The sequence below is a fragment of the Gracilinanus agilis genome, chromosome 1 (assembly GCF_016433145.1).
Source record: "Gracilinanus agilis isolate LMUSP501 chromosome 1, AgileGrace, whole genome shotgun sequence".
Lineage (NCBI taxonomy): Eukaryota > Metazoa > Chordata > Mammalia > Didelphimorphia > Didelphidae > Gracilinanus > Gracilinanus agilis.
The window spans coordinates 178,476,463-178,535,030 of NC_058130.1; the positions used below are offsets into that span (position 1 = coordinate 178,476,463).

At 37.2% G+C, this 58,568-nt stretch overlaps 2 protein-coding genes across 6 annotated transcripts; one reads left to right on the forward strand and one right to left on the reverse strand.

Annotated features, from left to right (window-relative positions):
- Positions 1-9,435: 9,435 nt before the first annotated feature.
- NUBP1 (nucleotide binding protein 1) lies at positions 9,436-27,762 on the forward strand. Of its 5 annotated transcripts, none has more exons than XM_044657319.1 (11): positions 9,436-9,514; positions 9,607-9,711; positions 10,370-10,503; positions 14,907-14,975; positions 18,324-18,356; positions 21,585-21,675; positions 22,139-22,293; positions 26,086-26,196; positions 26,670-26,772; positions 27,010-27,093; positions 27,446-27,762. In XM_044657319.1, the coding sequence occupies exons 1-11, from the start codon at positions 9,496-9,498 to the stop codon at positions 27,505-27,507; spliced, it is 966 nt and encodes a 321-aa protein (XP_044513254.1). In that variant the 5' UTR covers positions 9,436-9,495; the 3' UTR covers positions 27,508-27,762. The 5 variants fall into 5 exon arrangements, with proteins under 5 accessions (XP_044513254.1, XP_044513256.1, XP_044513255.1 ...); XM_044657323.1 differs by having other exon boundaries at positions 9,466-9,487; XM_044657321.1 differs by lacking the exon at positions 27,010-27,093.
- A 1,261-nt stretch (positions 27,763-29,023) lies between these two features.
- TVP23A (trans-golgi network vesicle protein 23 homolog A) lies at positions 29,024-43,627 on the reverse strand. Its single transcript, XM_044657324.1, has 7 exons — positions 43,619-43,627; positions 42,289-42,368; positions 31,216-31,360; positions 30,334-30,423; positions 30,000-30,128; positions 29,534-29,668; positions 29,024-29,083 (listed from the first exon to the last, which is right to left on the reverse strand). Exons 1-7 carry the CDS (start codon positions 43,625-43,627, stop codon positions 29,024-29,026), a joined length of 648 nt encoding a protein of 215 aa, XP_044513259.1.
- Positions 43,628-58,568: the final 14,941 nt, after the last annotated feature.

Consider the following 58,568-nt stretch of genomic DNA (forward strand, 5'->3'; position numbering starts at 1 on the left):
TTAAAGTCTGAATTTCTTTTGATCTTCTTTTTCCATTTGGTCCATTCTACTTTTCATAGTACTCTTTTCTTCAATGGATTTTTGTGCTTCTTTTTCCAGTTGACCAATTTTTCTTTTTAATCTGTATTTTCTTTTTGCATTACTTTCATTTCTTTTTCCTATCTTCCCATTTTTCTTTAGCATGTCTTATATGATTTTTAAATTTCCTTTTGAGTCCTTCCAGAGCTTCAGATTAATTCCTGTTTTCTTTTTTTTTTTTTAAGTTTTGCATGTGGTTGCTTGGCTCTCACTATCCCCTATTGTTTCTGTTCTTTGCTCTTTGTTCCCATAGAAATTTGTGAGTGTTAAGTGTTTATTTTGCTGTTTGCTCATTTTCCCAGTCTTTTTTTGCCTGTGAACTAGGAACTCTGAAAGCTGCTTGCTGCTTCTGTCTTTTCTGCTTCTGGCTTTCAGGATTCAGCACTGTGATAAGCTATTTTGCCCCAGGACTAGGTCTGCACTGCAGAAGGGCAAGCTCTAAAGGGCCCAGAATTATGGACTTCCAGGCCTTACTGCAGGCTGGTGCCAGGGCCTGGGACTTCAAGGGATGGGTCTGAGGTGTCATTTTGTTGATGTGGCCTGGGTCCTAGGATCCTGAAATTAGCCATGTCCAGTCACAGAACCTAGTATAGTAGGTGGGGGGGGGTAGGGATTGCCAGCCCTCCTCTGCAAGTAGTTTTGCTTCTTGTTACCCCTTATCCAGTGAAAATTGACTCTCTCTCTCTGCCTACCTTTCAAGTTGTGTTCAGTGGGAGAGCCCCCTCACTCCATCTTGCTTATTAGTTTTTGACTCCTATTGGTTTTTTGGTACTTTTTAAAGATTAGTTTGGAAGGACTGTCAGAATGGTTTTGGCATTCAGTTTTACTAGGTCACCATCTTGACTCTGTTTCCCACAAAACAACTTTGAAAGCCATAACTAGGGATCTATTGCACTTGGGTAGAGATGGAATGCAGTGGGCCAGGGCAGGCCCCACCATAGCAATAGACCTTGGGCCTAGCTGAAGCAGCAGCAAAAGCTTCTGGAGTTCTCAGCCATAGACAATAAGGGGGGAGGGGAGTCAGATTATTGCTCAGAAGGAGATTAAAGAAGTCCCTTTGTTGGCTCTGAGTACGAGACTTTTGTCTCATTGCGCATACAAAGAATTAGGTCACATTCTAGGGGCCCAATCTCAGGGAGAGAAGGATCACCAGTAGACACCCAAACTTGAGGCCATAAGGGACTGGGGAACTCTGGTCACAGTTCCACAGGGGGAAAAGAGAATTTATGGTTACTCACAGATCAGAGCACACGCCATGAAAACATTAAACACATCTCTGTTATAGCATACCACCTTGGAAAATCTGAATGCAGATAGATCCCCAGAGCTAGTTCTGAAAGTAGCTGCACAAAGAACCTGTAGCTTAGACCAGTGTTCCTATCACCACAGTTACAGAAGTCAACTTTAACAGCACTGAGTTTTAAAAAGAAAAGACTGGAAAATGAGCAAACAACAAAAATAATGCAGAAAGTTATTTTGGTGATAGAGAAGGCCAAAACACAAACTTAGAAGAAGACAACAAAATTGATACTATTGTATCCAAATTCTCCAAGAAAAAAAATGGAATTGCTCTCAAGACCAAAAAGAATTAATGGGGGAGGGGTGTCAAAAAAGGATTTTAAACATGAAATGAGAAGTAGAGGAAAAACTGGGAAAAGAAATGAAAAAGATACAGCAAAATCATGAAAAAAGAGTCAACAGCTTGATAAAGTATGGACAAAAAAATGAAGAAATTAATTTCTTAAAAAACAGAATAGGCCATTGGTAAAAGAAATACAAAAATCCAGTGAAGAGAAGAACTTTTTAAAAAAAGCATAATTGACCAAATGGAAAAAAATATATAATGAAGAGAAGGACTTTGTAAAAGACTGTCTTGATCACATGAAAAAAGAGATACACAAATTCACTAAGGAAAAGAACTTTTTAAAAAGTTGAAAGAACCAAATGGGAAAAGTGGCACAAAAGTTCGCTCAAGAAAATCATGTCTTAAAAATTAGAATTGGGTAAGTGGAAGCTAATGGCTCCGTAAAACATCAAGAACAAAGTCAAAACAATGGAAAAAATAGAAGAAAATGTGAAATATTTCAATAGAAAAACAACTGACCTGGAAAACAAGTCCAGGAGAGATAATCTAAAATTATTAGACTACTTGAAAGCCATGATCAAAAAAAGAGCTTAGATGTCATCTTTCAAGATTATCAAGGGAAACTGCCCTTATATTCTAGAACCAGAAGGTAAAATAGAAAATGAAAGAACCTACAGATCACTTCCTGAAAGAGATCCCAAAAAGATAACACCATAAATATTATAGTCCAATTCCAGAACTCCCAGGTCAAGGAGAACATTTTAGCAAATAGCTAAAAGGAAATAATTCAAATATTGTAGAACCACAGTCCAGATAACATAAGGTTTAAAAGCTTCTACATTGCAGGATCAGGGAGTCTGGAATAATGATATTCTAGAGAGCAAAGGAGCTAGCATTTCAAACAAGAATCACTCACCCAGCAAAACTGAGCATAATCCTTCCAGGAGAATATTTAATAAAATAGAGAACTTTCAAACCATTCCTGATGAAAAGACCAGAGCTGAGTGTAAAATGTGACTTTCAAATATAAAATTCAAGAGAACCATAAAAATGTAAACATGAAAGAGGAATCAAAAGACATTAAATAAGGTTAAACAGTTTACATACCTATATGGGAAGTTGATTCTTATAACTCCTAAGGACAATCATTATTAAGGCAGTTAGAAGGAATATTCATAGACAGAGGGCAAGGGTGTGAGTTGTAATATCATTTCTGCTATGCAAAATGGAGGGCAGAATGATTGACATATAGCAGTTTGGAATTTGGAATGAACTGAAGGATGGCATGAGCCAGGAATGAAAAAGCAGTTACTGGAGAGGGTATTTAAGAAGCTGGACACTAGAATACAGGGTCTCATTCTGGAGAAGGGATTTTGGTGGGAGGTGGTGGCTGGGTAGGCCAAATCAATTCAGGTTACCAGCAGCCATTACTGACCAATATCTTAATTCCAGTCCTGTGTGAAGCAATATTATATACCCTGATCATTTGTCATTTAAGAAGAAGTACCATCTAATACCATCCAACAGTCTGGTTCAGGTTACATCCTGGCTTGGCCAGGCTGCAAGAGGAGAAGATAAACATCTAAACTGCTATTCTCAATTCCTGTTACCTTTGAAATAAGGAATAAAGTAAGGTAGATAAGTGTAAAATTTAGAAAAGTATATTTGAAAATGCAAGCTTGCGTTGACCATTCTAAGGGCTTTTGGAATGTGGCAGAAAGGGCATAGAGCTTTTGAACTCTGGGACAGTGGGGAGTTTTGCTACTGGTAGAGGAGCTTGTGCCCTGATCTCACTGAAGAAACCCCACTTGAGGAACTACAAAATAGGTCTGGATCAGTGGCTTTGGAGGGTGGACCTCCAGGTCTGTGATAGCCTATTGGAGTGACTCAGTGGAGTTAGTGGACTATACCAACATCCTGGACCCTGGGACAGCAGAGAACATTGTTGGAGCAAGTAGTGAGATCCCAAAACCCTGTCAAGCTTGTATTTAATCTAGTATAGTGCAGTGTAAGTTTATCTTCCCTGCCCTTATTTCCTGGACCACCTAAACCCCTGTATCTTCCCTCCTATAGTGGTTAAGAGTTTTTTGCCCCATTCCCATTTGCCCTACCTTATTTTATTATTAAAATCTTTTTATGTTGCTTCTTACTGTCTCATTATAACCCCAAAGGACTTACAAATATTTAATTGGTTTCCCTGGCTAAGTTGAGTGTTTAACTGTCATATCAAGCATTCCTGTCTCTCCCATTCCCCTATTTCACCTTCAAGCTGATAACAACCATTCATCTACTGTTTTAGCCAAGTTTTCCTCTGTACCTCTTACCTTCAATTCCCTTTTTGCCTTTCCCTAAGTTGTTATCATTAAGCCCTGAAACAAACTTAGGTGGATGTCATTCTTATCCTAAGGTTTACCATCATAACCTTAGATATCTGAAGGAAGAGGGATTATTCAATCTTAAATTAAGCCGCAGTCAACTTGCCATTATCTGTATTATAGGCCAGGACAAGTGGATAGAAGAACTGTGAATATGAACCACAGCCTATTCATTAATCTACTTAGTCCTGGGACACTGTTATATTAGAGTTGAGTAGAGCTGCTTCATCTTGATTCACCTGAGGGGTCCTGACTGTTCACCTTCACAACTCAAGGGTGACACTAAAGAATTTCCCTAGCCACTCAGCTTCAACTCCCAATACCATCAAGGAGTGAAGGGCACATATCCCTGCTGTATCCCCTGAGGCAGCATCCACACATTTATCAGTCACTTCACTGTCATAACAGAGTTGAATATGACAGAATGATATTAAAAAATAAAATTAAGGCTTGAGAAAGAGGAATGCATTGGGAGGAGGGGTAAAATAAAATAAAATGGCCAAATTATCACACATAAAAGAGGCATGAAAGAGCTTTTACAGTGGAGGGGAAGATGGGGGAGGGGGGAAGGAGAGCATACAAATCTTACTCTCATCGGAATTGGCTCAATGAGGGAAGAACATACACAATCATTTCAGTATAGAAATCTATCTTACCTTATAAGAAAGTAGAAGGGGAAGGGAATAAGAGAAAAGGGGGAGGGGGTTGATAGAAGAGGGCAAATTAGGATAGGTGGCGTTCAGAAACTAAACAGGAAGAATTAGGATGGAGAATAATACACGATCATAACTGAGGAAAAATTTTTTTACAAGTTTCTCTAATAAAGGCCTCATTTTTTCAAATACATAGAGAAAAGAGTTGAATATATAAGAATGCAAGTCATTCCTCAATTGATAAATGGTAAAGGATATGAACAAGCAATTCTTAAAGTAACTAAAGCTCTCTAATAGGCATGCAAAAAATGCTCTACATCACTATTAATTAAAGAAATGCAAAGTAAAACAACACTGAGGTACCATCCCACACCTATCATATTGGCTATTATGACAGAAAAGGAAAATGACAAAACCTGGAGGGGATGTGGGAAAGTTGAGACAAATATGCCCTCTTGGGGGAGTTGTGAACTGATTCTACCATTCTGGAGAGCTATTTGGAAGTATGCAAAAAGAGCTTTTACACTACATATCCTTTGACCCAGCAGTACCATTATTGGTTTGCATCCCAAAGAGATAAAAAACAAAATGGAGAAGGACCTATATGTACAAAAATATTTAAAGCAGCTCTTTTTAGGGGAGCAAAGAATTGGAAAGTGAGGGGATACCCATCAACTGGGGAATGACTGGATAAGTTATTGTATATGATTATAATGGAATATTGTTGTGCTATAAGAAATGACAAGGAGGAAGAGTTCAGAAAACATGGAAGTCTTACATGAACTGAAGCAGAATGAAATAAGCAGAACCAGAACACTGAACACAGTAACAAGAATACCGTACAATGAACAACTATGAATAACAGCTATTCTTAGCAATTCAATGACCCAAAACTGTCCCAAAGGTCTCATGGTAAAAAAAAAAAAAAATACCATCTACTTCTAGAGAAAAAGAACTGATAGAGTTTAAATCCAGACCAGAGGAAACTTTTTTCACTTTCTTAACTTTGTAATAGGATTAATATGGGAAAATATTTTACATGAATGTATATGTAAAATCTATATAAAATTGCCTACCATTTAAACATGGGTAGTAGGGAAGGGAGGAAGGGAAAAAATTTAAGACCTAATATTCTTTGAAAAAGTGATGGAAACTGTTCTTACATATAGCTGGGGAAAAATAAAATTTAAAAAAAGATTTAGAATCAGAGGTTCTAGGTTCAAGTCTTGACTCTCACTTATTTACATGACTTTGGATAAGCCGCTTTACTTCCTCTAAGCCTCGTTTTCCTCATATCTACTATGAGAGCATTGGACTAGCATGACTTCCAAGGTCTTGTCCCATTCTAAATCTCTGATTCCATGACAAAGGAGAAGTGTTTTCTATTGAAAAAAAGAGTTAAGGGTTTTGAATGCATTCACCACTGGAATATGAGGGAATTTCTTTTTCTTTTGTTAGTGGAGATGACTATTGGAAGTAGCTCAGGATGACAGAATTGGGTCCCTTTTAAAATATATTTTCAATCTCCCAGAATTTGAAAGTTTATGTCAAGATTCTTTCAGTCTAGGCTGGGAGGATTTCTTATTTGCTTGGGTGTGATGATTCCCTGTCCTGGAGTAGACAAACTGATTTGAATCCACATTTTTTCTTTGATTAGCCTTAGTCATTGCAACTGTCAAAAATGAGGTTTTGAGAGTTATGAAACAAAGAATATGTTTTTCCTTCAATCTTTTTATCAATGTAACACACCCTCCAAGCTACCTCCCTACCTCTCACTTGCATTAGTAGAGCAGGTCTTTGGTGGTTGGCTGATTATTTCTTTCCAAGAGTTGTAAGGAATAACCCTAAGGGTTGCTGGGGTTTCTAGTAATCTCATTCCTGAGGCCCCCACTGGTAGGTGACATTATGAAAAAGAATCATTTGAATTCTATCAGATTTTAGAAAAGGTGTTTATTGAGAACAACTGATACAAAATAATCTTCCCTAACTGGGGCACACTCTCCTCTCCAACATACAAGGTCTATAAAGAAAGTGGACTGAAAATTAAAGGTACAAAGAGCATTTTAGAGCATATGGGAATGATGGTAACTTCAAGATTCCTGGTGCTGGGAGTCCTTTTCTCCTTTTATGGAGTCCTCATTAAGGTTCCCCTTAGGTATGGCTTTATGGTGAATTCTGAGGATATAGCTATAGTCAACACTTCCCTATGCGGTAACAGTTCATGAGCCTTGAAGATGCCACTGTCTTCAGTACTTTCTCTGTTGCTGACTATTGACACTACATTAACATATGGGATAAAGCCATGGAGACAGGTTTTTTTTTTAAGTTATTTTCGATAATGCTATTTCTCAGTTATTCACATATAGTTTATCTACCACAGCAAATTCTAATCCTTGCCTCCACATTGCATTTTGAATCTGGCCCTTCTAGCCACACACCTGAATCTCACTCCTGTTAAAGTCCTTATGACCTCATTCTTGAACTGTTATTGAAATCAATCAATTGATCAGCAAGCATTTAGAATGGGAATTGCAAAAAGCACTAATTTGCCAGGAACTGTGAAAGGTGCTGATGATAAGGGATAGAAATTGGATCTGTGATTTCATTTCCTCTATCAAAACATGGCATTGCATTTTCTAAAAATTTTAGTCTTAAAGAGAATGGAGGTTCATTACCTGGGATAGGCATACCCCAAGGAGGATAAGAAGTTTGTCAAGAGATTACAGGGGATACCTGGCAAAAAAAAATTTTACATTATCTTGTTGAAATTAATTAATCTTGTTTTATTTCTTATATGTATATACATGAAAATGCCTGAGCTGAACTACTTTCATGTTGAATAAGGTATGTTTTGCTGAAAGCCAAGGGACACAAAGATCAAAAAAGATTGGATCCTCTGGTCTAGGGCAGTGATGGGCAAACTTTTTAAAGAGGGAGCCAAAGGAAAGGAAATGCTCATCTGTCAGTCTGTTTCTAAGGCAACTCTTTCAAAGTTTCATTGTATTGCATCCTGCTCATTGTATTCGTCAGATTAGGAATAATGTCTCCCAGCCAGATAGAACATTTCAGCCTCCCCCCCCAAAATCTGGCCCGCGGGCTGTAGTTTGCCCATTACTGTTCTAGGGCATTAAGAGGCTTAGTGACTTCTTCAGTCTATTCACTGAGTAAATGATGTCTTAAAGCCAGAAGACAATGGAGACAGGACTTCAATCCGGGTCTGGTGGCTCTGAGACCAGTTCTTCATCCATTAGACCAGGAGTCCGCAACGTATGGCTCTTTCTGCAGGAGCCATAGTCAATTTTTTTTTCAGGCACTGTTACGGAAGTGCACACTGTTACAGGAGCGCACTGTGAGCACTGTACGGCTCTCACGAAATTACATTTTAAAAAATGTGGCATTTATGGCTCTCACGGCCAAAAAGGTTGCCCACCCCTGCATTAGACTATACTGTCTCTCCACTGTGTTGGGAATTGTGCTAGGTGCTAGGTTTTGAACCTGAGTGACTGGGGAGAATGAAGCTACCAATGAGAGCAATGGGAAAGCTGGAAAAGGGGAAGGTTTAGAGGGGAAGATAGTAAGATCAGCTTTGGACATGAGTTTAAGACCTCTACATCTCGCTATGTCATCCCGCCTTGTTCAGGAAGTTCCAGTGGTCCTCTATTATATCCAGGATACAGCACAGACTCCTCCATTTGGCTTTTAATACCCTCATATTTTGGCCCCAAGTCTAACTTACCCAGAATTATGGCCCATTGCTCTTTCACACTCTGCAATCAGCCTAACTGAACTGCTTGCTTTTTTCCCTAAAGTACCTTCTTGCAATGCACTTCCTCCTTATTTGCTTGGTAGATGCTCTAACTTCCTTCAGGATCTAGTGTCATCTTCTACAGGAAGCCTATCCTAATCCCATCAGCTTATTCCTCCTGAAATCACTTTGAATATATATTATTTTTAATTTCAATATACATGTTGTACCCCCCTCACACCAAAAAAAAAAAATTAAATTCCTTGAGGTAAAGGACTGTTTCATTTTGGTTTTTGTATCCATAGCATCCAACACAGGTACCTTGCGTGGTGCTTGATGAATTGATAATTTATCTAAAGCAATACACTGTCCAAAATTCTACAAAATCAAGTATTTGTTTAATAGCTACTATGTTAAAAGAACTAATGGAATTTAGAATATATCATTTGATTCTTTTTCTATAACTCTTCAAATTGGTTTGGTTGAGGAGATGCATGGCATCAAGAACACTGATCCTTGATCCAGAAGGATCTGGGTTCTACTCCCAACTCTTCCCATTGTTATATGAGTGACCTTGGGCAAGACCCTTCACGTTCGTGGGCCTCGGAGGATCGGGGTATATCCACTACAAATCCTATTAAATATTAAAACCACTTTCCAATCCCCAATTTACACTGATAGCCCGAGGATGACACCTAGCGGTAGCCGAGGAGATGATTTAGCAGCACTCTGGGCCAGAGCGTTCTTGAAAATTAAAATTAAATCATCTACAAAATGGATGATTGAAATGGGCTGTAGCGGTTAGACTGGCGGAACCTGGTAGGGAGAGATACATAAACAACCTCTAACCTGCACAAGACCACAACCCCACAGCGCGGGCTCCAAAAAATAACTGAATTCGAGGGAGACTCCGCCCACGCACGAGCTGGCGCAGCAACCTGCGCGTGCGCACAAAAGACCCTCGTCCTCAGGACTTCTCTCACCCGGGCCAGGCTGAATGTGGCGCCGCTGGCCGGAAGTGCAGCCGCGGCTGGTTCCGGCAGCCAGGAAGGTACTGAAATGGAAGAGGTTCCGCAGGGTGAGCCCGGGAAGTGGAACTGGGGCTGGGACTAGGCACTACGTGGCGGGACGGGCGGGAAAGTCTCATAACTGTGGTCTTGTCTTTTCCAGACTGCCCCGGAACCGGCAGTGCCCAAGCGGGGAAAGGGGCATCGTGTCAGGGATGCCCGAACCAGCGTCTGTGCGCCTCCGGGGCTGGTGCCGCCCCCGACCCGGGTGATCACTGAGGAGGGGGCGGGTTGAGGTGGTGGGGTGAGAGGATGAATGAGGACTGGGAAACGCTGAGGAGGGAGTGAAGGGAAGACGGGGGAACAAGGAGAGGGGAGTGGCTGGGGAGGGGAGAAGTGGAGTGGAGTGGACAGAAGAGTGGCTGTGGAGTGGGGAGCGGAGGACGTTAGGAAGTTCTGAAGGAAAGAGATGTAAGGACTTAAGGTGGGGCGGGGTCCGGAAAAGGGGGTAGATTTGGGGAAGAAAAGAAGAGGGATGTAGGAGGAGGTGGGTAGCAGAGAGTTTGGAAAAGCTTAGTTTGTGAAATAGGATAGGATTTAGAATTTGTAGTGTTGTGACCGACATCTTAACACACTCACACAGTTGTTTGCATGCTGTCTCCCCAACTAGATTGTACCCTCCTGTAGGACAGGTACTATTTTTAACTCTGTATTCTCAATACTTAACCCAATGAATGAATGAAACATTTTTTAGGCTCGTGTCTTGTGCATGTAATACGCATTTAATACATCCTGGATGATGGGTTTCACATACATACTAATGGAAGACTCTATGTGAGGGGCAAGAACCAGGAGTGAGGCAGAGAGAGAAAGCCCTTGTTTCTGGAGGTGGGCTGTATGTCTTAACCAAAAAATGTTTTCTACAGCAATAGAGGAAATCAAAGAAAAAATGAGAACTGTGAAACACAAAATCTTGGTCTTATCCGGGAAAGGCGGTGTTGGCAAAAGCACTTTCAGTGCTCATCTTGCTCATGGCCTAGCAGAAGATGAAAGTAAACAGGTAGGAACTTTTTTGAAAACCTTGGATCCATTTTGATAAATGGATGCATGAATAGTTCTTGATTGGAAACTTTGAATTCCTATAGTAAAAAAAATACACTGATTCTCCTCACTTACTGACATTATTACATTCTGTTGCATACTTGATATACCCTAGCATATTTATTTTTATTTTAACAAAAAATTCCCATATAAGTTTTCTAAAGTTGTGACCTTCCCTTCTTCCCTCCCTCCTCCTAGAGTTGACAGGCAATTCAGTCTCACCCTACCATATTTAAATCATTTCACAAAACCCTAAATTTATTGCTTCACCAACCTATAGTTTGGTAGTTTCAGCTTCTGGAACTTTAGGAGTAAAATCTTGTGTGGGGGTGGGGGTTAAGGGGGAAGAAGAACTTTAGGAGTAAAATCACAGCCACTTACAGAGTGTGTGTGTGTGGGTGGGTGTGGGTGTGGGTGTATGTGTTTTTCCAGATTTAAGATAGAAGACTTCAACCTATTCTAACCAGACAAAGTGGTTTTTTTTCCCCAAAAACACTTACCTTCCATCTGAGAATAAATACTGTGTATTGGTTCTAAGGCAGAAGAGCAGTAAGGACTAGGCAATGGAGGTTAAGTGACTTGCCCAGGGTCACACAGCTAGGAAGTGTCTAAGGCCAGATTTGAACATAGGACCACCCATCTTTAGGCCTGGCTCTCAATCCACTGAGCCCCCCAGCTGCCCCCCAGTGAATTTTATATATATCTAGTCTAGTACCGAGTAGGCTCTATGTACTTATAAAATTCTTCAAGAAGTTTAGTAACAGCTTATATACTTTATGTAGAGTAGTCAATTTTTTAGAAGCATGCAATGAAACGAAATACCAGATTCTATCATCAGCTAGTCAGTTTAGCAAAGATTCTTTGCTACAGATTGAACATCTTTTCTCTGAAACCAGGGGTTATGTATTATGTGCATATGGAACTTCAACTTATTATACACACTGAATCTAGTGATTTCTCTTTTTTTCTAAACTTCCTTATACTTATGTACTATATCACTTAACATCTGGTCCATACTTGTATGGCTCATCATCCCTTCTAGGGATGTCCCACTTCAATTGAGTTAGCCATTTATAGTAAGCATATTTAGGGGCAACTAGATGACTCAATGGATAGAGCACTGAGCCTGGAACCAAAAAGTCCTGAGTTCACGTCCAGCCTGAGACATTATCTGTGTGACCCTGGGTGAGTCACTTAAACTTTATTTTTTGCTTTAACCCACCAGAATGAAATGGCAAAACTCACTCCAGTATCTTTGCCAAGAAAATCTCATGAGCAATGGGATCATGAAAATTGGACACAACTGAACAATAAAATATAGTTTAGAGGACCCCTACTCAAAATTAATTTGTTTGGACCTGTCAGAGTTTTTCTTTGCTGCCATAATAATAGTAATACATTTCTGTAGTGCTATAAGGTTTACAGAATGCTTTCTTTTCAATAATCTTGTGAGATAGATAGTGAAAGTATTATTCTTAGTACTATTGATCTTAGATAGGTGAACCAGTTTTTAAGTTATGGTAGAATATAAAAATAAAGTTTCACAAATCTTAAAATGCTTTAGAATTTGAATGATAGTTATAAAACATTGAATCACACCAGCTCTCTGATGTTAAAATCACATTCAAGTTACATATGTGTAAAATACACACATACACAGTTGTTAATTATTGTTTCAGTCATGTCTGACTTCATAATCCCATTTGGGTTTTCTTGGCAAAGATAATGGAATGGTTTGCCATTTTCTTCTCCAGCTCTTTTTATAGATGAGGATACTGAAGCAAATAGGGTTAAGTGACTTGCCTAGGCGCAGGGTCACACAGCTAGTAGTCTGAGGCTACATTTGAACTCGGGAAGATGGCTCTTCTTGACTCCAGGCCTGGCATTCTATCCATTATGCCACCTAACTCCCAGATAAATAGGCTGATAGACAAAGGGAGCAAGATGGAGCAAGACAGGGAGGCAGGAAATGAGAGAACACATGAGCTCCTTGAGAGCACACTGTCATCCTTTTATATTTGTATCCTCAGAATTTAGCACAGTGCTTTTACTCATAGTAAGTATTCAATAAATTACTCATTCGTTCATTCAAATATATATGTATATATATACACACACACTTTTTAAAATATTTGAACAGATGACTTCTAAAGTGTTTTCCACATGTAAATCTATGAACCTCTTGGAGGTGACAAAGGAAGCAAGTTACTCTGATCCATTACAGTCGTTTGTGTTTTGATCAACCAGTAGAGGGAGTTAAAAAGCTGATCTATTTTATTAGTATTATACTAACTGCAAACATAACTTTTGTGACAGGAATGAAAAAGAGAAACAAATTAATATTGAACACATTAAAGGAGTTAAAAATAAAAGAACAATTAAGTTATAAGAAAGCATTCCATTTTGGAATGGAAATGTGACTTGAGAATGAATATCATCTTTGCCAAGGATTGCAGATTTTAAAATTTTATCTTTTTTTTAAACATTTATTAATATTCATTTTTAACCTGTTTACATACTTTATGCCCCTACTTTCCCCTTCACCCCCCACTCTCCCCCCACCCATGGCCAATACACATTTCCACTGGTTGTAACATGTGTCCTTATTCAGGGCCTATTTCCATATTGTTGTTAGTTGCATTGGTGTTATAATTATGGGAGGTCTCTTGATCTATTTGAGATGGTAAATTGATGTACAGAGAGAATAAGATGACCCTTCTCCCTTAAAACAGTTGCCCAGGCAGGATCCTTCAGGTCTAAGAGGTATATCCCTTCAGGACCCACCTGGAGTTAATTGATATGTTGATTTGGGCTCTTTAGCTAGGATATTGTATTCTGACTGCAATTTCTCCCTTCCCAAAACAAGCTTGGAAACTGCTTTAGGAAGGTACTTTAAACTTTATATTAAACAAGAAGGATAAGGTAAAGGACTGTGGTATAGGAGACCCTATTCTAATGGTTACTAATGAAATCTCAACTGCTGGCAGATGAAGAATCAATGTAGCTTCCCTCTGGTTCAGCCTGGCCAGGACTAAACCAGAGTAGGTAAACTGCTGGGATATTTTTTGACTTTTTCAATAGATCTTCAGCCTTACAGTTGAGTTATTTCCACCCTTTCCACCCTCTTCTTCATCTCCTGCCCACTTCCCGGATCCCTCCTGGGCCCTGGGAAACCTAGATATCTAGATGATGTAACTCCTAATATCTAGGGGCAGTAGACACCAAGGTGGTGGTGTCAGGTACAGGTTGGCACGGTATCTCAAGTACAGGAAGAGTTTGCAGAGAGATGTTTGCACCCTCTCACTCCAAGACCAGGATCCACCGATCTCCAGCCTCAGCACAGGTCAAAGACCCAGAACTCCTTCAGGATTCTCAGCTGCCCTCCTCCTGCCTCTCACATGACTTCCCTGGGAACATTCCATCCAACTGACTTATTTGTCAATCAAAGGTGATCTTCAAGCTCCCAGAGATTCAATATAACATGTGGTAGTTTCGAGTCCACATCCCCAATCATGTCCGCCTCAGCCCCTGCATTCAAGCAATTGTTTATCTTCTATGTTTCCTCTCCTGCAGTTCTTCCTCTGAATGTGGGTAGCGTTCTTTACCATAAATCCCTCAGAGCTGTCTTGTGTCATTGCATTGTTGCTGGTACAGAAGTCCATTACATTCGATTTTACCATAGTATATCAGTCTCTGTGTACAATGTTCTTCTGGCTCTGCTCCTTTCACTCTGCATCAGTTCCTGGAGGTCTTTCCAGTTCACCTGGAACTCCTGCAGTTTATTATTCCTTTTAGCAAAATAGTATTCCTTTACCAGCATATACCACAGTTTGTTCAGCCATTCCCCAATTGAAGGACATACCCTCTCTTTCCAGTTCTTTGCCACTACAAAAAGCACAGCTATAAATATAAAATTTTATCTTTGAGTAAAGAATACTACTTGGAATTAGGAGAACCTTTTGAGGTTGTGTCTAATTCACTGAAGTTTTTTTTTCAGATCTCCTTATTGAAACCTTCAGTTTTAGAACCCAAGAGCAGTATCTGGTCATTGCTTACTCATAGGATACCTGAAAAACCTAGGCAGCTCCAGAGTTCAATCAGAGATTCAAGTACAGCCTGAATGACTGGGTCCAGTCTAAGATCATCTTAGGACCAGACTAAGGTCAAAAATAGCTTCTGAAGTCAGCAAGGCACATAGTGAGCCTTTTTTCATTCTCTGTGATATTTGTTTTTTCTCCCAAACTAGCTTTTTGCTGTTTCCTTTCATGATTCTTCTTCCTCTTCCCTCATTCACCTGCTGCTTTACATAGTATATTTGTGTATTTCATTATGTGAATTATCTGACACATCTATCTTTTCTAGGTTGCTTTGCTGGATATTGATATTTGTGGACCATCAATTCCCAAAATGATGGGACTAGAAGGAGAACAGGTATGATTTTTTTAATGCAATTATGAATGTTCTCTCAAGTCACATAATACAATGTTTTTGTTTTTGTTTTTTTAACCCTTACCTTTTATCTTAGAATCAATATTATGTATTGGGTTAAGTGGCTTGCCTAGAGTCACACAGCAAGGAATTGTTTGAGGCCTGATGTTAACCCAGAACTACTTTTCTATAAGCTTAGCTCTTATTCCACTGAGCCACTTAACCACCTCTCAGTGTTGTCTTGAAACAACAGAACTAAATTTAGCATGTACTTCTTTATATTTATATTATATATATATGAATTAGTATATTAAATCTGATACATTTTGCTTAGTAATCTGTTCAGTTATATTTTTAAAGTTGACTAAAGTTTTTTATTATCACCTTCATTACTAAATATATCCCTTCTCTATTCAAAGCTATTCATTATAACAGAAAATAAAAGCAGCAGGAAAAGGCAGTTTAGCAAAATTAATGTATCATCAAAGCAAGAACTAAGATCCAGTAGCTAAGCAGGACTATAATCAAAGGGAAGCTATTTAAAAGTAGTGTTTTTCCACAGTTCATCAATGAAACTTCTAAAATTTGTGGAAACAACAGTACTTGAAAAAAAAAGTCTGGCACAATATGCAGTGTTACCTACTTAAGAATTTCTGACCTCTGCAAATTAGGGAGGAAGTTGCATTTTCCCATCTCTGGGGAGAAATTTGATCATTAAAATTATACCACATTCAGTTTCAGGTTTTATTGTCATTTCCATTTCCACAGTAGAAGCCATTACTTTCTGGGTTCTGCTTATTTCACTCTGCATCAGTTAATACAAGTCTTAGATGCTTTTCTGAATTCATATTTTTCATTTCTTATAAAGATATTCTAATACATTCCTATATCCCAGTTTGTTTAGCCACTTCTCAGTCAATAGATGTCTACTTTATTTCTAGTCCTTTGCTACTATAAAGTCCTGCAATGAATAATTTGGTACAGATACTGAACGTATTTGACAAATTTGGGGTTTTCAGCAGTGGGATCCCTGGGTTAAATGGTATGGCTATTTTATTCCTTTTATTAGTATTGCTTTCTGGAACAGTTGGATCAATTCACAATTCCACCAACAAATATATTAGGATGCCTTTTTTTTTTTCATAGTTCCTCTTAAATTGACTTCCCATTATTTGTCATGACATTAGCTTTCTCTTCTTATTTAAAAAAAAGTTCTTCCTCTAGCTAATGGAAATTAAACTGATAAATTTAATAAATCTATATTATATATAAAATAAATTTCAGAAGACTATTTGGGGGTATTCAGGAGTGATTCCTGAAGGGAATTAGTGATTTCCTAAAGGGAAAGGGAAAAAATAAGAAATATAGAAGTGACTTAGAACCAACAGTTTTGTTAAGGAAGCTAGATTAGGATTTTCAAGGGGCTTAACATACTAGAATTGAGAAGATGCTTACGTCCTAGTGATATCTTAGAGAACTGTGAGACTTATATAACATGGGAAAAATCAGTGCAGAAACCAATGCCTTTCTTCTAAAGAACAAGGAACAGAGAAGAGACCCTAAATAGTAAGTCAATTAAAACCATAAGTTGTGGACCAAAGATTTTGATGCCAGTGAGCCAAGAAAAGGTGCCACAGGAGAGTTTTAACATTGAATAAAGAAGAATAAATAAAAGAAGCCCCTGAAGAAGCTGTGTTCATTTTAAAAGGAATCATGAGTTTTCTTATTTCTTTAAATTATTCTAAAGAAATACCTTCATTAACTTGTTGTATTTGTAAACTAAAACTTAATAACTCAAAGAATAGTATTTCGGGGCAGAGTAGAAACTTAGAAATTCATGATTTGATAGCCAGAGGTAAAGGGAGTTTGATTATATTTTTGACTTATAAAAAAGGCTGCTCCCATTCAAAACACAACTTTTGCTACTTAGTGACAAAATAGGGGCATCTTTTAAGAAGTGAAATTCACATTTGAGTGTTGACACCTGCAAATATATCTAAAAGCTTCATTGTACATAAATTAATAATTAAGATGGTTAGCCTTTTTTCTTTTAAAATGTACTTTATCTTTGGCTTTCATCAGATCTCAGCTCAAGTGCCCCCTCCTTGAAACCTTTTCTGAATACCTTCAGCTATTTGTATTTCCCCTTCACTCCAAATGACCTTTTCCTTTTATTTTACTTTGTATTCATCTTATATCTCCTTATTTGTGTGTAAGCTCCTTGAGAACAGGGACCGTATTTTTGTATCTTTTGTTTCTAGATAGTATATAGATATGACACTTAATATTTGCTAATTGATATGATTCCAGTTTATTTCTTCCTTTTTCTGCTTTTGGGCTCTTTAGGCCTCGTTGGTTCATTTCTTTTTTTAGTCTCATGACACTCCAGCCTTCTTTTCCCTTTTTTTGATATTCCTATATCAAAGGACTTTACAAGAGCAATTTCAGTGCCATATAATAATTTCTGCATTTTCACAATAGACATCACCTCCCCAACAGATTTATACTGCTCTTTTAAAATAATATTTTAGACCATTGATGGGCAAACTACGGTCAGCAGGCCAGATGTGGCCCCCTGAAATGTTCTATCCAGCTGCACAACATTATTCCTAATCAGACGAATACAATGAGTAGGATACAATACAATGAAACTTCAAAAGAGTTGCCTTAGAAACACTGACAGATGAGCATTTCCTTTCCTTTGGCCCCCTCTTTAAAAAGTCTGCCCATCACTGTTTTAGACCATTCACCTGTATTTGAATCCAGATAATACTATCTAGCACATTCCCCCAAAGATATAAAATCAACCTCAGAGAAAACATTCTTTCACACCTTCTTTACTTTAATATCCCTCAAGAGCCATTCACACTCTATTTTGATTTTTGTGGTATTATATGCTGCTAATACTAAAATAGATATGTGATATCATCAATTCAGGAGTTCCCTCAATGATGCATCTTGCAAGTTAGCCATGCCTGCCTTTCCCACCAAATTCTCATTTATGTTCTCCTAAAAATTTGCTGCAGAATTCCTGCTTTTATACTCCAGCATGACATGGTGGTGACCTAGCTTCTCAACATTTATACTATGGGAAGTTAAGTTCTGATAAGTTCTACCATGCTGCAAGTACTTCAAGAATGGCCCCAGGAACAGACTTAGTCTGCTTTCTATCTCAGAGAGGCACATCATCTTCTGTAGGCTAGCAGTGACCTGGTGCTAAAGCTTTTTTTGGACATGATAACCTATAACATGGGGGGGAAATGATCATGATATTTTATAAAAATTTATATAGATGTATTACCAATGTGTATAATTTTTTACAAATGATTATTGATTCTTATATTTGTTCAGGTTCATCAGAGTGGTTCCGGGTGGTCTCCAGTGGTAAGTTTTTCCTCAAACCTACTTTGTTTTTTAAATAGTATGTCATGTTGAAATATAGGTGTATGTAAATATACATGTACATATACATATTTTGTGTGTATATATAATAGAAAGGGCTAATAAGTTGGCAACATTTATCAGAATCAGAGCTGTGCATTTAGTTTAACCAATTCTATTGTACTGGCAACAGTATATAACCCATGGTGGAATTCAGTTCAACAAATGGTAAAGTTTTATTGTTAAGTTGTTCAGTCATTTCTGACTCTTTGTAACTCCATGGACCATAGCTCTCCATGGGATTTTCATAGCAAGAACACTGGAGTGGTTTGCCATTTCCTTCTCCAGTGGATCCTTTTATTCAGGCAATCAGAAGTTAAGTAACTGGCCCATGGTCACATAGCTATGTCTGAGGTCAGATTTGAATTCAGGTCTTCCTGACACTAAGCAAAGTGCCAGGTTCATGAGCTAATGTATGTAAAGCGCTTTTCAAACTTTAAAGCTCAGTACAAATGTTTATATAGTTAGGTATAGTTTGTATAGGCAATGTGAGTTGCCTTTTGCCCTTCTGGGCAGCTAGGTGACACAATGGATGGAGTGCCACGCCTGGAGTGAGGAAAATTCAATTTCCTGAGTTCATTTCTGGCCACAGACATTTACTAGCTGCGTGACCCTGAACAAGTCATTTATCCCTCTTAGTCTTGGTGTCCTCATGTATAAAATGAATTTTGCCAAGAAAACCCCAAATGGGTTCATTAAAAGTTAGACACGACTGAAAGCAACAAAAATAAATAATGATGAAAAATGTTCTTAAGAAACTTACATTTTATTGGAAGGGATCCTACTTGATCATAGATAAAGGAGAAAGTAATAAGCATTTACATAGTGCCTACAACATGTCAAGTATTGTGCTAGACACTTTTTAAAAAAACAAATATTGTCTCATTTCATCTTTACAACAACCTTGCAAAGTAGGTTATGTTATTAACTTTACCAATGAGGAAACTGAGGCAAATATTCAACTTGTCTGAAGTCACATAACTAGTAAGTTTCTGAGACTGAATTTGAATTTAGGTCTTCCTGACTCCAAGCCTAGCACTGTATTTGCTGCACTAGCAACTGCCTTTGGTGAGATATAGACACTTATATCAGATAGGGAGTGAAGAGAGCAAAGGAAAGATCAGACAAGATGCTGTAGGACTATTTTAGAAGAGAGCACTGATTGCTTGAGAATAAAGGTTTTATGGAGAAGGTGGTACCTGAAGTGAGAGATGGTAAGTATTCTGAAAGCCAGGGAAGGAGTATGTTCTAGATAAAAGGGAAGGATGGTTTGTGCAAATGTGTGGAAACATGAGATATCCTGTCTAATTCTCATTGTTCTGCTGTCATGGTCAAAAATGGTATAACAACTGACAGAATGGAATATGTGGTCAGTCTGTGGCTACTTACCTACTTTGGAGCAAATCTGTCCACCGATATAACAGTTTTATGGGGCAGAAATAGAAGATGCCTCTTCCTCCATGACTGGAATGTAGAGGAACGATGTGAAGTAGGGCTGAAGTAGTAGGATGGACTCTGATTGCAGAAGACTGTAAATACTAGGCTGAAGAGTTTATATTTTATCTTGGATGCAATAAAGAATCGCTGAAGTTTTTTGAACAAGGGGTTTACCCAAATCTTAGGAGTATAACTTTGGCAGCTTTGGGAAAGATGAATGAGATTTGTGACAGGGAGAACAATTAAAACGTCTCTTGCTGTAGTTAAGGGAAGGGTCTAAGAGTCTAAATATGAGTGGCATCCATGTGAATTTCTACATGACAAACATGAATGATTCTGCAGAGGGTAGGTCAACAGGACTTGGTAACTGATTGGATATTGGGGGAAAAGAAAGAGAAAGAATGGCTCCAGCATCATATAAATTTGAGTGTTGAGGGAAGAACATATTGTAGGAAAATCAAACAATAACAACATTTTAGTTTACTTCTACTGCATGCCAGGTACTGTGCTAGATGTACAAATGCAACAAATAAGACAGTCCTTTCATGCAAGAAGCTTCAATTCTAATAAAGAAGGATGACAACAAATACATGTATATATACAGAAAAAATACAAATAAATACAAAGTCTTTAACTACAAGGTAGTTTGAAAGGGAAGGCATTAGTGGAATCAGGAAAGGTTTATAAGGAATGGTGCTTCAGCTATATATAGAGGGCATCCTATGAGACAGAAGTGAGGAGAGAAGTACATTCCAGGCATGGGGAATGACCAGTGCAAAGACATGATGATAGAGGAGTGTTAGGTGTGGCTTGTTTAGCCATATAACAGAGTATGCTGTGGGAGTTCATTGAAGTTAGGAGATTAGGAGGAGGCCACCTATAAAGTGACTTAAAAGCTAAAATGTACCTTTTATTTTATTCTAGAGACAGTAGGGAACCACCCAAGTAGATTGAGCAGGGAGGAGAGTACCCTGGTCAGCTCTGTATGCCCTTGAGGGAATTCACTTTGGCAGCAATGTAGAAGATGGATTGGAGTCAGGAAAGAAGTGTAGCAGGAATGCCAATTAGGAGACTTTTTCAGTAACCCAGGCAAGATGTGATAAGAACCAGAACTAAGGAAGATGGCAGATCTAGTGTTCCAGGGTTGGAGGAAAGCAGAACATGATGCCTCAAGAGAAATAAGATTGGAGGAATTGTAAGTTAAATGAGAATGATGATTAGTTTGTGATACATGAAATTTGAAGTTGTGACAGAGTCCAGGTAGAACTCATAAAATTACAGATTTCTAGCTGAAAAGGGCATTAGAGGTCATCTAGACCAACCTTCTTGTTTTCATATGAAGAAAACAAAGTCTGGAGTGGATAAATGACTCATTATGGGTCACATGAGTAATAGACGGCATAGTCAAGATTCAGAATCGAGTTCTCTGACTTCAGATGCCTGCTTTCCACTAAACCATATGTCTAATGACAAGTTAAGGTTAAGACACTGTAGTCAGGAGGGAGATTAGGCCTTCAAGTGTCAGTTCACATAACTGTGAATCTATAGAGAATGGCGAGATCATTGAATGGGGAGTCAGAGCCCAGGATAAAACTTTAGGGGATGCTTCTGCTGAAGCAGTTGGAGATGAAAACGAGACAGAGAAAGTGCTTTTTGTGCCATGTTTTTTTTTTCCAGTAAAATATTTCTCCTGTGCATATTTATTTTGCTTTTATTACTCTGTTCCCTTTGTAGTATGTTGAAGAAAATCTTGGTGTGATGTCAGTAGGCTTCTTGCTTGGCAGTCCTGATGATGCTGTTATCTGGCGGGGACCCAAAAAAAATGGTTTGCACCAAAGTCTTTAATCATTTTGGCTTATTTCAGAACAAACACTGTTGCTCTCAGTTGATGTATACAGCTCTCCATTTTGCATGGCAGAAATGATATTACACTTACTAAACTTAATTGTAATTATCTGAGCACCTATTTGCTGTCTCATTACATTTAGTTTACTAGAAATAGCTGATGAGCAATAGCTTTTGTTTTCATATTATTTGTAAGAATTTTGCTCCTTAAAGCATGTGTGATTGGCATTTGTGTTGTGGCTCAAGGGGCATATTTAGATCTGGGGTAGAGGTATAGGCTCTGTAATCAGTAGTATCTGACATCAACTTTATTTAGTTGAATTCCATTGTAGTGAATGAACAAATGTTATAACATGGAGTGTAAATTAATATTAAATTATTTTTTTATATTGGAAATAATAAAAATGGGGAACGTTTTACCTTCTTTTTTCTCTCTTTCTAAGGCATGATCAAACAGTTTCTTCGTGATGTGGATTGGGGAGAGATTGACTACCTCATTGTAGATACTCCACCTGGTACTTCAGATGAACATCTGTCCATAGTCCAGTATCTCAGTGCAGCACACATAGATGGAGCGGTAATAATCACTACTCCTCAGGTGAGACATTTTTATTTCTTTAAAAGCTATACACTGATATCAAGCGTTGCTGTGAAATAGTGTAAAGAATATTGATTTTGGATTCAGAGAAAGAGAGTTTGAATCCTAGCTCTTCCACTACTGTTTGTGTGTTCTTGAACAAATCACTTAATCTTTCTGGGCCCACAGGTTCCTTATCAGTAAAATGATGGGTTTGGATTTGATCATCTCTAAAGTGCCTCCTATCATTCTATTTTTCTGTTTAGATTCTTGAAAGTTGAACATAGATTTTTAAATTGTGAATTCTTAATAAACAGCTCCCCTTTTTTTACATGTTATTTGCATTGAGACAATTATAATGTGAAAAATCATTACACCATTTTTTTCCTGTCTTGCTAGTTAAACACTTTTATTCTGTAGCCCCCCCTTCTCTTGACTCGTATCACAAATGCTACATAACTATATTATTCTATTTTATAAAATTCTTCTTTGTTAATGTATTTGCTTTTTCCCAGACCAATTAAGACTTGCCATTGTATCACAAATGCTACATAACTATATTATTCTATTTTATAAAATTCTTCTTTGCTAATGTATTTGCTTTTTTCCCAGACCAATTAAGACTTGCCAACATCCTGAATTCTTAGCTTTTGGTACATTTTCTGTATTTTTCAAAAATGGTTCCTAAATACTTCCATTATCCTGTGAATTTAGCCTTGAAGCCTGAGAAGATTATCATATAAGCTGCTAAATGAGTACTGTTAGGAGCCTATTTTTCTCCACAGAAGATGCTAAGGAATATAATAGACAGGGATCCTTCTACAAGAACCTTAACATCTTAGATCTAACTTAATTCAAGTAGATCTGTGCAAACCTATCCCTTAAGGAAGCTCAAAGAACAACTACAAACATTTATTAAGTGAATAAATTAGGGACCATCTGGGTGAATTTCAGCAAGTCACTTTTGTCTCAATCTCAGTTTCCTCATAAGTAAAATCCCCAAGTTGGACTAGTTGTTTCTAATCTTTGATCTCCATGTCTTATGATCTTGTGTTGAGAAGCATTATTCTTACTGTAGAGAACACAGGGAGAAAAGAACCAACCCTCCCTTAAAATATTACATGATAAATGCCTGGCATAGGGAAAAAACACACAACAGATGACCTGTAAGTCCTCTTTTGTTGTAATAATATGGGGAAAAGCTTTCTTTGATGATTCTTTGCATCTCTATTGGACAATTAAAGGCTTATTTTAAAAATATTTGAAGAAACAGACATAACTGCTCCCCAATCACAATGAGTAGGAAAATGCCATCAGTGCTTTATCAAAACCCTTGGGCAAGTTTTCTGTAAGTTCAAGAGAGAGCTAGAAGGAGTCAATGCAGATAATAAATGCCTTGGGTTGGGCTTCTTGTCACCCCTACTGTATAAGAACTTTCTTTTATTTTCTTCCTCCATCACTGGTTAATTGTCCAGAAATCTACAAATAAGAAGCAAAAATAAACTTCTTTACTTTTTCTTACCAAAAAAAGAAAAGAAAAGAAAGGAAGCTCAAGTTGTTTGGGATGAGAAAAATTCACAATAATCAATTTTATCAGTGACTGTGATATGCCTTCTATTAAGGTCCTATTTAATTGAAAGGAATAAATATTTCACTTGACTATAATTTGAAATTTTTCTCTAAATCTCTACAAAATACAAGAGATTTATTGGTCCGTTTCTCCTATTGAATTAATAAGATTTTAAGTTTGGGGAATGCATTTTAGTACTATCTTTTTGTCAGTAAATACAATTACACATTAGAATCTCACTATGTGACAGTATCCAGAGCAGAGCAAAATTAAGTACAGAAGAATTCTATCATGGATTCTCACCTAAAAGGATTTTCTTACTTAAAATCTTAGGATTTTATTGAAAGGATCATGCTACAAGATGCTATCATATTGTAATTATTAAATCTTTTTACATAAACAAACCTAGGTTTTTGTATAGAAACATGGGTTTGTAGATGTGCTACAGTCAGAAACTGACATAGGTGTGTAGTCTCCAAGAGGGCTGAGATACATGAAACTTAGGATAAGATGTGAGAGGAGGAAGAAGATAAAAATTTTTTTAAAAAAAAGAACTCTTTAGTTATAGGAAAAGAACTGACAGAAAAACCAATAGTCTTGAAGAATATACAGGGGAATAAGAAGTTGTCTGCAGATAGGCATTTTCAGCATGAAACCAAGTTGAAAGTACCTAGTTCATTGAAGGATAAAAGCAAGTCCCTGTCCACCTGTAGTTTATAACTTAATTGCTAAAATTACAAAGCAAATGATTAAACAAACTGATATATAATAGAAGTAGGACTTGAACCCAGGGTATCCTAACTGGAAGGCCAACCTTCTATCCATGATTCCCTGATTTCAATAAAATAAATTTGCACTCCATAAATAAGAGCTGGCTGAAGGTATTATGTTTTATTTGAAATAACAGTGGAGGAAGGGTATGGATCCAGGCCTCATTCTTCAACATCAGTACAAAAAGAAATAGCCTCTGATTCTGAAATTAGTCAAGGCTATTACCTGAGCTCTGAACCCAAGGGCAGATTTATAGAAAATTATTAGAGAAAATTCCTTTGATTTATTGAATCTATGACAATCTAATGATAGGTTTTCTTTTTCTTTTTTAATTTTTTTTAAATAAACCTACCTTCTGTCTTGGAGCCAATACTTGGCTCCAAGGCAGAAGAGTGGTAAGGGCTAGGCAATGGGGGTTAAGTGATTTGCCCAGGGTCACACAGCTAGGAAGTATCTGAAGCCAGATTTGAACCTAGGACTTCTTGTCTCTAGGCCTGACTCTCAATTCACTGAGCCATCCAGTTGCCCCCATGATAGGTTTTCTTTGAGCAATTTAGGTCATGGCACTAACTTAGTACCATAACTATACCATCACTGATAAATCAGAATTGTAACTTGGTCTCCATAAAAATTTACCACTTTAGCTAAATTTTTAAAAAATTGTTGATTCTTATGCAAACAAATTCTAAACTTATTACATGCCTAATAGGATAGTAACACAAGAATATTTATTTATGTGTATGTGTAAATTATGTGAGAGAATATAGAGCTAAGAGAAACCTATTGCTAATCCTTGATCTTTTGACTAATTTTAAGATAGAGAAATCTAGTCTGAGAAAACTTACTCTTTACAAAATTTTCCTGGGGGCAGCTGGGTAGCTTAGTGGATTGAGAGTCAGGCCTAGAGACAGGAGGTCCTAGGTTCAAGTCTGGCCTCAGACACTTCCAAGTTGTGTGACCCTGGGCAAGTCACTTGACCCCCATTGCCCACCCTTACCACTCTTCCACCTATGAGCCAATACACAGAAGTTAAGAGTTAAAAAAAACTTTCTTAATACCCCATTTTTAATATACATTTTGACTGTTTTTTTTTACTCCCACAGATAATGTCTAAAACGAACTTTTTCAAATTTATCTACACCAAGCAAATGACTCTTAGATTTTAGAAATGTCCCAGCAATCTGAAAATGGGCCCCAAAAATGCATATTTAGAAAGGGTAGAATGTCATACTCTTACAGAGCTTTTTTTCTTACATGGAATGTGTGGGTATTTAATCATGGTTTTTAGTATCTTTTGAGCTTCTTTTATACACTAAGCAAATAAAAACTGTAAATTCTGATGGTGATAATAAACTGATTGATATCTAGCTATGTACTCTACTATGGAGTAATTAAGTACTTTAATTAATTAAAGTAATTAAACTTTAATTTCTTCTGTTACTTCTGAAAAGCTGACTGTATTCTTTTGATAGGAAGTATCACTACAGGATGTTCGAAAAGAAATCAACTTTTGTCATAAAGTGAAATTGCCCATAATTGGTGTTGTAGAGAACATGAGTGGTTTCATATGCCCAAAATGTAAGGTAAGGACATGTATATGTGTGTATGCAATTTTTTTGTTACATATAATTTAAAATTTTTTCACAACTGAAGTATTTTATGATAGACTCTTTCTTTACAGAGATGTCTTTGTAGAGAGTAAGTTTACAAAATTTCACTAATAGATTGTTGTTCAGTTGTTTCAGCTTTGTAGAATTCTTTGTGACCCCAGTTGAGGTTTTCTTAGCAAAATTAGTGGAGTGGTTTGCCATTTTTTTCCTAGCTCATTTTACAGATAAGAACAGAGGCAAAATGAGCTAAATGACTTGTTTAGGGTTACACATCTAGTAAATGATTGATCCCAGATTTGAACTCAAGTAGTCTTGCTTTTTAACAGGTTGATGCACTAAATGTCCACATAGGCCATTTCAGAAATATAGTGACTTATAGTGTAGTCACTTAATATGCTTTTAAAATTAAAATTTTTTTAAATTCCATTTATGTTCTTTCTTTACAGAATGAATCACAAATATTTCCTCCAACAACAGGTGGCGCAGAGGTAATGTGCCAAGATTTAAAAATTCCCCTCCTTGGTAAAGTGCCTCTGGATCCTCAGATAGGTGAGTGTTCCTGTAAGTATATGAAAGATCTGTAATGTCTTAAAATGGGCCAGATGAGTCACAGTTGAATTACTCAGTTGTGCTCTTACGTAGGTTAAGTTAAGAATAGATTTGGGTGGAAGAGAATAAATATTTTTTAAACAGACACATTTTTGAAAAGGTATAATTATTATAAAATTAACCAGTGCACAAAAATATGTTTAATCCATAAGCTTAAATTTGATTTCTTTTTTCAAGGTAAAAGTTGTGATAATGGACAATCCTTTTTGACTGAAGTGCCTGATTCCCCAGCTACTTTAGCATACAGAAATATAATCCAAAGTAAGCAAAAACATGTTAATAATTATCTGATTAAAGATATTTCTCTGTGCTTCACAGTTCTCTCTTACCTGATATCTTAGGTAAATGATTGTTTTGTCCAGAGTATCCTAGAATTTAGAATATATTCATATAAATCCTCCAGCCATATGGTAATGACCAGTTGTTGAGCAGCATATGTAAAGACTTTTTGTGCACAGAGTTAACTGTGGACTAAAGCATTTAATATAGTTATTTCCTGAGGATGGTTACCCTCAGTAAAGTATGATAAATGTAGCAAAGAAAGCAAATTATAGGAATTTAGTAGTAGTGGATTCCATGTCATATTAATGTTTATGAATATTTCTTTCCTTAGGAATTCAAGACTTTTGTGGCTTACATAGTTCAAAAGAAGAAAAGCTGGTTATTAGCTCCTGAAACATGTGAATTTTTGTGGACCCTCCTAGCAATAGTCATAAGCAATCTGAGAAATGGACCAATATTATGTATAACGAAAAGACTAATCAGTTGCAGGGATAAGATTTAGAAATTCAAAAGCCTGACCTGATTTTGAAATCACTTTTTAAGGACACTTTAATCATCTGATTTTTATATTCTTTTTATTAGAATATAAATTAATATAATGTAAGGCACTGTGTTTACAGATATGCCATTTAAAAAAATAAACATCATTCCTCCTCTAAAACCTGACTTTTGAGACTTATTTCAAGCAGATACAGAAAATACTCATCATTTAAATTCTTCCTAAGTAGCAGCAGCAATAGCATTCAATTGGTGAACCTTTTATCTAATCTCTCTAATACCCTCAAAACAAATCTATAGAGAAAAAAAATTTTAATCGATATATTCAATATCCCTTGGGAATCTGTTATTTTGATAGTATGAATACTCCCTCTACCTACCCAGATTGTATCCATTCTGTACCTTAGTATAAAGTCTCTGATGGTTGTGGCTTACATTTTCCTTAAATTTTATGAGATCAAAGTTTATTGGTGGAGAGAAAGATGAGAAGTGATTATTCCCATACATTGTGTTTTTTGGAATTTTTTTTAATAACCCTTACTTTCTGTCCCAGAATCCATACTAAGTGTTGGTTTCAAAGCAGGAGAGAGCTAAGGGCACTTGGGCAGTTGGAGTTAAGTTACTTGCCAAAGGTCACAACAGCTAGGAAGTATATGAGGCCAAATTCAAACCCAGGCTCTTCCCATCTCCAGGCCTGGTCCAAGGAGCCACCTAGCTGCTCCCACATACACTGTTAAATATCAACTCTTGAATGATGCTATCATTTATAAAAGTGCTAAATGGTGTCAGAATCACCAAGTTTTTAATCAAGAAAATTCAACAAATGGCTATACATTCAGTAAACTCTTGAGTACCTACTATGTGTCAGGCACTGAAGAAGATAAAGACAACTGAGATCTCAAAGAGTGCACTGTCTAGCTGGGACAGTAACTACTTTGCGTTTATTTGTACTTTAGTTTACAAAGTGCTTTCACATATATTCTCATTTGATCCTTTTAACACTGAGAAATACAGCATAAATTATCTCCATTTTTTAGCAAAGGTAGCTTAATATAATATAAATTGTAAGAAGCTTAGTTCAGATTTGAACCAAAATCATCTTAGTCCAACACTTTTCCACTATACTAGCCAGAAGCCAAAAAACAGTTGTAAGTACCAAACAAGTGGTATGTACTTCCTTAAGCATTATGAATTCATATGAGGCCAGTATAGTGGGAGCAACCAAGCAAAGCTTCAAGGGTGGGTGCGGGGAGGACGCAGAGTGGATAAGATCCAAGTAAAGAAATATGCATAGCTTGTTCAAATACTGTGATACCAGGAAGGGTGAAAAGGTAAATGAAGCCAAATTATACAGTGGATCACAAATATAAATTCAGTGTCAGAACCTTATCCTGGAGCTACTGATTCTCATTTAATGTTTATGTGTTTCCATTCCCTCTAGACTAGGCTTTTGGAATTCATCTTGACACTCCTGTAAAATGGAAAATAAGTGATATTTTATTACTCTATATAGAAATATAAGCATAAAAAATATATCACAAAACATGTGGTAACTAATAGCTTATCTGCTTAAGTAGTTCGAGGTTACCGATGCACACACAGGACTTTGTATTACTTAAGTAACTTCATCATGAGACATCACAGTTCAGAAATACGAAATAATTATATAATTTGTTCAGAATTTAAAATCAACTTATGTCTAGATGTAATTACCAGAAGATATTAAATAAGTGGGAGGTTTTTAGTTTCATTTTTCCTACTTAATAGAATTTAAATCTTTTTGAACTATCAATGCTAGGTTGGCTTATTTGCAAACTATTAAAAACTTGAGGTATGGGATATAGATATATAAAGTGGCTCTTTGCATTGATACACTTCGGAGACTTTAGCACAAACTCAAATACAACTACCTCCAACTTACTCTCTGAAAAATTGTCTGGGATAGAAACCTCGATGTGACTTTAGTGATACTTTTTTGTCCTCCTATTCCTATTTTACAGTGGATATATCCATAGAGATTAGCTGTTTGGAGGGAGATTCCAGCAATCACAAGTGCCTGTTCAGAAAAAAGAAAAAAGATAATATTTTTATAAAAAACATCATAAGGATTTCTTAATTTTAATCATCTTGATAGGACTCTATTCCCATTTTTTCAGAAGGTCATTGTACTATTAACATTTTATTTCAATATTTGATGGACTATTGGCAGTAAAGTAGGCTCATCTTCAGGTATATAATTTCAGTACTCTGGCTTATGCATGCATAATAATAGGCTCACTATTAGAAATAGGATGCAGCTTTAAAATATTATAGCAAAACTCCCACAACTCCTCTAACTACTGAATTTAAGATGACGAAAGTATTGCGGGAAGATGTTAATGCCTTACCAGCCACTTGAGCTTCAATGAGAATAAGGTGCTAAAAAAGAACACAGTCCAGATCAATGGACAGATAATCAGACCAAGCCAGAAGATTCTAGCTTCAGCTTCTGTTCCAGTTGAATTATTTAAAGAGACCTGTTAAGAGAATGTAGTTCAAGTTAAAGTGTGACATTGTGGTTCATGTTGACTTTACTTGTACTATTCACAATATTCATGTACCAGGAAAGAGGCAGTAGGGATACATCTTGTGCAGGGCAGGAATCAAGACAGGTACAAAACCTGAAACAAACCAATATAAAAATTGAACAATTTTTAGTTTCTCCTTAACTCATCTTAATACCTTTTTGGCTTCAAAAATCCAATGACTTTTTCCATCTTCATCTATTTGGTTCCACCACCGTAAGCCAACCATGAGTCTTCCTGTCACATTCTAATGAAAACGGACAAATTAACTATAAGATGCACTTCTCCTTTAGCTCACTGTTTGTATTTACAAGCATACCACACAGAAAGATTAACCCCCTTTTAATGACAGGTAAAATGTAAGTCACATATATAATAAGTCATGGAGACAGTAAGGGACGATAGGATGAAACATGCTATTTTCTTAAAATTACTTTTACTGACTTCTAATTTTAAATTTAAAAAATTAAGTGGCAGCATTTGACCTATCTATTTCAGAACCAGCGTCTAAAACAGGAAAGAGATATAGAGGAATATCTGGTAGATGACAGAGAACCATCATCCTAAGATTTGTAAGTGTGATGCTTTTATTTGTTGCCATAAGGAAAAAATTAAATGCTATAACTTTTCACCATTCAGGGAACGCTGTTTCCATATCCTTAAATATTTCATAACAGTTTTAACCAAAGTAGCAGTTTGGTGCAATATATGGAGGACTGTAACTGGAGCTAGGAAGTGATGAAAACATAGGTTCATATCCCTCTGACACATATTGTCTATGGGACCCAGAGCGAGTCCCTTAATCTCAGCTCTCTATAATTATAAATTGCAGACCACCCCATATTGATAAAAGGAGTTTCCCCTTCCAGGCATTTTCAATATCAATGAAATCTTAAGTGTATGGTCACTATCCCCAACCTATAGCTTTGTCCAGTTTATATTTCTTAAAATATTCAAATGAATCAAAAGTCATGATTAGCAAATAAAGATTATAAAATTATTGGAAACAAATCCATTGCTGGTGCAAGATTTGTCTTACCTTGACAGACCAAAAGTCAAAGGACAGAAGAAGGAGAATAGTGACAAAACAGGCAACAAAGCTTTTGCTGAACCAGTCACAGAACAAGTAGGTAATGATAGCACTCACTCGGAAAAATAGGTGGAAAAAGGTGGCCAGTGGATGCCTAGGAAAATAATCCAAAACACTTACTAGCTTTAATAGGCAAATATGAAAACGTTGTTTGTTAATCCAGGTTTGCAGAATCTATTCCTGAATTAGTATCATTCAAATGTAGAAAACTCTAATTCTTAATATATTTTATGATAGCTAGAAATTTAGATTGTCGGTTTTTAATTAAATGTACAATAAAAATCATTGCTGGTACTAATGCATCTTTTGGGGTTTTTAAAAAGAGGTTTTTTTATTGGCATTTTTTGTTTTCACATTGCCTCAATTTTCCCCATGTTTCTACCCCTCCCCATTCCCAAGGAGTCAACCCTTATAACAGAAATTTTTGAAAAGGGGAAAAAAATCCAGCAAAACTGATCAATGAATCAAAAGAATATGAAATTGTAAGTAATGTTCCCCACCCTTGGAATCCTCTTCCTTCCTGCTGCAAAGAATTGAAGGAAGGTATCCTCTCATACCTCTCTTTGAAGCCAAGCTTGTTTATTATAATTTTGCAACATTCCCTCTTCAATTGTTTTGTGATCTTTGATATTTCCGTTTGCATCATTGTAGCTGTTGTGTGTGTGTGTGTGTGTGTGTGTGTGTATACATACATATACTTTTTTTTCTAAATTCATAGTCTCAAGCCCTCAAAATAGATGCTTCAGGATTTAGAAGGACTCGTTTACACCTTAAAACAGTGTTTTTTCTCAGCCGGGGTATGATTATTCAGTATTTTTTTTTAACCCTTGCCTTCCGTCTTGAAGTCAATACCGTGTATTGGAGTAGTAAGGTTAGGCAATGGGGATCAAGTCACTTGCCCAGGGTCACCCAGCTGGGAAGTGTCTGAGGTCAGATTCGAATCTAGGACCTCCCATCTAGGCCTGGCTCTCAATCCACTGAGTTACCCAGCTGCCCCCATTATTCAGTATTTTATACAAATAAAGGAAATGGTGAATGATAAAAAAAATTTTTTTTCAAGTGAAGATCAGACTTCCCTCCCTCAACAAGAATATAAAAATGCTACAAGTCATTAACAGGGAAATTGTCAAAGTTAAAGAAAAGTAAAAAGCAATTCTGAAGTTCCGCCTCATACCTATAATTGGCAGAGATGTTAAAAAAGGAAAATGTTAATTATTGGAGGGGATCTAGGAAAATAGATATAATAATAGTTGTGGTTGGACCTGCAAATTGGTTCGGCCATTCTGGAAAGCAATTTGGAACCATACCCCCAAAGTCACCTAAATCCTTTGATCCAGTGATAGCACTTCTAAACCCATACCCCCAAAGAAATAAAAGAAAGAGGAAACAGTCACATATAAACAAATATTTATAGAAACTTTTTACATTAACAAAACCTTGGAGCTAATTAAGTCCTATCTTGGTAAGAATGATTAAACAAATTATGGTAAGTAAATATATTGGAATATTACTGCCCCCAAAATATGAAGAAATGGCTGATTTCAGAGAAAACTGGGAAGAGACCTGTATAACTTGATGCAGAGTAAAGACAAGAGAACAATTTTTATCACAAAAACATTATAAAGGAAAATAAGTGAAAGACTTGAGAACTCTAATCAATGCAATGACAAATAAGAGTACCAGAGAACTAAAGATGAAATATCTTATCCATCTCCTAACAGAAGTGAATGATTCAAGATACAGAATGAGATGTACTTTTTCGGGCATGGCCAATGTAGGAATTTGCTTTGTTTGACTATACATATTTGTTAGGAAGGTTTTATTTTTTCTTTCTTTTTTAAATTAGAAGAGAGGGAAGGAGAAAATAGGGCAGAGATTAGACACATGCTTGTTAATTGGAAAAGTTTTTTAATCTAGGATTTCCTCCTTATTAGCTATGTGATCCTGAATGAGTCACTTGATCTCTAGGCAGCAGAGTCCTCATTTGTCCCATTATAAGAAATGTAATACTTGTACCATTTTTAGAGTATTATTGGGTGAAGTGAGGATTTATGTGAAGTGCTTTTTAAAAAATGGAGTACTATAGATGCTGGCTATTTTTATGGATCTTAGTGCTAATTTCTTTAAATTATGAGAAGGGAAAATTTTTGTAGCTAATTTTCCACATCAGGTCACATCTTCTAACTAACAAAAACATATAAAGAAACATTAACTCCTATTTTATTTATTACTTATTACAAAAAAAATTAACTCAGTAGAGTGAGATATATTTCCTAAAGGCTTTCTTCCTCCCTTCCCCACAAGATGGTACCTGTACATTCTAAAATTATAAGAGCATGGCATATAAGGGATAGAATACTAGACCTAGTCTTAGGATAACTTAAAGTCTTATCTCTGATAGTGAGTAACTATGGTAAATCACTTAAGCTCTCAGAGCTTTAGTCTCCTCATATGTAAATCTCAAATGAGATAATGTATGTAAAGAACTTAGCAAACCTTTAGAACCTATAGAAGTTACTTAAACACAAAGATAATTTTGTTCAATGATCCAAAGTGTCAATATCAAAAAAGGCATAAAATAGGGAGATGGACAGAGCCAAGATGAAGGATATGGGGCAGCCACCCAGTTAAACTCTCCCAACATTCTCCTCTAAACAATTTTAAAATAACCCCTCAAATCAAATTTTTGAGAGGCAGATTCAATAAAAAATCAGAGTGAGACATTTTTCCTACCCAAGAAAACTTAGGTGGGCAAAAGAAGTTTTTATCACCAGTGTTGCAGCCTGACCAGAGGCCATACACACAGCAATGTCTGCAACAGCAGCAACAACTTTGGGGGATCTCAGCCTAGAGATCATAATGGGGTGGGGGTGCAGGGTGTCATACAACTAGTAAGAAAGAGATTGGCAGCGCTACTGCCCATACTGTTCTGTGTTGAAGTTCCAGGGCAGAGAGGAATAGTGATGGTCAGTTACAAGGAAACAGGCCTTGGGAACAGTTAAAAAATGAAGAAAAGTGCTAGTACTTATAGATACAGAGGACCAGGGACCCTACCTGGTTAAAGGCTAGAATACATACCAGGGGAGCAGTAACCAAACTTCTCTCAGGATCATACCACCTTGGAAGCACCAAAAATTTGAAGACCTCTAGAACTACTTCTGAAAAGAGCAATACAAAAAAGCCTGAAGTGGGGGGTAGTGCCCACTATCTCCCATATGAGCAGAGCCCAATTTTAAAATAAAGTTTAAAGTCAAGAAAGAGGCTGGGAAAATGAGCAAACAGCAAAAAGAATTTGATCATAAAAAAGTAGTACAGTGGTAGAAAAGACCAAGACATAAACCCAGAAGTAGATAACAGTATGAAAATAGCTTACAAACAAAGCCTCAAAGAAAAATACTAATTGAACCCAAGCCCAATAAAAATTCCTGGAAGAGTTAAAGGGCTAGGAGTAGTAGAGGAAAGACTGGGAAAATAAATGAGGAATACACAAAAATTATGAAAAACAGAATTAACAGCTTGGTAAAAAAAAAAAAAGACAAAAAATACTGAAGAAAATAACATCTTAAAAAAACAGAATTGACTGGTAAAAAATGCACAAAAATCCACTGAAGAAAAAACTATTTAAAATGTAAAATTGGCCAAATGGAAAAAAGAGGCACAAATGCTCACCAAATAAAATAATCTCTTAAAAATTAGATTTGGGCAAGTGAAAGCTAATTGACTCCATGAGACATTAAGAAACAATAAAACAAAGTCAAAAGAATGAAAAAAAAGAAAAAGTGAAATATCTCATTGGGAAAACAACTGGCCTGGAAACTAGATCAAGGAGAAATAATTCAAAGAATTCAGAGTCTAGACATCATATTTTAGGAAATTATCTAGGAAAACTGCCCTGATATCTTAGAGCCAGAGAATAAATAGAAAGAATCCACTGATTACCTCCTGAAAGCAATCCCAAAATGTAAACTTCCAGGAATACTATAGCCAAATTTCAGAATTCCCAGGTCACATAGATAATAATTCAAGCTGTCAGAAACAAGTCATATATCATGGAGCCACAGTCAGGATTACACAGGATGTCATGGCTTCCATGTTAAAGGAGCAGAGGGTTTGGAATATGATACTTTAGAACACGGGAGCTAGGATTACAACCAAGAATCAGCTACCCAACAAAACAGCATAATCCTTTGGAAGTGGGAGAAGGAATGGAAATTTAACAAAATAGAGGACTTTCAAGCATTGTGGATGAAAAGACCGGAGCTGAATAAAAAAAAAAAAATCTAACATTCAAATTGACAAAAAGACCCAAGAAAAACATAAAAAGGTAAACATGAAAGAGTAATCATAAGGGACTCAGTAAAATTAAACTGTTCACTTTCCTAGTTAGGAACATGATACATGTAACTCCTAAGAACTTTATCATTATTCAAGCAGTTAAAAGGAGTTAGAAGGAATAGATGAGTCATTTTTTGGAATGAGATCTAAAAAATTGAAGGGGTGAGAAAGAGAGATACACTGGAAAGAGGAGGAAGGGAGAGATGGAATGGGGAAATTTTTCACACATAAAAGAGTTATACAAAGGGAGCTTTTACAGCAGAGGAGAAAATGGTGTTGAGACAGCAGTACTTAAACCTCACTCATATCAGAACTGGGTCAGAGGGAAGACTGTGTGTGTGTCTGTGTGTCTGTGTGTGTGTCTGTGTGTGTGTCTGTGTTTACTCAGGCTCAGAAATATGTCTTAGCCAATAGGAGGGAAAAAGGAGAAGAAAAAGGGGTGAGATGATTAAAGGGTGGGCAGATTAAGGAAGGCAGTGATTAGGAGAAAAAATAGACTTGAGGAGGAACAGCATAAAAAGTGAAGGGAGAAAAGAAACACAAAAAAATGGTATGGAGGAAAATGCATAATCATAACAATGATTGTTAATGAAATGAGCTCACCCATAAAATAGAAGCACATAGAAAACTGGATTAGAAACCAGAATCCAACAATATGTTGTTTACAAAAGACACACTTCAAGCATAAAGACACACAGGGTTAAAATAAACAGCTGGAGCAGAATCTGTTATGCTTCATTCAGCTGAAGTAAAAAAGGCAGGGGTAGCAATCATTATCTCAAAAAAAACAAAAGCAAAAATAGAACTAATTAAAAGAGATAATCAGGGAAACTACATTTAATGGAAGGTATTATGGCAAGCTCTATATGAACTGATGCAAAGTGAAGTGAGAAGAATCAGGAGATCATTGTGCTTAGTTCCAACAATGTAATGATGATCAACTGCAAGACTTGGCTATTCCAATCTATACAATGTTGCAAAACAATTCCAGAGAACTCATAATAAAAAAATACTATCCTTCTCCAGATAGAGAAGTGATGAACTCTGAGTGCAAGTTGAAGTATAATCTCACTTTGTTTTTCTTGCTTTTTAAAAAAAATATGGCTAATATGGAAATGTTTTGCATGATTGCACATGGACAATTGACATTATATTGCTTGCCTTCTCAATGGGTGTGGGAGAGCATAGGAGGAAGGGAGAGGACTTAGAACTCAAAATTTAAAAAAATAAAAAATGTTTATTTTTTAAAATAGGGAGATGGATGTTACCCCATCTTGTTCCCAAACATAAGAATAACCCAGATCTCTTAATAGTACAGTTTGTATACCCAACACAAATATAAGTTAAAGTATTACCCTTGCTTTCAAAAAACAGATAATATGCTAAGGCAGAAGCAAAATCTTTAAAGTCAAGATATGTTACTTCACAGGAGGGAAATAGATTCACTTCTCAGCACTGCAGAAATATGTGGGTTGTAACTCCTAAAAGCAAATAGGATACAGACTTTGTTCTCTCCTTCAACATATTCCCTGCCCTAGTCTGCAGTATAAAGCCTATAATGGGTTGTTCTCTCTAATTTACAGAATCTAATAGAAATAGCTTGGCTATCTTCTATCACCTCCTCTATTCACTACCTCTTCATCACTCCATCTTTCTTTTTCATTGTTTCCCAGAAGAACCTTCTATCAATAAGAATCCTCACCTTTTTTGTAATAATTTACAAATAAAATAATTTCTTATAAATTTAAAGTTATGAGCCAAGCAATTCTTCCCTATTCAACCAGTAAGTATGTCAACATCTAAATCATGGGACAGATGTTTAAAGGGGGAAATGAAATCACTTAATTAAAGTGTTGTCAAGGTCAACAGAACCTTAATGTGGTTTGTTTCTCCACTTTTAAAAGAACTATTATTTCCCACTGGGGCTGAGTTACTTGACAGTTTAAGAATAGTGTTACTGTCCGAAATACAGTAGGAAAAAAGTACTGTTGTACTTAGCTATAAAAACCACATATTGTTAAGTTTATTCACAGTGACAGAAAATACCAAGTTAGGTGGCCCTTCTGAAATTACCTGCTCTCCCCAATTCAGTAAAGCAGACTTCTGTTTTGATGAAATATTCAAAGTGAAAGGATCAATACTCATCAAGTCCAAAAAAGAAAATTAGCATCCTTAAGATAGAAATAACAGAACTCAGATTATGACAACTGATAAACCTAAGTTACATACATATACATTGTTATATGATTAACTATTTTATTGGATTTATTCAAACAATATATTTGGCTAATTTTCTTTTTACTCAACTGTCCTATTTGAATTGATTATATCTACTGTATAAATATGGCCTATATTCCATTTTCCTTCTTACTTTTTGTTAAAGACAGTGTCATTCCTCCCCACTCCTCCTTCTCTATCTAAATTAAGGAAAATGTTCTATTTCTGACCTGCTTGGTACTCCTAAAGTAGGTGGCATAAATGAATACTTATGCTGTCTCACTAAAGGTCATCATCATAATACAGGTTTGAGTGTGGAAATGAATAAAAACTTGTACTCCCTCCTCAGATACTTCCTAGGTGTGTGACCCTGGGCAAAGTCACTTAACCCCATTTGCCTAGTCCTTCCTTCCCTTTCTGCCTTAGAGTTATTACCAGGACAGAAAATAAGGATTTAAAAAAAAGGATATAGAACTGAGGTAGGAAGCCATCATGCATAGCTGCAAGGGGAAGAAACAGGTACTGAATTTTGATCTAAAAGAAGATAGTGTTGAACTTCTAGAAGGTATTTGGGACAGACACCAAAACTGATAAAAAGCAAATTCCTATATCTCAGCATGGGAGAAGACTGGGGCAGCCCTGTAGTCCATCCACAGAGATAAAAGTATCATCAAATGGGTAAGAATCAGAAAGTGAGTAACAGGAGAACAAAAGGGAAGAAAGTGAAAAGAATGAAAAATTCTAAGAGGAAGAAAATGCAATTAAAAAACAAAGATATATGAATTATCAGCAAAGATAATGGGAATATATCCCAAAACATCCAAAAGATTATATATTTTGAGATAAAAGAAATTAGACTAGCACCTGATAAAGCAAAAACCCTATTGATTCCCTAAAAAACATGAAACCTCAGCACAATGTTCCAGAATGGTATAAGAGGGAAAACAAAATCTTGATTGAAGTAAGAAAAGAACAATTGGTAAAATTTTTGGCTTGCACAAGCAGAAATGATTAATAGAATAAAAAATCTTAAATGTATAGTGGTGAGCTTCTCTAAGAAGTAAAAAGGGAAATAAGATATTAGGAATATCTACAAAAGAGAATCAGAAAGCAATTATATTAAAAGAACACATGATTCTCTGTAGAAGAAAAAGTAAGACAAGATGTAGATACAACTTCAGGAACACAAAGCCTCCCAGAAGAACAAAACAAGTTTAAAAACTTGACTGTCGTAATGTGAGAAGTCATACAAGAAAAATTACCCAGAACTTCTGAATACAGAAAACAAAACACCAGTCAACATAATTCACAGACTCTTTCCAGAGGTGGGGAAAACTGTTATGCTTCAAACTCTACAAAGAGGCAAAATTTAATAATTCCAATGATAAATCAGCAATTGGCCAGGAGAATGTCTTTCATATGTAAAGGAAAGGAAATTTGAACTAATACAAGACTATTCTGCATTCACTAGAAATCAAAGAAGGGAAATGAATAATATATTCAGCAGAGGCACTTAAGATACCACATAAAATGATATATCCTGCAAAATTTCTATTAAATGCAAGAATTGTGCTAGAGAGGAAAATTCAGAGATGAGTAAGGCTAGTTCTGTCCTCAAGGAGATTACAATCCAGTAGAAGCCAACTCTGTCTTAGTAGTCATTTTAGACCATAAACTCTTTTCCTCACACATCATTCTATGATTTCATAGTCAGTGCTCAATAAGTATTAAATTGAAATGAACTTTTAAAATCACCCATAAAAGAAACTCAATTTAATAAACATTCTCTTTTACTATGAAAACATTCTTAGGGGGAAAGACCATTTCTACTCCTTTAATTCTGGGTTATTTCCTTCTTTCTAGTCATGCAGTATTTGACCTAATAGTAAAAAGAATATTGGATGAGGATTAAGGACCTTACCTCCAGTTCCAGACCTTTCAGGATTTATATTCAGATCTTCTAACCCATCTCTATTCTCAGGCTCCAAACCTGCATCCTAATCACTGGTGCTGTGACTTTATAGACTGCGGACTCCACTGTTTTTGAATCTCACTCCTGAACAACTAGACTCCTTTCCATCGATACCCATATAATAATTACCATAGCGAGCATTCAAATTATTGCTTGTCTTTCCCATCCCAGACACTGCCTAACCTACCACTCACTATCTTTGCCCTGCTACAAATGTCCTGTGTGAGGCAGCAGTCATTCACACTTGAGTGAAAATTAGTTTAATTTGATTGTGTTCTTCCTAACAGGGAAAGAATAGGAGTTTTGTGGAGAGAGACTCTTGGTGCATCAAACACATCATGGTAGGAGAGGAGGTATGGTTGTAAGTTTATTATGGGGGATATGGGGTAGCCACAGAGCTACACAAGGGCACTGAGTAGCTAAAGGGCAGGGGACAGTGAACACTAGGAAGAGAGAAAAAAAATTAAAAAGTCAGACCAGAATCAGAGAGACAGCATGAGATGTAAAGTTGGAGGACCTGGGTTCAAATGCCAACCTTTCTACTTATTACTTAGGTGACTTCAAGTCCCTAGACTTCTATTTCCCCAAAAAATGGATTTTATGGAATTTCCATTTTATGGACATTTCCAATTTACATAAAATAAATTATGGAAATTATAATAATAGGAAATTTACATAAAATGAGTGGGTTGGAACTGATGCCCTTTAAGGTTTCTTACAGTTCTAATTATTTTATCCTATAGTTTCTAGAGTTATCAGAGTTTATCTAGTCCAATTTTCTGCCTAATAAATATATATCCAACTCTTTATCTCTAAAATATTCAAAAATGATTATATGGTCATTGCCAAAACACTTCTAGCTGGAGTGAGGGGTAGAGGATCTGGGTTGTAAAAGAAAGAATTTCATTACATACACTGTTAGAAAGTTTGCTGAGAGCCAAAGGAAGCTTTCATTCCTTGAAGCTTCCCTCCATTCTTTTCTAGTTCTGCCCTCTGGGGCCAAGTAGACTATTTTTAGCCTTATAAGAAAGAGTGATAAAACACCTAAGGAAAAATGTTTACCTATTCAACAAAAAGTCTTTCTCCCTTACTTCTCCTAAAAGCCAAATGGGAATGTTTCCTCCCTGTGGAAAGTAAGGTCTCAGATAGAAGAAAGTAGCAGAGACTCAACATCTATTCAACTATCAAAAAGCTTTAAAAACTAGATAGGAGATTCTAGCTGGCTGCTCTAATCTTGGCTGAGTCCTCTAATCTCATGTAATTTGAAAGAGAATTCACTCCTTGGATTGGAGAGATCTTTTCCCTTTATTTGAAGACATTCCTAAGAAACCCTGTCTAACTCTCCTTAAGAAACTCCCTTTACTTATTTCTCTAGCCCTTACCAAACTGGTGAAGTAAGGTTCAGATACAGCTGTACTTAGATAATAAAACAAATGAGCTAAGTATGTGGATTTGGGGTAGAGGGAAACAAAGAATATATTCCTGGTATATATTTTTCTGACCTTTCAGAAGGTATTCAACATTTAACAGCTATTCCGTCTTACTAATGGCTTAGTTTCCACAATTTATTTCATGTTAAGTCAACACAAGTAAGGGGAAGTTAAACCAAAAGCAAAGCAAGGAGTTAATTTCATAACATGTAATATCCTGCTTTAATCAACGAGAACTGAAATTTGTTTAGTTCCTTGATTCTGTGGGTTATTTTCCTTGGTAATCATGAATGTTCCTTAAAATGAAATAACCTGATCTCTGTGGGAGCTGCTTACGTTGTTATATTTCTATATTTTTAAAAGATTTTTTTAAGGTTAACAAAAAAGTGAATACGATTCATTGCCCAAAGTCAAAATCCAAGCAAGTTCTCTCAAACCAGCTGGTTCTAGTAAAACTCAATTCTATTTCAGGAAAACAAATGACCTTCTATTAAAGAGGACAGTTTGATCACTAGACATTATTTCTTTTCCTTAGTTTATTTTATACTGTGTCCCTTGTGTAAGATATTAACTTCTCCTTAGTATTTTTCTCATAATAATTTTCCACTGAGTAGTTCATACTCTGGAACTTCATTCAAAAGAATAAAGAGAAGTTCAAATCAATATTTTGATTTGTTGATATTGGTCAGCTAGAGTTAGAAGCACCATTTTTGGTCATGGGTCAAAATTTTAATTTGAACAAGACCTTAGAAATTATTCATAATCATTTTATGGAAAAAGAAAAAAGGGCATTGAAATAATTTTCCCAAAGTCACACAAATAGTTATGTATGAATCAAAACTAAAATCTGGGACTTCTGACCCTTACTTCAGTGCACTTTTCATTTTCCCTCTTAATTACAATGTGGTTTATAAAGGTTTGTCTGCTCTTTATAATGTTTGTCCAACTATTCTCATTTTACATTGAAGGCTTGGGGAAGGCAAATGACTTCTCCTGAATCAAAAGTCTCTCATGATTACATAGCTAGGACTAAAATTTCATAGGTTAGGAAAGACTATCTGAATTTACCTGATTTTAGCTTTCCTCAATGCCAATTCCTCTTCATTTCCAAAATCAAGAGACACATCCTCTGTGTCATCCACTAGAGACTAGAAGAAAACAAAACAAAAATAAAAACATTACTATTGAGTGGAAAGAATGTTGGATTCAGATTCAAGTTCAAATTCTGATTCTATCATTTGTGTAAATTTGGACAAATCCCTTAACTCCTCTGGGCCTCTTTCCTCAACTGTAAAATTAAGAAACTGGACTAAATGATCTGTAAGAGCCTCCCAACTTGTTGATCCTATGACATCATACTCTTCTGAACCTTATTATCTGTCTCCTACCACATCAGTCCATAATTGATGTTTAGGAATCCCTTAAATACACTGCCCATTACCTTAAATTTCTTCTGGCCTCTCATAAGGAATAAGGCATAGAAATCAAAGAGGGATATTACATACACACACATATAGACTTAGACCTAGAAGGGATCTTGGTCATGGAATCCAGCCCTCTCATTTCACAGATGAAGAAACTGAGGACCAGAGAAGTTGTGACTTGCCCAAGGTCAAACATAAGTACAGCGTGGAATTCTACCCAAGCCTTTCCTAACTCTTAGGTCCAATACTTTATCAATTCTACCATGCTGCCTCAAGATGAAGGTATAACAATGAGTAAAAGCTTACTCTTACTCTGTTAGGATCTCAAAGTGTTCTGCCTGACTCAGTTTAGTCCTTTCTTTCATATTCAATCCTCTGCCCCATCCTCCACCCTGACTACTCATCTATATACTACTATATACTATCTGCTTGAGACCACTACTTCCAGCCTTTATTAATCCCCTATTATCCAACTCCCCTTACTGTCAGCCAGCCAATAAGCATGCATTAAGTGAAATGCCTACTAAGTGAGGGACACCGTTACTGTCAGCCCCTCCCATCTCTCTCTACCCCTGACCCCTCCCATCCTTCCTCAGCTCTGGACTTTTCCTCAAACCCCTCCCTTTTTTCCCCTCCCTCCTCTGCCCCTCCCATCCCCCCATCTACCCCTGCTCCAGCCCTTCCCATCCTATTTCTTTTAGCCGGTCTCCCTCTTCTCTTCTTCTTTTAGACCCTCCTCCTCCCTCCCTCCATTTTCCCTCCCAACCTCCACTCTTCTCCCTAACCTCTCCCAACCCGCTCACCAAACCCCTCATATCGCTCGTTCGTCCCCACCCCCCCCACTCTTTCCCAACCCAGTTCCTCTCACTCCTCGTTCTTCCCTTCCACAATCTCCCCACTCCGATCCCTGGAGGCTCTTCTCGTCACTCCCTCATTTCCCAGGGCTGAGGCGGCTCCATCCTTCATCGCCTCACCTGCTTCATCTTCCCACCTGGCCACCTTCCCGTCCGGCCAAAGGGCAACTAGGTTTGAGGCCTAGTTTTGTTTTGTTTCCCTCTCTCTTGATGTCCGGCCGCCACAGGGCAGGGGGATCAGGGACATAGGCGGGATGGGGTAGAGATGGAAGGTGTGGGGATGGGGGTAGCGCGTGGAGCTCAGGCTGCGGAGGTACCAGTTGCTAAGGGGCTGTCCTCCACACCCCAGAGCGCACGCGCGGGATTGGCTGCCCAGCGCACCGGAGACCTGGGCTGGGGGCGGAGCCTTCGAGAAAGGATAAAGAGGAAAGAGTGAGTGACCAATGAGATGTTCGAGAAAAGGTGGACTCTATCCGAGGTGGGGGTGGGGGATACCACTGTAAAGGTGGAGGAGGTTTTGGCGAGTCACAGGATCAGACTTTCAAAAGATTTGAGAAAATCTCAGAGGTAGTACCATATAGTAGCTGGAAGGGATCTAGTCCAACCCCATCATTTTACAAATGAAGAAACTGAGAACCAACCAATTCGTCAATCAACATTTATTAAGCGTCCATTATGTGCCAGGCTGTCCTTTGCGCCAAGATAAAAAAAGAGGCAAAAGCCACTTTCTGCTCTTTACAGACTAATTCACCAGAGAATTGAAGTGGTTTAAGGTCACACCGGTAGTGAGCATAGCAGCACTAGAGCACAGGCCCAATGACTTCAGATACATATTTCTTTTCACCATACCTCTTCATTTTGTCCAACAATTTGAACAGAAATACCCCTTCTAGTATGTTAAATGGCCATCCAGACTCTGAAGTCTGTCAGCGATATGGGAGAGGACTCATTCCCTTGTTAGTCAGCTCATTCCACTTTTGGATAACAGGGGAGGAGAAAAGGGGAAAGAATTATTGAAGGACTATGAATGGGAGCCAAAAGGGGTAGATGAAGGTGCAGATAAATGGGAAATTAATTTTTAAATCTTGTTTCCTCAAAGTCTAGCAAGATATCAAATAAATATTCCCTCCCCAACTCACACTGGCAAGTTGGGCTGCTGGAGGGCAACTGACTCAAGTGCTGCTTCCCTTAGAATTCTAGGGGTAACCATAAAGGGTTATGATTTCTCATTCTATCACAAACTGCCATCTACTGTGTTTTTCTCAATAATGATCAACCAGTTGATTTCAATTAGTTTTAACAGGAAAATATTTTCTGAAAAGGTTAGGAAAGACAGAAGTTACCAAAATATCCCTCACTAGGGAGGCAATGTCCTCCCCTTGCACACAAAGTCCGTGAGAATAGAGTACATGGGGTTGAAGAATGGACATGAGTTTAAAGAACAGTGTTATTGAGGCATACATATAGAGAACATGTAAATAAAGCCAAAGGGAAATCCTGGTCCTGGAAGTCTTTTTCTCTCCTCCTATAGTCCTTACCAAGTTTAGTTTAAGATCAAGTATTGGCAATAAGAGAGTTACTGCCTTGCTCAGGTGTATTGGCTCCTTCTAGGATGCAGAGTCTCAGTTGATGTGTCAGTTTGCTGCAAGACTGAGTCAATCAGGCCATACAACTGCTGCATTGCTGACTGGTGGTTTTGCTGAGGGGACATGCTATATCACTTCTGGACTTTCAAAATTCATGAGGTCAGCTCTGTCTCTGTATGCTCACCTAAGATCAGGAAGGAATAAACACAAAATAAAATGTACCATGTATTCAGGGACATATGGCAGCTAGGTGGGCAGATAAGGCAGCTTTCTGTCACAGAAAGTCATGATCCTCACCAGATAACTCAGAGCAGTTCTTCCTCACTCTAAAGTCACAAGGAAGAGAGCAAGAAAGCTTCTGCTCTAACATTTTATATGTACATTTACTCATCGATCCTTCTAGCTCCTGAACCATTTAGAAGGTTTTTTTTTTTCATTATCACATAGTATGGACTCCTGAGTCTTTCGTGGCCAGAAGTAATCTCTCCAAAATTCCACATGTTGTACTGGAACCAAGTAATGAACGTCAATGCATCTTTGTATAAAACACCACTAAGTGAAGATCTAAGCATGCTCTAATACTTTTCCATTACAAAGGAATTAAGTGTTCTGAGTGAGGAACAGTCAAGAACTAGGAAATACTTGATGGGGAGAATATATTCCTAATTTTCAGGGAGTAAAAAAGAAGTTCCATATAGATACCATAACCCACAACCAGAGTTTTTCTTAAATAATTAATGACGTTGGGAGCAGCTAAGTGGCTCAGTGGATAAAGAGCCAGACCTAAAGATAGGAGATGCTAAGTTCAAATTTGGCCTCTGATACTTCCTAGCCATGTGACCCTGGGCAAGTCACTTAACCCCCATTGCCTAGTCCTTACCACTCCTGCTTTGGAACCAATACTTAATATTGATTCTAAGACAGAAGATAAGGGTTAAAAATTTTTTTTCATAGTGAATGAGTGGGATCCAGAGGACTAGGTGAAGCAGAATTATCAGTGAAGGCCTTTTACTTCATTAAGAAAGCCTTCTCTCCCTTAATTCAATATCCCCACAACACACACATATGTCTTAGGAAACTAGAAAAGGTAAACCAACTGAGTTTTCTAGTCATTTGGATAACTGGGTTTCAGCTCTGCCAGAAGTTTTTAATATCTTACAACACCTCAAAATGTCAAACTGAAATTTAGAGACTGAAAGTCAGATATGACACAGCTATCAAAGAGCTTAGGCCTTGGAAAGGTCTTCGCTTATGGCTAATTATGAAAACTGAATGGCAAGAGTGGTGAAAAAGAGGACTCATTGAGAATTGAGAATGCAGCAGAAATTTAGGGGCTTTTTTTCTCCCCAGAATGACCAACAGATCTTATATACATCGAATTAGGGCTCATAGATAAGTTATCTTAGGCTGGGAAATCACCCTTAGAAACCTGATTTTTTGCCTGTCACTAACTGCCCTTGAGTTGTGTTTAATTTCCCAAAATACTCTTAATTCTCCACCGTTTGTACACAGAGAAAGGATAAGAAGCATGGCTCACCAAAAAGCATGACAAATTAAAAAAACACTGACATTTGATTTTGGAATTCAGACACATACATTATAAACACTTGCATTCACCTGGTTCAGTGGCAGATTGTCTCTTTTTAGTTCAGTCCTACTGTTGGTTGTTTATCCCAAGAACCACCCAAACAATTAAGAGGAGACCTTTGATATAATCTACCAGGTCTCCCCTGCCTCTACTCACTTAACAAGCATTTATTAAGGAACTATGTTGTGTTAAGTACTTGAAGTGAAAAGGTAGGATTGAAAGTGTTTCTGTCCTCAAAGAGTTTTCATTCTTTTGGGAAGAAAAAAAATAAACACATATAAGTATGTTGATATTCTTCACTTGACACTACCCTCTCATGGTTGTCTACCTAGATGTAGCCTTCTTTATTTCTTTAGTTAGGTCATCATCCATGTGCCACCCTTAAATCATGGTTGTTCCCAAGGCTCTGCCTTGGTATTTCCTGTTCTCTCACTATAATTTATCTCACTATAATTTATTTAATGTCAAGGAATCCAATTAATTTTTACCTCTGTGCAGATGACTCATATCTAATCAGTTCTATTTTTCTCTCCTGAGCTTTAGTCACATATTACCAATAGTGTGCTGAACATTTCCACCTGGATGTCTCATAAGGCATCTCAAACTCAACTTGGGACAACTAAGTGATATAGTAGAGTGCTGAACTAAGAGACAAGAAGGCCCAAGTCCCAAATCTCAAATTTGCCTCAGACCTTTACTAGTTGTCTGGCCCTAGGTAATCCTGCTCTATGCCTCAGTTTCCTTATCTATAAAATAAGACAATAAGATTCAGTGGCCTTTATGGTCCCTTCAGCTCCAAATCTATGATCCTGGGTCTAATCAGAACTCATATTTTATGTTAAACTCATCTCTCTTCAAAACTTCCATATTTCTGTTGAAAATGCCACTCTCCTTCTTGTTACCTTGATCTAAAATCTTAAAATCAATCTAGTACTGTCTTCACTCTCTCTCTCTCCCACATCCAGTTAATTGACAAGTCTTGTTATTTCTTTCTCCACAGTTTCTCATTCATCCCTCTCTCATTCACTTTTATCCACATAACTACTTGAGGCTTTCATTTCTTGCTTCATCTATTGAAATAATGCCCTGTTTCAATTTCCAAATTTTAGTTTTCTTTCTAAAGCATAGATAATGTATTTTGGTAGTCCTAACCTAGGCCAGTTCAGTGATTTGGGTTTGGGGTTAACTAATTAAGCATTAGTTAATCCTTATCACCTCTAGGATAAAATATAAACTCCTCCCTCTAGACCCCTTTACAATTTGGCTTTAACCTACCTTTACAGACTTATTTAGTATTCTTCCCTTTTATATATTCTACCTTTTAGGCAGAATGTTCTACTCACTTCTCCCCATACCTACTATCCCATTTCTCACCTCCATGCCTTTGCATAAATGGTCCTCTCTAACTGGAATTCAATCACACTTTACCTGGACCTTAACTTCCTTCAAGATCCAACCGAGGGGGCCTCCTGCTACAAGGAGATTCCCTCTTGATTAGGGTATTTATGTTTCAGTGACAAAGAAGCCTTCCTTTCCCCTTAAAGAACAAGCCTAATTCCCCTAATTGTTAGGATTCTCTCTCTCTCCTCAAGTTATATATTTCTTTATCTGTTTAAATGTTATCTTACCTTGAGGAACCACTGTTGGGTGCACAAGGCTTGGGGTATGAAACCCACTCCCTGTTTTGTACCATCTTGTACCTAAGCATATGATTTTCGACTAGGTCCAGTCCTGTGGAGCTTAGCTTCTAATGAAAAGAAGGCAAGACTTCTTATCTTCATATTCACCAGGATGCTCTTAATTATGGATCATTTACCAAAAATAGAGTATAAAAAGGTGCCAGCCTTTCTATTAGGAATCAGGGTTGGGATAGGTAATTTGTCCTTAAACACAAAAAGAATACCAAACACAGAACGCTAACAAGTATACATCAAAGTAATAACTTAAGAAAAACAGGATTCGATAACTTAACTTGTAACTAGTTATAAACCCCTAAAAGAGGCAAATAATTAAACCTCATTATAATATAAAGCAGCTGGCAGGACATATAATTGCCTCTGGGTGCAGCATTGTCCCCCAAATGATCTGCACATGTTTTCTGGTACAGTGTCTCCTTGTTTGCTGGAGCTGGAGCTGTCATCTCTAAGAGTGCTGGAGTTGGGTCAGAGATAGCTACCTTTCGACTCTAACAGTCAATCGAAACTCTGGCCTCATCTGTCTCACCTGGTCACCTCTGAGCTTGGGCATGTCCTATCAGGATACTTTTGCATCTAAAATTAGGAGGGGGAAGAAGCAATGAAAAGAGACAGTCCAAATCCAGACTGAGGTTTGCCTAGGCAGGACACAGAAGTCAGGAATGGTCAGGGCAAGCCAATCCTCCCCACACTGGACTGTTGGGAAGCAGTGAGACACAGTCCTAATATACTTTGCAGCCAGGAAGGATGAGCTGAAGAGGCAGGTCCCTCTGTTTTGTACATCTACCAAATTATCAGTTCTTCTGGCTATGCAGCCAATATGTGGAATTCTCATCATCTCCTTTTGCCCTATGTCATACCTAGCCGGAAGCAGATCCCAGAGCTTCCTAGTGGTCACACGCTCCATGGAAAACTCTTGCTACAGTTGTCTATTCCCAATAGAATGAAAAGTCCTAGAAAACAAGGATTGTTTTTTCTTCTTTCTATCCCCAACTCCTAGCACTCTGCTTTGCGCATAGTAGGCACTTAATAAGATATGTTGAATAAAAAGCCAGGCCTGAAAACAAGAGATCCTAGGTTCAAATCTGCCCTCAGATACTTCCTAACTGTGTGACTCCAGACAAGTCACTTAACCCCAATTGGCTAGCCCTTACCACTCTTCTGCATTGGAACCAATACATAGTTTGAATTCTAAGACAGAAGGTAAGGGCTTAAAATAAATAAATAAATGAATGAATGAATGAATGAATGAATGAATGAATAAACAAATAAATAAACAAACAAACAAATAAATAAATAAATGGATGAGTGAATAAATAAATAAATAAATGATGTGTGTTGAATTGAGTAGACCAGTGGTGTCAACCTCAAGCCACTAAAGTAAACATAAGAATCCCTACCGGCTGCATTTTGTCTTAGAAAACCACATATTGACATTATGTGTGTTTTATTTTATTTTTTGTTTAATATTTTCCAATTATATTTTAATTTGGTTCCAACTGCACTCTGGAGTTTGTGGCTCACATGCAGTCCATAGACTATTTATTTGATACTTTTGGAATAGACAGTCAGTTTAGCAATTTTTAAAATGTGATCTTATTCTCAACTTATTTTTTGTATTGTAAATATTGTCTCCCCAAATTAGACTGAGGAACTAGAGTTCAAAGACCTTTCCTCAATCTCTCCCACAGGCCTTAGCCTATTTGGGTATATAGGAAGTACACAGCATATATTTGTTAATTGAATAATCATTTAGAATTGATCACATTTTCCACCTTTAATGACAAGGCATTGATAAAGGCAGTGCTCCATATCCTCATCTTCTGAACTTCTAGTAAACCTCTTGAGCATCTCATTTTTCTTCATCCCCCCCAAGTTGCTTTTAGTGTCCAACATAGGAACCCTCTTCTCCACATGAGCCAGACTTTTTACAAAGTCACCCAATAGAAATATTGTAACCATTATGTAATTTAAGTTGAGGAAATCCCCTCCCTCAACTTGTGCCTGAATTAGCAAGGTAATTTCCTTCAGGGCGCAGGACATTATCAGAAGCAAGTCCAAGAGCTTCTATGCTGCCTTAATGATATTGTGGACAACTCAGGAAAGTTCAGTGTTACAATCACTAGATTGTAGGGGTGTGGGGTGTATGTGTGAGATAGAGACAGAGAGACAGAGAGAAAGGGACAAAGAAAGAGACAGAAAGACAGAAACCATGAGAGAGACAAAGTACCTTCTCTAGAACTTCCCCAAGATTCTCCTCTTTATATTGTCCCTTATAAAGACGGGAAAGGAGAACCCAGGGAACTAAAGAGGAAGATGAAAAATGACCCTTGGGAATAATTTCTGAGAGTTAGAGAAAAAGGAACAAAGAAAGAGACCAAAAGACAGATAGAAACTGGGAGAGAGTGGCAAAATACCTTCTCTAGAACTTCCCCAAGATTCTCCTCTTTATATTGTCCCTTATAATGATGGGAAAGGAGAACCCAGGGGATTAGAGAGGAAGATGAAAAATGACCCTTGGGAAAAATCTCTTAAGGTGAAGTTCCATAAATAGGGAGGAAGGAATGTTAGTCCACCCACTTTGAGTTTGTGTTTTAAGAAGTTTGAAGCATTTTCATTTCTTTTTCCTTTTTTTCTTTAAACCCTTACTTTTTTCCCAAATAACAACTCTAAAACAGAAGGGCATGGGCTAGGCAAATGGGGTTAAATGACTTTCCCAGGGTCACACAGATAGGATGTTTCTGAAGTTAGATTTGAACCCCAGTCCTCCCAATTCCAGGCTTGTTGCCCTAGCTGCCCTATTGTCTCTTATTTTTATTTATTTTCTCATATACTATTTCTGTGAGGGTATGCGGGTAGGAATGCTCTTCCCCATTTTACTGGATAGGAGAGAAAGGCCCAGGGAGATGAAAAACCTCTTTCAAGTTTATGTAATAAGATAGTGGCAGGTTCAGGACTATTGCCAAGGTCTTTTTATAACTAGTGCAAGAGTGGTTTGTATCAAGTTTTTGCTAAAGAGAGAACTGACCTTTTCCTATGGGAAAGGACAACCCTGGACACGGACATAAGGGAGTTTCTACAACATGCCTTTTTTGGTCATGGGGAAGAGGTGGCTGTCCTAAAGTGAGCCCAGAGGGTTCTGAACCAGAACACCTTCCTAGGCTGGCTGACTAAGGTCACACCACCAATAGGCTACTATGCAAAGAATATCAACTTAAGAATCAAGAGCCTTGGGTTCAGGTTTCAACTTTGCCTCTATGTGATCTTGGCCAAAAGACTTCGCTTAGCCTCAGTTTCCTCTTCCATCAGATAGGTTCGGTGATCTTTAGAGTCTCTCCCAACTCTATTTTTCTTTGATTCTAATATTTATTCTTTCTATTCATCAGTTTCTTCCAGGACAGAAATCAGAGATGACAATGCTGGGCTAAAGAGTTGGAGGGGGGAAATGTGGCAAACAAGGATAATTTACCCCATACTTGGAAAGCTACTGGATAATAGTGACTATTGGGAGGTATCATATGTTAAAGTACTCAATAATAGTAGGACTTGGGGGAGACTCCCCTGGCAGAATGGACAGATGAGAATAATTTGTTCCAACAGCCAGGAAGGCAGCTGAAGCAGGTTCTGCGGAGCTCTTAAAGCTTGTCAGACATCGAAGAGGCCAAGGTAGGTCAGAGCCAATTGTCCTGGCTTTTGCCTTACCACCGAACCCTGATGACTCTGGGAAAGAAAGTCAGACTGAGGACTTTGTGTAACTCTGCCTCACTTAAACACAGTTTACAAGCAAGCCAAGATATCACTCCAGTGGTGTCATTGTGGGAGAAACACACCCAAGTCTGTAGCAGGGTCTCACCCCAAGAATGGGAGACTCAACTCCATTCAATCCAGAAGTAAGAAAAGAATTGTATTTGAAGAAGAAGAGGCTTAAGGTGGTAAACTAACCTAAAAACTGGTGGAATAGTCTGGGGCTAATCAGATAGCCTTAGGGCTGATGGATTAGCCTAAGGCTAATAGAATATCCTCTCTAGAATTGAAGAAATAGCAGCTCTCCCAATGTGGGGCAGCACCTCTAAGGAACAACAGCTCCAAAGCCCTGGGCTGATGGAGTAAAAGCTCTTGGGGTGATAGAATAGCCTGCTAGGTAATGGAGTAGCAGCCCCAGGTGTAGAGTCCAAACTCCATTTGTGGAGTGAGGTATGGATTAGGATTTGCATATTTTTTTAAACCCTTGTACTTCAGTGTATTGTCTCATAGGTGGAAGATTGGTAAGGGTGGGCAATGGGGGTCAAGTGACTTGCCCAGGGTCACACAGCTGGGAAGTGGCTGAGGCCCGGTTTGAACCTAGGACCTCCTGTCTCTAGGCCTGACTCTCACTCCACTGAGCTACCCAGCTGCCCCAGATTTGCATATTTTTTGAGGGTCTGGGAACTTCCAGAGAAATCTCCACGTTTTCTCTTTACAACCCGAAAACCCTGGAAAATGGACATGACCAAATTCAGGTGGAAGTATGTTTTGGGGTTTGACATGTCATAGGGAATGAGGAGCATTTGGGAAATTCTTCTGGAATACCAGACCCCTTAGTGCATAGGTCTTACATTCCCCACTCCCCCCACGCCCCCACCCATTGTCCACCTGTCATCATTTGTCATTGTAAGAAAGGCTTCCACACACTTCTGGAATGTTTTCCTCAATGATGGAAGTGGAGAGGGGATGCAGTACATTGGAGGACCACTACAGATAATTATTTCAGTTCAGAACTAAAGTACATAAAGAACAATATGAGTAATTAATAAAACAGATCAGGCACAAAACTGATGCCCAATATAGAACATTACAGATCCAATATAAAGAATTGGTAACTGATCAACAATACAGATTCTGCAATTCCTGCTTAAATAATCCTGTTTGTAGTTTATGTTTAACAAGCACTAACTGGTGAGAAATGCAAGATTTCAGAGTATAAAGGTCCTGTTCCTATTATTTCCCCTCACTGATCACCACCAGCCTCCATATTGGTCATCTTCAAAAGCTGAAGGATGAGCAACAATAGAGAGACTACTTAAGTTGAAGAGAGAAGGCAAAAACTCAAGAGTAACCCCTGACCCTTCTCTTATTTATAATCTAGATACCTTGTGATTCTTTTCAATCCATTCGGAACATTACCAGATTAATTTTCCTTAAGAAAATCCCACTTGTACCCAATGCTAGCTAAAGGTTCTCTAAAGTCTCTTTCTTAACAGTTGTCCAACCTTGTTATGGTATCTGGGTTAAAAGCTCCAAAGCTGCTGCTGTGACCATCATCACTACTGACTGTGTGGAGTCTGGACAAACCTCCCCCTGGTGTCATAGACTTCTCTTGGTGGTCTCTTAAGTTTTCTTAGGCTGGAAAAATGTCTCTCTCTGACTTTTTTGTGACTCTGCCACTCCAAAATTTTATTTAAGTTGCTTTTTAAAAGTTATTTAGAGGAGAATATTGCTAGAGTTCAGCTGGATAACTGTCCCTAATCTGTCTTCTTAGCTTTACCCACAACACTTGAACCAACTAAATACTGATGACAGTTTCCTTATTTTTTAAAGAAAAAACTAATCTTGCTTACTTCATTCTTCATTTTATAGATGAGGAAATTGAGACGTAGATAGGGAAAGCAATTTGTCCAAGACCACAGAACTAGTAACTGAAAGAGTTGAGATATAAGCTAGGTGCAATTAATTAAACTAAGATTTAAATTAATATCAGTAACTCCAAGTATTAATTTTATAAAGTTTATTAATAATCACTTGAAGTAGAAGGAATAAAAAAGAAACAGAAGTATAAAAGCCTAATTAACAAAAATAAGACCATGTGAGTAAGTTTTCCTGCCTGGCTCAAAGCCACCTTCCACAGTCGCGATAAGAAGAAAGAAGAAGAAGGAGAAGAAGAAGAAGGAGAAGGAGAAGGAGGAAGAGGAGGAGGAGGAGAAAGAGAAGGAAAAGGAGAAGAGGGAGAAGGAGAGGGAGAGGGAAAGAGAAAGGGCCAGAGTTACACTCACAACTTTATCTCCAAAATGTAAGGATGTAATGTGAGAAGGAAAATGGGAAGCTGGGAAAGAGAGTTTGGGGGAGCAAAATTCTAATTGTACAATCTCCCCTGTGATTCCACTGGGAAACAAGCACATAGAAATCTCCCAGATTTAGATGTCTAGTTTCCCCAATGAATCAGCAGACATAACCAACTTATATCTCTAAAGGTCTTTAACTAGAGGTACATACAATATTGTATTTTCTAAGGGGAAATTGCAATAATTTGGGGATAAAAGGGAAATAAAAGAAAAAGAGAACAAAGCCAATGATTGCTAGACACGTTGACAAAAAGCCAATTAGGGGACAAATCCTCTTTGGCATAAGAGTGTACATTCAAAATAAATGCGTTCAACTCCCCACAATTCAATTCACTACATTCCAAAGTTCATTCTGGATCTTTTGGTGCAGTGTGGTTTCTACAGGTTTTTTTGTGGCACCTTCTCCAAGCAGTTCACCTTCTTGATTCGGGGAGGTAACAAGTTTCTTATCCTAAAATTACTCTCAAGCAAGAAAAAATTTTATAAATCTAGAATTTTATGACACTAATTCAACCCCCACCCAGGAGGATGTTGACCAACACAGGGATCACCTCAGGATACATGGCTGAGTTGTGAAGTATATGAATCAATTGTCAAAAGAAAATCAAAAACATAAAAAAAACAAAGAAAAAAGATAAAATAACTTTCAGATGAAACCTAAAATATCAAAGTCTCATGTGTAAAAATTCTAAGTAAGGAAGAATAAGCCCATAAGGAAGAATAAGCCAGGTCCTTGAATCAAGGGCCAATTAAAGTGATTTATGTCCCACAAACCTATAGTAGCAATTATGCACTTACCCAGTTGGGAACCAGGCCTACAGAAAATTGCTATGCCATAAAAGAAAGAAAAGGGCCTAGATTTTGAAACAGAAGGGAAATATCATTTTCTGGTCTGATTTTTACCTTTGCTCTCAGGGAAAGGGGAGTCAAAATGAGAGCCAAATTAAGGTACTTGGTAGAAGTCTGGATCTGGTACGAGGGAATCCTGCAACTGAGGGTGTCAAACAGCCACTTCCTCAAACCCCAAAATAAGTTCAAGTCCGTTGTCTTGGTGCAGAATCTCATCAATCCCACCAGGATTGGTTGGTCTCCTTGATCTTGTGTTCCTAGGCACTATACAGGTTAACTTTGTGCTACTTGGCACTGTGCAGTTGCTCTTTTGTGATCCCTTCTGAAATCAGACACAATTATTAGTTAGTCTGGATCTTTTAATATTTCCCTATCCCCATGAGCTCATCAGGAGAGAAACCAGATCCAACTAGTATAGCCCCTACAACTTATGACTGAGTTTCCTTCCATTCCAGTATCAGGGATCCCAAACTCAGAGCTTTCTCTTTGGTATAAAGAAGTAAGGAGTAAAGTGAAATTTTCTACCTTGAAAGTCATCTAAACAACAAGTGGGTGATTGAAAAGATCCCAATATGAGTAGGTAGCAGCCCCCAAGAACATGTTGCCTATTTATAACTAACCTCCCATCTTTCCTGTGCTGACTTTCCCTATAAAATTTTGAGGCATGGGATTATAATTATCCTTTCTCTGAATGCTTTGAAATATCCCTTCTTCAAAAATCTAGACCATTTTTGAGATTGTTTGAACTCTCTTTCCTGTCACAGATTCTATAGTGGAATAGTTGCTTCTCTCCAAAGTTCCTTTTATTTCTGCTTCATCAACCAGTTCCTCCTTGTGGGCAAGAATTAAATCCAGAATACTATGGAGTCCCCCGGTCCCCACCCCTTCACCACAAAGCTTTCCCTCCCTGTTGAAGGAGGAAATTGTCCCCAAAACAAGTCACATACTTATAAGCCAAGTTGCCTTTGGCAAAATGGAAACTCCAGTAGTTGTCTGGAAATTTTAAGTCTTCATTGCTAACATTTGATTCATTAAAGCAAAAAATGACTTCAAAGCCTCCTTCAAAAAAGTGCTTCTTTCATGTGGGCAGACTTGTTCAAGTTCCTCTGAAATATATAACAATAGAGGTGACCTACTTATAAAAGGGACTTTGGATTGTGAAAAAACCTTCACCTCAAATATCTCTGCTATAAATCTGCTATTTAAATTACATAGAGAATTGATACAATTTTCCAATAGATAACTGAAATGATATGAACAAACAGTTCTCAAAAGAAATGCAACAAACAACTCTATGAAAGAATTCATTAAATAACTAATGAGAGAAATGCAAATTAAAATGACAGAGGTTTCATCCCTCAACTCATCAACTTACAAAGGTTATAAAAGATTGTATTAGTCAATATTAAGGGACTATGAGGAAGCAAGAATGTAATACATTGCTGGGGGAGTTGTGAATTGATCCAAGTATTTTGGGAAACAATTTGAAATTATGTCTATAAAAATCAATAAACTGTTCATACTCTTTAATTCATCCATTACACTTCTAAGGAGATCAATGGCAAAGTGAAAGGTTCTGAAGAGAGCAAAACACTCATAGAAGTATTCTTTGAGATAGCAAAAAATTGGAAACAAAGTGTATATCTACTGATTAAGTAATAGCTGAACAAACTTGGTACACAAATTAACTAAAGTATTGTTATACCACAAGATTCGACAGCTATGAGGAGTTCAGAGAAACATAGGGAGACTTGTAAAAGCTAATATATAGTTGCAGAGGGTAGAAGAAAAAGAGAACAAAATATAAAATGATTACAAAAACAAAAATTAAAACAATCAGGGCAAATGCAGATGAATCTCAGTGATTAATCTTGATAACAGAATAAAGAGGAAAAAACATACCTACCTCCTCTCAGTAGGGATACAGAAGATTGTAAGTATGAAATATTTCATATGCTACCATAGTTCATTTATTTTTTCAATTGGGTTTTGCTCCAAAGTTTCGATTTCAAGATTCATTGGAGAAATAAAGTATACCAGGGGTTCTCATTTTTTTTCAAAAATATAAGTAAAAGTTCTAAATTGGTGAGGAGAACACATACGTTCTAAAATTACAAACATTAACTTGAAAATTGCTAGAGAATTTTAAAAACTTTGTAGAGGGATGTAATATATTCAAAATTCTCATGAAATAATTGTGTGACTTTTCTGGCCATTCCACAGTTGTATTTAGTCCTTGTGGAAATCTAAGTGGTATATCCCTTCTCTGAAGTAGAGCAACAAGGTCACACATGAAAATCAAAGGTATTGAGTTCCAAAATGTTGTTTGGTGATATTGAAAATAAAAAATATAGGTCCCATGAAGTGAGGGACTTAACTGTACCACAGAGAAAAGACCCACAAATCTCTGAACAGGCATCAGTATTATCTGTAAAATGATCTTAACACTTCTTTTTTAAATTTTTAATTTTTTCAGATTATGTTTTATAATTTTTAATAGTCATTTCCTGACATTTTATAATCCATGTTTTCTCTCTCCCTCATAGTCCTCCCTCTTCCCCAAGAAGTCAAGTAACATGATATAGGTTATACATATGTTATGATGTAATAAATATTACCCTGTTCATCATGTGAAACAAGACATATATTGATTATACTAGAGAAAAATTCATGGAGGAAATAAAGTTAAGAATGGTATGCTTCATTTTGTGTTTGGATTCTATCTGTTCCTTTTATGGTTATGGATAGCCTTTATCATCATAAGTCCTTGAGATCTGGTATAGCTAAACTATCTTCCTTCACTTTTTTTTTTCATTAATTCCCTTGATATTCTAGGTCTTTCATTCTTTGAAATAAATTGTTAGTATTTTTTTCCTAACTCTGTGAAATAATTTTGGGTGGTTTGGTAGTTATGACACTAAGTAAATTAATTTAGGAAGAATTGTCATTTTTATCACATTGACACAACCTACCCATAAGCAATTATTTTTCCATTTATTTAAATCTGACATTATTTCTATGAACAGTGTTCTGTAGTTGTGATCATATAGTTCCTGGGTTTATCTTGGCAGGTAAATTCCAAGGTATTTTAAAATAGTCTATAGTTATTTTAAATGAGATTTTTATTTCTGTCTCTTGCTGCTTCTTCTTCTTTCTTCTTTCTTCTTCTTCTTCTTCTTCTTCTTCTTCTTCTTCTTCTTCTTCTTCTTCTTCTTCTTCTTCTTCTTCTTCTTCTTCTTCTTCTTCTTCTTCTTC

Coding starts and splice junctions, on each gene's coding strand:
- TVP23A (XM_044657324.1), bottom strand. Junction 30,424..31,215: donor TTGACTTTTGGTCTGTCAAG/GTAAGACAAATC, acceptor CGTTTTCATTAG/AATGTGACAGGAAGACTCAT. Junction 30,129..30,333: donor GGATTTTTGAAGCCAAAAAG/GTATTAAGATGA, acceptor TTCTCTTAACAG/GTCTCTTTAAATAATTCAAC.
- NUBP1 (XM_044657319.1), top strand. Junction 9,712..10,369: donor TGGTGCCGCCCCCGACCCGG/GTGATCACTGAG, acceptor TGTTTTCTACAG/CAATAGAGGAAATCAAAGAA. Junction 26,773..27,009: donor GCCTCTGGATCCTCAGATAG/GTGAGTGTTCCT, acceptor TCTTTTTTCAAG/GTAAAAGTTGTGATAATGGA.